The 63,695-nt window shown below is 41.2% G+C and overlaps 3 protein-coding genes across 3 annotated transcripts; 2 read left to right on the top strand and 1 right to left on the bottom strand.

Moving 5' to 3' along the window:
- The first annotated feature begins 21,098 nt into the window (after nucleotides 1-21,098).
- LOC108649670 (uncharacterized) lies at nucleotides 21,099-23,307 on the top strand. Its single transcript, XM_030390525.2, has 3 exons — nucleotides 21,099-21,461; nucleotides 21,752-21,933; nucleotides 21,989-23,307. Exons 1-3 carry the CDS (start codon nucleotides 21,120-21,122, stop codon nucleotides 23,196-23,198), a joined length of 1,734 nt encoding a protein of 577 aa, XP_030246385.1. The 5' UTR covers nucleotides 21,099-21,119; the 3' UTR covers nucleotides 23,199-23,307.
- A 4,552-nt stretch (nucleotides 23,308-27,859) lies between these two features.
- On the bottom strand, nucleotides 27,860-30,549 carry LOC149091972 (uncharacterized). The gene is made up of 2 exons (XM_089257790.1): nucleotides 28,031-30,549; nucleotides 27,860-27,994 (listed from the first exon to the last, which is right to left on the bottom strand). Exon 1 carries the CDS (start codon nucleotides 29,477-29,479, stop codon nucleotides 28,244-28,246), a length of 1,236 nt encoding a protein of 411 aa, XP_089113916.1. The 5' UTR covers nucleotides 29,480-30,549; the 3' UTR covers nucleotides 27,860-27,994; nucleotides 28,031-28,243.
- Nucleotides 30,550-37,130: 6,581 nt separating this feature from the next.
- LOC149091973 (uncharacterized) lies at nucleotides 37,131-40,438 on the top strand. The gene is made up of 2 exons (XM_089257683.1): nucleotides 37,131-37,495; nucleotides 38,651-40,438. Exons 1-2 carry the CDS (start codon nucleotides 37,491-37,493, stop codon nucleotides 39,837-39,839), a joined length of 1,194 nt encoding a protein of 397 aa, XP_089113809.1. The 5' UTR covers nucleotides 37,131-37,490; the 3' UTR covers nucleotides 39,840-40,438.
- The last annotated feature ends 23,257 nt before the right edge of the window (nucleotides 40,439-63,695 follow it).

Consider the following 63,695-nt stretch of genomic DNA (forward strand, 5'->3'; position numbering starts at 1 on the left):
GCTGTGAGTCGAGGCACAGCAAGATCAGCCTAGTGATCGAAACAAAAAAACCTCCAACGGGAAAAGCCAATGGATCTACAATAAACACACAACTGTGTCGTCAACCATCAATATTTAACGAGAAATATTTAATGGCATCATGGCAGAAATCAGAACCAAAGTTGCCGATCACGCCATAGACACAGGCCAACTTCATAACTGGGCAACCAGACCGGAAACATCAAGGCAAGAGATTTTATTATTCGGTTGGTCGAGCCCAATGGAAGAGTTGGCAAAACTTGTGGATAAAAAAGCTCTAAGATTACGGAAATGGCGGAAAAGTCTGCCATCTCAGAGCATAACATCCAGGAAAATGTTCTTTCCTATAAAGACAGGTTATCTTTCCGATGAAAAAGGTCCTGCGCTAGCAGATTTAGAGGCGAGATATGGAGAACATTCCTCTTGCAGCGATGAAATAGAAGAACTGGAATACAGCCTCGACGAACTGTTAAAAAAACTTAACAGAAAATTAGAGGACCTGCACATCGTTAAAGAAGACACTCCAAAGCGACCGAAACCAACACAGAAAGAATATCAGCGACAAGACGAAACTGCTACACCTGCAAATGTATGTCAAAGGAGAAGATGTACAAATGATAAGCAATTTCGCAATGGGAGTGGGTAACTACAAGTTAGTGTGGGACTGTTTATGCAGACGCTACAAACGTTATTTGCCAGTGGACAAGGAACTGCTGAAGAATGATGATGAAGGCAGTATCCGAAATTGCGTGAGCACATCCGATAACAGTGACGAGGTCACCGCTGATGAGATGCTAGCATCTCAGCCAGCTTTGGATGCAATTGTGTTCAAAAAGTGGGATTTCAACCCGCCGGCAAGCCCCCACATGGGAAGAAATATAACTGAACCTACAGAACAAGAAAATAAAGTTCAAGTAGTAACAACAAAAACAAAGCTGGGTGAAGACAAGAGATCAATAAAGAAGATCTGGGCTCCACCAACTCCGACATTGGATTCGGAGGGCATAGAAGATGAGGACAAGAATGGAATTTCTGCCACAACTTCGACATCAACGTTGAGTATCGCTGAAGATACATCAACAGATATCCAATTGGAAGTTCGACCAATGGATGATATTTCCACAGTTGGCAGCACGACGGAAGAGCAAACTTCTGAGGAGACTGCACAGCGGCTGGATGTGCAGCTGAAGAGAACAGCGACAATACCGACTCAAACTTTCCAGCGATGACCACAGCAGCGCTACCAACTATGGAGACTAAAACTGCAAGTACAATTACAATTACATCGGAAAGGGATTCAATTGGAAGTAGCAGCAACATTTTAAAGGAAACCATAACCATAACCACTACAAGCGAATCAATATCTGTTCTAAAGCATCAGGATCAAACGAAGGATATCTACCATTTGGAGGCTTTGGCTTCGGCAATAATAAAAAGATTGACAGCTTCCCAAGATGCAGTCAGCTATACTAATGCAACAAATGATGACACCTATAAGCCGCGGAAGTTCTTTAAAGAGGCTCGACTTCACATGGCATGGGAGCCGCCACATAAGCAAAAGTCCAAGGTACTGGTGGCACACTCGGTTTTTCTGGATGTCTCACTCTCTGGGCCCCGCAGAATGTTCAGGCATGAGCATAAGGATTGGATTGGTGATTATTTCGTCAAGCATCATTTCGTCAGCAATTCCGGAAGTCAAACACTTGGCCCCCTGCAGAATGTTCAGGATTACCATATGAATATACGAAAATCGTATACATGCTTCCGACACACTCAGCGACTAGCAGGTTGTGCGCTGTGAAAAGATAAGGGTCACATGTACGGACTGCATAAATAGACAAATGAAGACCAACCCTTGCAACCCCAGAGTCAGATTTCGAAGGAGACGAGCGCTAAGCTTTACAAACTCAGCGATACGATGAGAATAGCTAATAGACCAACGCGGAGTCTTACACACTCAGCGATAAGATAAGAATATGTAATAGCCCAATGCTGAGCCTTACACACTCAGCAACACATACACTAGATTTAAGGGTTGAAATTATGTATGTGTCGAAGATCAAGTAGTACTAATATGTTGACGCGCACTGTAATGGTGTTTCTATTTTCCTTTATGCGTGCCTTCGAACTTGTGCGTGTGTGAGTCGAGCCTGTGTGTTCGATGCCCTTGAACAAAGAATGCTCTATGACAGAGTATGGTGGTTGTTTTGGTCACTCATGAGCGCAACTTGCATAGTGAAATTATTGAGAGTATTTGGTGGTCAGTATGTGAAATAAGAGTTGTTTGCTATTTCACAACTATTGTAATTTCATAGGAATATTGCATCAGCCGTTTGGTGTGTTGTGACTGGAATATGATTTTTAGCATGGAAATGTCCCGTTGTAGCTGGGCGACAGCGTTTGTAGAGCTGTCGCTGAGTGTGGTTCGGTGGCAAGCACAAGAAATGTTTGAGAAAAAGAGGTCAGTAACGTTTAGAACTTGTCCGCCGCCGAAACTCGCTGCACAATGGAGATTAAGCAAGAGAATACTAGTGCTTCAACAAGAATACTAGTGCTTCGACATATGAATATAAACCCGGGCTCAGAAGAATAAAGATCAATACGAAACTAAACACCATCATAGTCAAGTGTATTCCTGTGGTGCGTCTGCTTTTCACCTTTCCAGACGCATTTTGGTGGCTTGGTGCACTGTGACCCATCTCTCCACACCTGAAACAGGCGCCCTTTAAGTCATAGTCGCTGCCGCAAGTTGGCTGCCATATGACCGTAATCGAGGCACTTGAAACTGCGTTTGGGCTGGTCCACGGCTTGCATACGGCATACAACCATCCTATTTTAATTTTTTACAGCACGAGCAGAGTTTTGGCTTTCCCAACTGAAAGAGCAACCGTAGCTCTTTGCTGTCAACCAAACGCAAGCCGGAGCGATTTGATGGCCTTAATGGGGAGTGAGCTATCCTTCAATTCAACCCTAATTGCCTTCAAGATCTTCTTACTAGCATAAAAAAGTTATTTCATGGCCAGGGTACAACTCTGTCTTTTCCCACGGTCGGGATATGAGGGCGGATAGTGGACCAAGAGAGAGCAGGGCTATCCGGGATTTGGGGCAAAACTACAATGAAGGTCTTACAGCCGCAGTGGAATGGCCTGGAAATGCTGTAGCCCGGCTCTGGCGCATAGCGCTCAGAGGCGGGGCGAAAGCACCTTCCGTACACTGCGACTGTCTGGGGCACGATGACTCAGTCTCGAGCGTAGCCACGTGGACCGCCGCTTCGACACAATCCTGACGTATGATGCTCAGAGCGGGGTCGCTTCGCACCCACTATAGGCTAGGCGTCATCTGGTACCCCCGATACGCAACCAAGTCGGCCGCTGCTACACTCAGCTCGGGCGTATAACGCAACGCTCAGCTCTAGATTGACCAACTTCCGCTGGGCTACAGTTGGTCCCTCACGCCAGGCTCTGGCGTATGACTCTCAGAGCCTTCGGTGTAATTCCGCTGTGCTGTACCTCTTAGCACCACGTGCGACGACCTACGTCTCGATCCACAGCCAAGCCGACCGCTGCTGCCATCCGGCTCTGGCGTATAAGGCTCAGGGCTAGCTTGGGCAACTTCTGCTGGGCTGTGATGAGACAGCTAGATGCAAGCGGTTTCTTGTTCCAGTCTCTGACGTATTACACTCAGAGGTCTGCAACGCGCTATCGCTGCATCGAATCTAGAATTTGCAAAACTCCCCGCTATACTGCGCAAGACAATCTCGTCTCGACCCACAGCCGAACTGGTCGTTGCTGCAATCTGGCTCTTGCGTATAACGCTCAGTGCCAGATAGTGTAACTCCTGCCAGGCTGTAACGAGACACCTAGATGCAAGCGGTTACTCGCTCCAGTCTCTGGCGTATAACACTCAGAGGTTCTCAACGGTCCCCGCCTGATACCTGTCGCCGAGTTGAAGATAATATGTAGGTGGCTCGCGGTCCAGACTCGGGTGTATGGCACTTGGAGTCCTTCACCCGATCACCATCGTCCTTTCATTCACCAAACGCGGCGACTTGTTGCACTTCACTCGTTAAAAATACCATTGATTCACCGATTTTTAATATATAAGTTTCACTATTTTTATTTCTCGATAAACTTATGTTTCACCTTATTATTTGGAATGGCACTCGCCCCCCACTAATAGGCGCTCTCAATGAAAAACAAAAGAAACTAATGTTTGCTTGGGAAATGTAATGTAATTTGAGTTTAGAGTTTAGTTTAAGTTACTGCGGTACTTAAACTTAGCTTAACCACGAGAGCGCGAAAGTATGCACTACTTAAAAACTTCACTACAGAAGTTAGGTTGCTGTGTTTGCTAAGACTTAGCAACTCACCAAAGTTTCCAGCACTACTAACAGCTGTTAGACTGAATGCACCTGCTTTTTATAAATTGCGCAGGTGTGATGCCTAAAGCGACAAATATTGTCGCTATTAAAAAAGACATGCACACACACACGCACACACAGACACGCACACACACAGGCATACGCACGCACGTATAAACATTCATTGCCGGCAATGCATTGCAATGTGGGCTTACCTTGGAAGTGTAAGTGTTTAATTACTTTTCTTGTCGATGAACCATCCTCATGAAACTTTCAGATTAGACCGGATACACAACTTCGTATTTGCTCGGCTCCTTATTTTTAGATTCGGGCTACGAAAATATACGAAAGCACAATCATTTTGCTTCATTCGCCTGACATAGATGGTCGATGGTTGAACAAAAGATCACTCTATGCTCAATGTTTCTCTCACTCTCTGTGCTCTCTGCTCTCTCAACTATGTATATGTATGTATGCACAAGCAGCATTATGTAACATGCAGAGGGAGGCATGGCAGAGCCCACAAAGTATATTTGTTTTTGAACAGGGTGACGAGCTGAGTCGATTTGGACCTGTCCGTGTGTCTGAACGTCCGTCCGTCCGTATGTATAATAGTTAGAGACTTGTAATTTTCTTCCTAGGTCCGTGTACATCACGCGCATAGCGAGTTTATCTTTAAAAATCGATCTCATCTCGTTATTTCGTTATCGATAAAAATCATATCGAAAATCAGTAATAAAATTATATCACTAACCAGAGAGCACATAGACCGGACACGTAGTGTAAAGTGTTTTGCACACTTATTTTCGAGAGTAATTTCCCAGTCAACTTCGTATTTGCTCGGCTCATCACTTTTAGGGGTCGAACTACAAAAATATATGAGAGCACAATCATTTCGCTTCATGCGCTCGACCGTGATGGTCATGCACTTGTCGCTTTAGCTAGTCAATAAAGCTACTAACATAAATATAAGCGCGCCTCTTGAATCGAGCCCAAAACCGTTCACATCATTCTAAGTTGAGGCAGCCACACGCCAATGTTCATCTCCCATGCACACATGCCCATACACACACGCACATATGAAATCACATAGGCAATAGGCATAGGCATTTCAATTTTCGTGAGCTGGCAGCACAGAGCTGCTGCTTGTGCTCACATGCATACACACATATACACATTTGAGAGAGCACAGAGCATCGAGAGAGAGAGAGAGAGAGCAAGGAAAACATTGAGCGTAGAGGGATCTTTTGTTCAACCATCGACCATCACGGTCGAGCGCATGAAGCGAAATGATTGTGCTCTCATATATTTTTGTAGTCCGACCCCTAAAAGTGATGAGCCGAGCAAATACGAAGTTCACTGGGAAATTACTCTCGAAAATAAGTGTGCAAAACACTTTACACTACGTGTCCGGTCTATGTGCTCTCTGGTTAGTGATTATATCTACTACATCTTGAAAGCTAGTCTCCAATATTTAATTTTTATGCATTTTATAACATTTCGGCTTTTGTTAAAATTTGCCCCTCACCCTCTCCATCACCTTTGTTAAAGTCGTATTTAAAGTACTAGAGACTTGTGCCTTGGCGAATGCATGCATATCCATATTATATTCATAATCTGAAAGTTCCATGGCCATAGTCCATGGTAAGCCCACACTGCCGCCAATGTGTGATTATGCGCGCGTTTGTATGCCTATGTGTGTGTGCATGTGCGAATAATTGGTCTCTAGTCGTAGAGCTTTCTTACTTGTTATATTGTAATATCTATTAATATCCTATCATCCTTTAGGGGAGATCGATTTGGTGGCATTTTTTCAGGCGTCCTTTCCCAGCAGCTAGCCGTTTGGCTAGCAAATTTGTGTGGCTGTCAAGCCGTTTCAAATATCTTGCCAAATATACATAGCTGTAGGACATCACCCACCTTTGGAGCCTTAGATCCTTTTCAGTGTCTCTGGTTCTCATTTACCATGGTGCGTAACACATTTGCCTGAAAATTTGCTTGGTCTACTCTAATTTTTGTCTGGCTTTCGCTAGTATCGACTGCCGCACTGTGGTAATGTGGGCTTTGAAGTTTAGTTTCCTGTCCATTAAAGCTCCAAGGTACTTATGTAAACGGCTTTGTGGGATTGTAGAGCCCAGCATAGAAATGCCTCTACAAGACAAAGTTCTTATGGTCAACGTGACATTTACGCACTTACATTCTCTAGCCCATTATTCAAAGCTGCGTTAATGATTGGACATCAAGTCAAAGCTGCAGTGTCATCCGCGTAGGTTGCCATCAAGACATTGTCTTCATCTGATCCTGCAACTACATTTGTAGTCGGCATATCGGCTGTATATAGATTGTACAGTGCAGGTCCAAGCACGCTACCCTGTCAGCATCTGTGTAAACTGAACGCCTCGAGGATTTTTTTCTATTCATCACAAAACTGAAGCATCTATCCGTGAGGAAGCTCGTAACAAGCTGAAAAAGCTTTGGAGGTCAAAGTCCTTCATTTTCTGTATCTGCACAATCTCTACTTGTGCTATCAGAAGTAAAATTAAATGACAAAAAAAATCGTATTTCAAGTACTAGAAATTTGTGCATCAGGATGTATACACATTTTAACGTTATGATTACGTCCTGAAATTATCATTATTGATTGTATGTCTACAAATACTTTCAACAAATAAATTCCCATAATATTGCCGCTGCTTACTGCGCAGTTATCAGAGCGCGGGAATATGCGTGCGTCTGGATGCATGTGCAAAATGATTAGAATATCGGCCTTGAGGGTTCAGGGTATCTGGTAGTCGAGCAGTCTCGACTAGAGCCTTCTTACTTGTTCGCACGTACTACTGGCAATGACATCTTGGAAATGCCTCCATTGAGGACATGATCTGGCGTTACCCCACCATAGATGATTTGCATTAAAATCACCGCCTGCTATGAATCTTTTGCCCAAGTTAAGGATTAGTTGATCAAAGCCTTCTTTTGTCTTTTTGGGAGGCAAGTATATTGCAGAGATCTTGATGCAACCACCAACATTGATCATAAACTGGTAGGAAGCCGGGTCGCATGTGCGTCAACATTATATATATTTTAATGGCACTTAAGAAAAGTTCTCTAAATGTTCTTCACTAAACCTCTTGCATCCCATGATCGAATTTTTATTTGAGGCCTGTTCATTTTTAAATCATTTAAAGAGCCAGGTCACGAAAAGCTTTGTTTGCCTCAATTGAATCCTGAATTATTTTTAACAGTTGATCCATTCTGTTGTTTAGTTCGGTTATAGCTTTTTCGAGCTATATGAATTTGCGACCAAACTGTTCATACTCAGTACTATTTTGCACCTGAGAGCTGACGAGTCTTACGTTCGCCTTAATTTGTTTCGCCCCACAACGTCTCGTTGTGTTAGCATAGGAGAATCCATTTATTACTGTAGCATTTGAGATGATTTGCGTTTTGACCAGTGGTCTTTTCCTTTTGTTGCTGTTTGGAATCCCATCTTGTTGCAATCTTGATGCCGGCTTAAGCTTTTTGCACAGCTTAATTCTGACTGAACAGTTTTTGTAGCTGAGATCACAGGAATCTGACCCTTTAAAATGATTGCCTGAGCATTTACCACATACTGGCTTTTTAAGACAGTAATATCGCAAATGTCGAAAATCTTGACATCTAAGACATTGCACCAGCTCTAAACTTTGCCTTTGTAACTAACACTTTGTGCCTTCCAATTTGCGTAATCTTATGTGCCTCAGCAACATTTTGAGTTTTTTTTTTAAGTTTTACGTAAACTCTGCCTAGTTTTCAGGTTAATTATTCATTTGTCATCCTCTGGGTTAGCTTCTATTTCACACCCATCCGGCTTCCTGGGACAATATGTGTTCTTAGCTGTTTAGCCATTTTCAGTGAACATTAATTGCTTAGACACATTAGGATGAATGGCTCTTACAAGATGTTCTCTCAGGAGATGATGCCAAAAGTCCCAATTTTTCGCCGTCCCAATCTGGATGTACGAACGTCATCGGCTGGGACTACAGCATTGATTTCTTCTTCTATTTTATCCATTTTGTTCACTTGAGGCACGCATATACATAGGCTTGGGTGCTCTGCTTATTTGCTGGTCTTTGCGAGTACACCAGCTTGATCGTCCTGGCTTTCTTCTTCCAGATACATTATAAAATCTGCTTCCTCGGAAAGCGCTTCATAACGATTGTTTCTTAATAGTTGCAGAAGGAGACACTGCTTCGGTGGGTACCTTTAGTTGACCAGTAGCTTGCACCTTTGCCTTACGAATTGAATTAGATACATGCGCTCCACCTTTTCGCTTCATGCTAACTCCTAGTTGGAATGGGCATTAGACATTTAGCGCGGCGATATGAGTTGCCAACCAACATTGTTGAGGATACTCTTGGATATTCAGTGGCCGCCATAGGTGGACGTGGAAGCATAGCTTGCTTGAGTCATAGTGAAAGTACATGTGTGATTTGTATCGTAAGTCGTTGTTACTGATAAGAACGAAATGTTAGCTTGGTTTACCAAACTATTAACATGACTGTTTGTTGGCACCCCATTACTTTGAAGCTGGGACCGTAAATGCGAACGCATAGTAGAAGGGTCAGCGTACGATGTCTTCCTCATCGTCTCTGCCCCCGAACTTCTCTAACTAAGAAGGGAACAAGACGACAAGTCCTCATCGATAACAGCAATTGCTAAAAAGCTAAATTGGCAATTGTACATAGCTCCATCACTTCAATAAATATGTACATATATACGAGATAAAAGGGTGTCGACCTCTCGCTAGCACGGAGCGCAGGGCGAGGGCCAAGAAAAACACCGCCAAAGTGTCTCTCTTTACTGTTAAATAATTAATCTTACAACAAAAAAATGAAAAATATTTTCACTTAATTAAAAATTTTTTTGTATGTTAACTCTGATGTATAATAAATTTATCTACAAAACAAAAGTATCTGTATTTGTTGTAGAAGTTATTAATTAATCGCCGCTAAATAAGCTGATTCGCCTTACTATGGGAACATAATTGTTTAATAACTTTTCTTGTAAAACTTTCATGAAACTTTCAGATCGTGATTGTAACATAGAAATACATTTGCCAAAGCACAAGTCTCTAGTATTTGAAATACGCCTTTTACAAAGGCTGTGGATATAAGAGTGGGGGGTAAATTTTAAGAAAAACGAAATTTTATACAATACATATAAATTTAAATTTTAAATTTGAAGACTCTAGAACTTAAAGATTTAATAAATTTAGCAGTCTCTAGTTCTTATATCTTCTGAGATCGACGCATTCAAACATACGGACAGATTAACAGACGGACAGACGGGGCTAAATCGACTCAGCTTATCGCCCTGATCAAGAATAAATACACTTTATGTGGCCTGCCCCGCCTTTTTCTGCCTGTTACATACTTTTAATAAAACTTGTATACCTTGATTTCCCATTTTCAATGGGTTCAGGCAGTAACCAGAGAACACGTTGCACACTTTTTTTTGAGCGTTATTTCCCAAACCACTTCGTATTTGCTCGGCTCCTCACTTTTGGGTTCGAGCCTTGCTCTCTCTCTCTCTCTCTCTTTCTCTCTCTCTCTCTCTTTCTCTCTCAATGTCCTCTGCTCTCTCAAATATGTATATTAATGTATGCATGTGAGCATAAGCAGCAGCTCACACAAATAGAAATTTCATCGCAGCAAGAACCCGTGTCCTCCCTTCTGTGTGAAGAGTATACCGAGCTCTTCAAACCGTTTCCAAGCTTGTACAAAATATTTGCGTTTTCGTTATTATTTGTGCGAAGGGTCTGAAAGCGTTAGTGCCCATAATGAAAATGCTTTCGTGACGAGCGTGCACACACACACTACAGTCCCTTGCTCATATATGTAGTATTTATATGCCTGTGTGCGAAGCTCTTGCTGCCTGTAGCAATTTTAAAGCGCAGCATTTCATTTGCATTTGGTTGATCTTGTGAAGTGCTCACACTTACATACATATGTATGTATGATTGGGTGTACGCGGGGGACGCGATGCTCATCTGTATGCCTGTGTGCCTTTACATGTGCGTGTGTGTATGTGGATGTGTGTAAGCATAGAACATGAATATTTCACTGTGCCTACCACAACTTAGAATTGTGTGAACGATTTTGGGTTCGAATTGAAGAGAACGCTTATATCACTAACCAGAGAGCACATAGACCGGACACGTAGTGTAAAGTGTTTTGCACACTTATTTTCGAGGGTAATCTCCCAGTCAACTTCGTATTTGCTCGGCTCATCACTTTTAGGGGTCGGACTACAAAAATATGCGAGAGCACAATCATTTCGCTTTATGCGCTCGACCGAGATGGTCGATGGTTGAACAAAAGATCCCTCTGCGCTCAATGTTTCCCTTGCTCTCTCTCTCTCGATGCTCTTTGCTCTCTCAAATGTGTATATGTGTGTATGCATGTGAGCACAAGCAGCAGCTCTGAGCTGCCAGCTCACGAAAATTGAAATTTCTTCGCAGCAAGAACCCATGCCTTCCCTTCTGTGTGAAGAGTATACCGAACTTATCAAACCGTTTGCCAAGCTCGTACAAAATATGTATATGTGTTTTCGATTTTATTTGTGGAAAGAGTATAAAGCGTTGGTGCTCATAGTGAAAATGCTTTCGCGACGAGCGTGCACGCACACACTCTCCCTTGCTACATGTACTATAAGCATTTGTGTGCCTGTGTGCGAAGCTCTTGCTGCCAGTAGCAATTTTAAATCCCAGCATTTGCATTTATTTGGTCGATCTTGTGAAGTGCTCACATACATACATATGTATGTACATATATACATTTGATTGTGTGTACGCATGGGCTGCGATGCTTACAATTATGGGAGATCACTTGTAGAAGCATTTCTATGCCTATGTGATTTCATATGTGCGTGTGTGTATGGGCATGTGTGCTTGGGAGATGAACATTGGCGTGTGCCTGCCTCAACTTAGAATGATGTGAACGATTTTGGGCTTTTGTAGCTTTACTGACTAGCTGAAGCGACAAGTGCATGTGTGTAGTATATTGACTGGCGAGTAACTCGCGCTTATATTTAAGCACCTGATTTCATTTCAATGAATGCATTTTTTTTAATACTTGATATGCACTTGTCAATACAGCGTATAAGTTTTTTTACTTGCATGCATGTATATATAATAACAGGTGCAAGGGATTGCTTTCCATTAGCTTAATGAACTTAATCAGGTATTACATATTTTTAAAAAATGCATTCATTGAAATGAAATCAGGTGCTTAAATATAAGCGCGAGTTACTCGCCAGTCAATATACTACACACATGCACTTGTCGCTTCAGCTAGTCAGTAAAGCTACAAAAGCCCAAAATCGTTCACATCATTCTAAGTTGAGGCAGGCACACGCCAATGTTCATCTCCCAAGCACACATGCCCATACACACACGCACATATGAAATCACATAGGCATAGAAATGCTTCTACAAGTGATCTCCCATAATTGTAAGCATCGCAGCCCATGCGTACACACAATCAAATGTATATATGTACATACATATGTATGTATGTGAGCACTTCACAAGATCGACCAAATAAATGCAAATGCTGGGATTTAAAATTGCTACTGGCAGCAAGAGCTTCGCACACAGGCACACAAATGCTCATAGTACATGTAGCAAGGGAGAGTGTGTGCGTGCACGCTCGTCGCGAAAGCATTTTCACTATGAGCACCAACGCTTTATACTCTTTCCACAAATAAAATCGAAAACACATATACATATTTTGTACGAGCTTGGCAAACGGTTTGATAAGTTCGGTATACTCTTCACACAGAAGGGAAGGCATGGGTTCTTGCTGCGAAGAAATTTCAATTTTCGTGAGCTGGCAGCTCAGAGCTGCTGCTTGTGCTCACATGCATACACACATATACACATTTGAGAGAGCAAAGAGCATCGAGAGAGAGAGAGCAAGGGAAACATTGAGCGCAGAGGGATCTTTTGTTCAACCATCGACCATCTCGGTCGAGCGCATAAAGCGAAATGATTGTGCTCTCGCATATTTTTGTAGTCCGACCCCTAAAAGTGATGAGCCGAGCAAATACGAAGTTGACTGGGAGATTACCCTCGAAAATAAGTGTGCAAAAGACTTTACACTACGTGTCCGGTCTATGTGCTCTCTGGTTAGTGCTTATATTTAAGTAGCTGACTAACTAAACGCACTTCCCATTTCTTTATGAAGTATATACATATATTCTTGGTCAGGACGATGAGCTGAGTTAATTTAACCCTTTAAAGCGTTGATCTCAGAATATATAAGCGCTAGAGACTACTGCATCTGCTATATCTTTAAATCTAGAGTCGCCAAATTTTAAATTTAGATTTATATGTATTTTATAAAATTTCGTTTTTTTTTTAATTTATTGGATATTGGCGAGCATTATATAAACGATGGGTATCATCAATGAACTGCAAGGATTTATTTCTTATTCGAATCCCGATTTTCCGCTTAGCTGTACGAACGCCAACCATGATGCCAGACACGTCGTCAACAACAGGTGGATTGAATCGACGTATATGCTCTCCAGCTTCTGCTCTATCAGGATTGATGACTATAGCGTCATTCTCACTTTGTAATATATGAATGTGTGATGTGAATGATTTCAACAATTCACTTAATTTAATTTCCAATAATAAGACCAAAAGAAATTGAAAAGAGATAATTTTGATTTCATCAATTATCGATATATTAAATATAGCTTCAGATATTATCCGCCACTATAAGGCAAGAGAGCGCATGCGCTGTTTATTAGTTGCTTTTGTCATTCGGACGAATCAAATTGTCAAAGATTTGCATTCATATTTCATTCATGATATATGTGTGTATGTATATATATAATTTTCTATTTAAGTGCTAAGACCTTTTCTCGTATATTTACACATTTACTGAGTAAAAGTGGACTGAGGTATGTTACATAATTTACTATGGATTCACAAATCTGAAATAATTTACACATGCATATATATGTACATATGCATGTATATATACATATGCATATATATACATACATATGTATGTACCTTATCTCATAGATGTGTATGTTTATTTACATATATTTTTAATGATACAAATATATCCATATATAATATTATAAAGGGAAAATGCCTGACTAATAATAAATGTGTACAATAGTTCTCTGGATAAACACAATTTTCATCTACATAATTCATTTACAAGCATTAATTAAAATAAAAAGAATTCTTGTATCGGTATCAATAAAAAAAGTTTTATGACCCCTTCTGGATGTTGCGACAGCTAATTTTGTTTTTGCTTAGGACAACTGTAAAAAATGTATACTTTTTCTTCTATCACGTGCCGAAACCCGTTTGAAATTCAATTAATTCCTTTAATAACGACAATTCAAACATGTAAGAAAAATCATAGAAATATAGTAGTGGTTTTTTGCTATTTGCACATACAAGTATCTTGGAGCACTCCAACAAAAAAAATGTTTGACAAATAATTATTTTAATTATTAAAAAAAATAATAATTATTCGGTTTAATCAAACCATTTTTAAATAAAATGATCTGTATCTAATGAGAGTGGGAAATCAAGGTATATTTATACTCATTCACGAAAGTGAAATGAGTATATGAGTATACTCACTGACCAGAGAACACATAGACTAGACATGTAGAACAAATTTTTCTACAGCTCGAAACTGTTATGTTGGTCGACCGCTATACTTCGTATTTGCTCGGCTCGGTCGCTGGAGGTTCGAGCAATGAAAATACTGCACGACAAAAACAGTGCGATGTGAGCGCTCAATCGAAATGGTCCCAATTCCGTATGAAGCACAGCTGTGAGCCATTTTGTATACTCTTTCTCTCTCTCAGTCCCTCTCTCTCGCTCTCTGTGGTCGCTGAAATCATCACTCTCAGCCGCGCACAGAAATTGAAATTTTTGTTCGCGACGATCCCAGCTCTTTCCTTTTAAGTGAAGGGTATACCGAAATTTGTAAAGCGTTTGCCACGTTCATACAAAATGCTAGCTTTTTCATGATAATTTCTAAAATCGCATCGCATGCGTACACACAATCAAATGTACATATACACATACATATGTGTGTATGTGAGCACTTCTCATGATCGACCAAATGCAAATGCTGGGCTCTAAAATTTCTACAGGCAGCAAGAGCTTCGCACACAGGCATACAAATGCTCATAATACATGTAGCAACGAAGACTGTGTGTGTGCATGCTCATCGCGAAAACATTTTCATTATGAGCATAAACACTTTCATACCCTTTTTAGAAATTATCATGAAAAAGCTAGCATTTTGTATGAACGTGGCAAACGCTTTACAAATTTCGGTATACCCTTCACTTAAAAGGAAAGAGCTCGGATCGTCGCGAACAAAAATTTCAATTTTTGTACGCGGCTGAGAGTATGATTTCAGCGACCATAGAGAGCGAGAGAGTATAAAAAATGGCTCACAGCTGTGCTTCATACGGAATTGGGACCATTTCGATTGAGCGCTCACAGCGCACTGTTTTTGTCGTGCAGTATTTTCATTGCTCGAACCTCCAGCGACTGAGCCGAGCAAATACGAAGTACAGAGGTCGACCAACTTAACAGTTTGGAGCTGTAGAAAAATTTGTTCTACATGTCTAGTCTATGTGTTCTCTGGTCAGTGGTATACTACAGACTTTAAATTTGGAACACATACTCGTGTATACCACTCTCATATATAAAGTGTTAAAAGTTTCCCGATCTGCCCACTAGGGGCGTGTCAAATCGGAAAATGCATTTCTCGGTATACCAGAAATCATATTAGTTGATGAGCCAAAAGAAATTTGGAATATAGATCCGCGTTGACCATCCTAGATCACGAGCTATGGCGGATATATCTACGCCCACTGGGGCGCACGTGAGCTAATGTTATGATTCTATAAAGATTAAGGCAAAACAAATAAGAAAGCTCTAGTCGAGACTGCTCGACTACGAGATCCCCTGAACCCTTCGAGCAACTGATATTTTAATAATAATTCGCACATACACACACACATGCATACAAACAAACACAAGCACAAACACACGCATATATACAGGCGCTTGGGTTGCGTTGCAGTGTTGGCAATATTTTCAGAATTAATTTGTTGATAATTTAATTTCTAGACGTACGATCTTAATGAAACTTTCAGAACGTTATCATATTGTTTAAATGTGTGTATATTCCGTAGCACAAGTCTCTAGAATTTGAAATATGCCTTTTACAAATATGATGGTGAGGGGGTATAGGGGCGGGGTGTAAATTTTAACAAAAACCTAAATTGGAGATATAATTTTGTCACTGATCTTCGATAAGGTTATTTTTTATCAATAAAAAATATCGGAATGAGTTATCGTTTTTTAGTGATAAACTCGATATGCGCGCTGTATATACGGACATTTTAAAATAAATTTGAAGTCTCTAGCTCTTATATCTTCTGAGATCGACGCGTTCATACATACGGACAGACGGACGGACGGGCAGACAGACAGACGGACGGACGGACAGATAGACAGACGGACAGGGCCAAATCGACTCAGCTCGTCGCCCTGATCAAGAATATATATATACTTTGTGGGGTCTGCCACGCCTCCTTCTGCCTTTTAAATACATTTTAGCAAAACCATTTCACCCTGATTTCCCATTTCCAATGGGTTCAGGGTATAAAAACAAGTAAGAAAACTCTTGTCGAGACTGCTCGACTAGGAGATACCCTGAACCCTCCAATCGGATATTCTAATCACTCTGCACTTCTTTTAGGTACACATACATGCACGCGCTCTGCTCACTTCGCAGTAAGCAGCGACGGCGCTTGGGCGCGCTGCAGTGTGGGCAATATTGTTAGAATTTTGTTGTTGAATAATTTAATTTCTGGACGTACAATGTTTATGAAACTTTTAAAGCGTAATCATATGGTAAAATGTGTGTACATTCCAAAGCACAAATCTCTAGTACTTGAAATACATCTCTTGCAAAGGTGAGGGGGTGGATTTAGGGGTGGAGGTAAATTACAACAAAAATCGAAAATTATAATATACACATAAGTCCACATTGAAAATTTAAAAACTCTAGCTCTAAAGATGTAGAAGATATAATTAAATAATTAGATGTCGATAAGGCTTTTAATCGATAATAAAATATCAGGAGAATGTATCGATTTTTAGAGAAAAACTCGTAAACCTTATCGAAAATTATATCTTATCCTTAGAGCTAGAGTCTCCAAATTTGAGATATATATTAAGATGCATTTTAGAGACTTGTGCTTCGGTATATACATACATTTACGCATTATGATTACGTTCTGTGTTTCATTAAGATTGTAAGTCTAGAATATCAATTATTATACAAATAAAGTCTCATAACATTGCCAACACCGAAGCGCAGCGCAGTCGCCTGTGTATGTGAAATATCAGTCGCTTGAAGGGTATCTCCTAGCGAGCAGTCTCGACTAGAGTCTTCTTGTTATGTTTATATTATATTTGGGATACCGGTCCCAGATCCGTTTTTATACCCTGAGCCCATTGAAAATGAGAAATCAGGGTATAATGGTTTTGTTAAAAGTATGTAACAGGCAGAAGGAGGCGTGGCAGACCCCACAAAGTATATATATTCTTGATCAGGGCGACGAGCTGAGTCGATTTGGCCCTGTCCGTCTGTCTGTTCGTCCGTCCGTCCGTCCGTATGTATGTATGAACGCGTCGATCTCAGAAGATATAAGAGCTAGAGACTTGAATTTTTTTTCCTATGTGTATATCATTATTATGGATTAAAAACCTTATCGAAAACTAGTTATTTAATTATAGCGCCTACACCTTTAGAGCTAGAGCTTCCAAATTTTATATGTAGATTCATGTCTATTTTATATAATTTTGGTTTTCGTTAAAATTTACCCTAACCTCACCTTTGTAAAAGGTGAACGTACATTAATTTGAACATTATGAGAATGTTCTGAAAGTTTCATTAAGATTGGATGTCTAGAAAATAAATTATTCAACAAATAAATTCGTTTAATATTGAACTCACTGCAGTGCAGCCCAAGCGCAGTCACTGCTTACTGCGCAGTTAGCAGAGCGCGTTCTAATACGTGAGTGTGTATGTATGTGCGCCTAAAAAAGTTGCATAGTGATTGGAATATCAGACTGGAGGGTTCAGGGTATCTCCTAGTCGAGCAGTCTCGACTAGAGTCTTCTTACTTGTTAAAATTTGCAATAAGCTTCTGCTTGAGCAAATACACTGATTTAAATGTTATTATCACGGGTTAAATGGTTTATGAAGATAATCCATTCAATTAATTTTCAATAATAAGACCAAACTGCAGACCATGCGTTCGTGTTAACTTTCAAGTAAAATGTTCCGCAAATACAGTCTACAATAGTGGTAAAGACCATCGATTAGCAGTTGCCGACTTAAAAAAAGTTAATTTTGATTTAATATAAAACATAAATTATCGATATACTAAATGTAGCTCCAGATATTATCCGCCACTATAAGGCAAGAGAGCGCATGCGCTGTTTATTAGTTGCTTTTGTCATTCGGACGAATGAAATTGTCAAAGATTTGCATTCATATTTCATTCATGATATATGTGTGTATGTATATATATAATTTTCTATTTAAGTGCTAAGACCTTTTCTCGTATATTTACACATTTACTGAGTAAAAGTGGACTGAGGTATGTTTTATAAATTATTATGGATTCACAAATCTGAAATAATGTTACACATACATATGTACATATATATATCTTATCTCATAGATATTTACATTTACAAATATTTCAAGAACGTGGGTGCTCACAGATACAAATATAATATTTATATTTATATACGCATATACATGCATATATACATTTGCATATAATAACGTAGTGTGAAAAATATCTGATAGATAAAAAAGGTAGATAATATATGGGTACAATATAGTGCTCTGGACAAATATTTTAATTGAATTTACTCAAGCTGCTTAACTTAAAAAAATGATTAAATTAGTAGCAATTAAATATTTTTGATGCCCTCTGGACGCTGTGACTGCTGAAGCTTTTTTTGTTGACCTCTCATACGGTCACATGATGAAAATATAAAGAAAGTGGCAAATATGCTGAATAAGTAAAAATTACTTAAAAAATGCATTAAAATAAATAAATTAATAAAAATGTATCGAGTTAAGCGACCGGCATTAGTTATCTGGTTTTATTAGAAAAACCTGATTTAGTGTGAAGTTTCGTGAATTCCCTATTATATTTATTTAGTATTTGATTAGTAGATCAAAATAACAATAAAATAAGATTAATTAACGAAAATTTTGTATTTTGAAATTAATTTGTACATACATACATATATAGAATGAGAATTTAACAAGAAAGTAAGCTCTAGTCGGGACGGCCCGACTACGAGATCCCCTGAACCATTCCAGCAACTAATATTTCAATAATTCGCACACGCATATACACAGCATACCCACGCACGCATAAAAACGCATTGGATGCAGTGTAGGCTTTCTATGGGACCTTAATAACTTTTCTTGCGTAATAACTTTTCTTGTGAAGAGACTATCTTCATGAAATTTTAAGATTATGATTATAGCATAGATTTGCATTCATTTGCCAAAGCATTTGCAGTGGATCTAGGGGTGGGGGTAAATTTTAACAAAAATATATTTAAAATTTGAGGACTAGAGATGTAGGAGATATAGTTATAAACCGGATTCTTTTTATCAGATTTTTTATCGATAACAAGATAGCGGGATGAGTTAACAATTTGATCAAGAATATATGTGCATTGTGGTTTCCGCCACGCCTCCTTCTGCCTGTTACATACATTCCAACAAAACATTATACCCTGATTTTCCATTTTCAATAGGTTCAGGGTATAAAAATGACAGCTCAAAAGTCTGCGTACACTTAAACCATTCTGCGTACAGTGCGTGATTTCAGGATTATCGTTAGTTTTTGCAGGTTTCTTTAATTCTTTTCGCTGATTTGCGAAAACAAATTTGACACGCGGTTTATCATGAAGCAAAAAGGAAAAGAAATATCGGTAGAAGTTATTAAACTTATAGTAAAATATAGGTTGGATATAGGCAGATACTCCCGAGAAATTGGTCAATTGGTAGGTAGAACTCATTCCTCGTGCCAAAGAGGAAAAAGGCGGGCTATCATGGCCGAGTTGCAAGTAGGAAGCCCTCTTTGGCATAAAAGGAAAGAAGCTAGTATGTGGACTTGTGTAGGGATGCATGCATATTAAATGTAGACTTTTATGTATTTTAATTTTATTTCGATATTTGTTGTAATGTAACTCCCACCCCTATACCCACCTCACCGTTAAATTTTTAAAAGGTGTTTTTCAAATAGACTTGTGCTGTGGCACATGCACGCTTTTCAATGTTATGATCATGAAGATAGTCCATCGACAAGAAAAGTTATTAAACAATGAAGATCTTATAATAAGCACTGGAGTCCTTGCGTGTGTCTGAGTGTCTGTTTCTTGCGAACAATTATTGAAATATCAATTCTTCGAAGGGTTCAGGAGATTTCGTAGTTGAACAGTATCGTCTAGAGCTTTCTTAATTGTTTAAATTAGAATATTGATAAACCCAAGATGTCATGCCATCGGCAAATAGATATAAAGAAAAATCGGCAATACATATAAAATAAAATCTATATAAAGATAGAGAGGGCCCTTAACCCAAAAAGTCGGAAAATCGAATCCTAAGACCCGCACACAATTAAACTCGGCTATAATTGAAGAGTGGGGGTGTGGCAAATCGAATAAAACTGTATTTCCTAGAGCTTTATGGCTAGAACGCTGAAATTTTGCACATGAGCTAATGTAATGAATCTATGAAGAATAATGAAAAAGTTAGGGGCGTGGCAAATCGGAAGATATAGTTATTTTTAAAATTCTGCTATAATTTGGGCGTATATACTCGGGCTGACCACCCAAGACCAAAAAGCTATGGCGGATATATGCCCACCCACAAATGTGTATATTTCCTCCCGCTCAAGAGCTGGAAGCTTCAAATTTGAATAGTTGAGTACTAGTAACCTCCTCTATCGGTGGCCTAAAAATAACAGTTACGCCTCATAAGGTACGTGGCATATTGAAAAATACCCTTTTATTCCACATTTTTTAAGCATAGGCATTCAATGTTTGCAGCTAGTTTACCGTTAGCACGTTCCAAGAACTGATCAAAAATGAGGTGTGTACTCCAAGTAGTGGTGTGTCAAATCGGAGAAAACTGCATTTTCTACAGTATTAGAGCTCAAAACTTAATTACTTAATTGCTAATGGATGTGCCCGACTGCAACGTTCTTACTTGTTATATAAAAATTAAAGAAATAATATTAAACATATTCCAAAGTCAAAAAATTAAATTTTTGTCAGTGTGACAGACTGTAGTTTTTCTAAATAAATGACATAGCATCCGTTTTCTATGAAATTCTAAATTATCTTTACACCGTTATATTGATTCCGGAACACAAATCTCGCACAAATCAATTTTGTTTTTGAATTATTTAGTTATCGAAAGTATAGTTGGCATATTATTAAAAAAATGTATCTTCTTAATTTAGAAAATACATATACCGAAATACACAGTTTTGCAAAGGATATTTTTATTTTATTTATATTCTTCTTTCTTCTTCAATTTAACCTACTTTAATGAACATTTATAATTTTTAGTAATATCTGCTTAACATAGACAACATGGAAATATCAACGGAACCATCTTTTCTTGAAGTCGAGTTGCCACAAACCCTTCTTGAATCACCATCAGTTTCCACATTTTTACCAGATGAAGAAGCTTCAATTTGTCCATTGCTTTCAAGCAACACTGCTTTAGGCCAAACCTTAGTGTCCCACCCACTCAGTCCGAACGTCGTTCCAAGCGATATTACCTCATCTAATATAAGTAATACCGACTGCAAAGCCGAAACAAGCTCTTCTGGAAGTAGTACAGGAATCGCAATGGATGCAATGGAGACGACGGCCAACCTTTTTAACAAAGTTAACTATCATCATCTACAAAACAACAACATTACAACTCAGGTAATTAGAGAGATTCATAAAGCCCTGTACAATTACGCGCTCACTGTACTTTCCTTTTGTATTCTGAACCTATTTAAAATGAACAATCAATCGTCGATTTAGACATATCCATAAATCTGTCAGTGTGTATCTTTCAAACCTACAATAACCTTTAATAATTTCCACACCTTATTTTTTTACCTCATATTTAATTTTTGGTGAAACTTTCCCAATATTAATACAAAGAAAGAGTAAAAACATTGACTATATGTACAGCCATTCATGGGGTTTTCATTGTACTTTCTTATCAGGAAGCCAGCAATCAGTGTTTGAAAGGAAGCAGAAGAAAATCAAAGGACACACCCTCTTTTGTATCTTGGAATTGGCCATTAATTCGGAAACTTACATTTTTCGTATTCGTCTCTGCAATTTTGGCAATATGCTCGATAGTCGTTGCCAAAATTGTCAGTATGCCAAAAACATGTAATCCAAAGTAAGAAAAATCTATTCATAAAAGATAAAAATAACTGTCTTCTATTTTGTTTTAGAACTGCTTGGTATCGTGGAAGCGTTTTATATGAAATAGATCCTGCCTCCTTCAAAGACACTAATAATGATGGAATTGGCGATATTAATGGAATAATAAACGAAATAGATTATTTTGTTAATTTAGAAATATCTGGAGTACGACTCAACTCTATTTTTCCATCACATTATGTCAGCTATATTAATGCTACATCGATAAATATAATAAGACCTGAACTAGGAAACCTGAATAGTGTAAGAAATTTGGCAAAACTCTTACACTCCCACAATCTGACTCTCTTATTAGATTTACCTCTGCAACATGTGATTGCTCCTGGCAGAGATTCTGAAGCTCTTCATGTTGTTTCTAACTCGATTATATATTGGATTGATCAGGGAGTGAATGGGTTTTATTTAAAGGGGCTGGAATCATATACAAATACTGGAGTACTCTTAACTTACTTGTCATCTTGGAAACGTATAATCGGTCCAAACAGAGTACTTATAGTAGGAGAATATCTTTTAAAAAATAAATCAAAACCAGAACTATCTGCTATGTTTGAGCATATTGATTTGGTTGACTTTGTTTTAGATATTGAAAATAATTCACAAAATTTTAAAAATTTCACAGATAGTATATTGTCAGAAATGCCAATCGGTGACGACAAAACTTGGGTCCACTGGTCGATCGGAGGCAATACATTGGCTAACACTAGTCAACCATTTATATCGAAAATGTTTGCGGCAACAATTATGCAGCTTATTTTGCCGGGGACACCAAATATAATGCATGGAAACGAAATCCTGATTGCCCAAAGAAAAAATCATACCTATTCAGGACAAATTACTCAACTTATGGCTGATGAATTAATGAATCGCGAAATGAATATGAAATCATTGGATGCACTGACAATGGTACATAGAATGATATCATTACGTGAACGTTCACCATCAATTTACAAAAAAGTTGTTTGCAAATCTGATATAAATAAACCTAACACTCAAATACTGACTCACAGCAGTGCCGATATTCTAATAATAGTGCGCAATTATCCACGTAAAAACTCATTCGTATCAATAACAAATTTTGGGAATACCAAAGTTAATATAGATTTAACGTCGAATTTTTATAGTGGAACGCGAATGCTTATTGTTGGATCTACTGAGAAAATATATTTTAAACAATTTTTAATTGATGCATTTAACACGATTGTAGTCAAATTGGATAAGTAGGAGCTGAGATTGGAGCTGAGATATATTCTTTTTTAAATTATGTATGTTATCGAATTGAAAAAAAAAAAAAACATAATAATAATAATAAATTGTTATACATTAAACTAAACTGATCACATCCAAGACCCTCTCAAACTAATTTTAAAATCTAAATACAATTTGATACATAATATATTCTTTTAAAATCATATTAGATCAAATGACCATGCAATGTACTAGTAAAATTGAACTTTTTTATAGAATGTAATCCACTCAGTTGCATAAGTTTTTCTCTTTTGATTTTCACATCATATTTGCTATTAGGATCATTAACCAGCAGAATATTCTCAAATTTGAAATATGAACGAAGCCACATGTAAACATTTATTTAAAATATTGTCAGTTTAGCAATCGAAGCACACTAGGGGCGTGGCATATCAGACCTGAAGATATAGTGATTTTTAAAATTCTGTTATATTTTGGACATTATTGATGCTAGAGGTCTCAAATTTGGTATATACATATATACTCGGGCTGACTCCCCAAGGCCAAAAAGTTTTAACGGATATATATGAGCTCAAATTTAGATAGTAACCTCCCCTATCGATGACCCAAAAATAAATGAATGAGTATTCCACAGTCGGTAACACCCGACTGCAACGTTCTTACTTGTTTAAAATAAAAAAGTAAGAACGCTCTAGTCGAGACTGCTCGACTAGAAGATACCCTGAACCCTTGTGTTTGAAATATGTTTCTGAAAATTTTGGGAGAAGGCGGCGTTGTATCCAAAATCCGTTAATTACAAAATGTTTTTATTCATCATATGTATATACCCAGTAAATCTGAAGTCTCCACGACTAATAGTAAGTATTCTAATGATTCTAACGAGGCGCAAATAACAAAACCAATTTTTCGGTTATTGTCGATAAAAAAGTTATCGGATGAGTATGGTCACTAACCAGTGGCACTAACCAGAGAGCACATAGACCGGACACGTAGTGTAAAGTGTTTTGCACACTTATTTTCGAGGGTAATCTCCCAGTCAACTTCGTATTTGCTCGGCTCATCACTTTTAGGGGTCGGACTACAAAAATATGCGAGAGCACAATCATTTCGCTTTATGCGCTCGACCGAGATGGTCGATGGTTGAACAAAAGATCCCTCTGCGCTCAATGTTTCCCTTGCTCTCTCTCTCTCGATGCTCTTTGCTCTCTCAAATGTGTATATGTGTGTATGCATGTGAGCACAAGCAGCAGCTCTGAGCTGCCAGCTCACGAAAATTGAAATTTCTTCGCATTATTAAAATGCGTATATTTGCCAAATTACAAGTCTTTAGTATTTAAAATACGTCTTTTACAAAGGTGAAGGTGAAGGGGTCAATATAGGAGTGGGGGGTAAATTATAACAAAAATCTAAACTGTATAAAATGCATCTTAATATATATTTTAAATTTGGAGACTAGCTTTGAAGATGTAGGATACAAAATTTTATAACTGATCTTCAATTGGGTTTTTTATCGAAAAAAAAAAAAAAAATAACGGGATGAGTTATCGTTTTTAAGCATAGCTCACAAATAACTGTTGACACTTTTTCGTTGTCTGCAAATAAGTGTCTTTCACTCACACAATAAAAAAGACCCAGACAGAAACTCGCGCTCTAAACGAGACAGTCATTTCTGTTTTCGTTTCGCTCAAGTCAAACACTGATCGTTCGCTTGAGTGAAATGAAGCAAACTGTCTTTTGCGTTTGTATGGGTATTTACACGCTATGGTTGCGTTCTTTTTGCATTTATATGCATGTGTGTATTTACATGTACACGAAGGCAAGGATCATTTCTGTTGAGTTTTTTAGTCAAACTGTCTTTTGCTGAGAGTCTTGGGGTGATTGAAAATCGTATTAGTCTTTACGCGACACTCATTTGAGAGCGTCACACGACTTACGTCATTGCAATGCGACTGACCGAAATAGATTCTAAACAGAACACAATCTTTTCGGTTATGTTACGAAGCAGAGCATATACGATCAACTATCATTTGAGCTCTGTTTTTAAGTGATAAACTCGATATCTTCGATATATACACAGATATTAAAAAAAAAAAAAAAATTGAAGTCTGTAAAGTAGTAATTTTCACAGCTGGGGCAGACTCAGTCTGCCCAGGGTGTACTCACAAGAAAATTGATTTCTGATATGTGATACACCAGGGGGGTGGGATGATTATGTATTACGGTCGATAATATGGAAAGAGGGAGGGGAAAACTGGAATGGGGAACCGCCACTCACGTGTAACTTTTACGTAACCTTATCCTCCGTTATGTCTTCCGCCCGCCGCCGTTTTCTCTGTCAGTCTTTCGTGGTTGCTTTCGCCGCTTTTCCCAATGGATTAACCTCTCTCGTTCCAGTTATCAATTGCCGTTTATTTCACAAAACTCTTAGACTTTTTTAAAACTAACCGCTACTTTAAACTAATCGCACAATTTCCATTACTTCTACTCGCCGTCCGACGGCTTTCGCTTCTTAATCCCCGACTCCACGTCCAAAGACTTTCGCTTCTCAATTCTGACTTCACGACCAACTTTCGTTTTCTTGCTCTCGCTCGCCCAAAGCGCCCGATGTCGGCGGCGCAACTCTCCACTCAAAACTCTCTACGCAGGGTTGCGCCGCCGATCGCAGATCGATCATTTACGCTTTGGGCTGCCTTTTTGAATGAAAATTTAAATAAACAAATACTATTCGACGGATTAACTTAAATTCTACTTACTATTTTTAAATCTTAACCTTAACCTTAACTAATTAAACTTAAAAAACTATACATCCAATTCAATATTTTCATACTTCACATTAAGTCAACTTAAAACCTTCTTTCTGCTTGTTTACTAATCTTATATAAACCCAATTCAATCCTTCATTTTTCATATTAATTCAACTTAAAACCTACTTCCTGCTTATCTACTAATCGCATATAAATCCAATTCAATCTTTCATTTTTCATATTAATTCAATTTAAACCCTACTCTCCGCCTATCGAATACTCTTGTGAGGCCTCTCCCCACTCCTCGTCGCTGCTGATCGCGATCACTTCGTCTTCTATTTCGCTTATCTGTGTGAATCAGAACATTAATACTCGCTCTTTCTCGGATCTCTTCTTGACCAAAACGGTTAGTGCGTTAGTATGAGATTAGTGAGGTTTCTCAAAGAGGTGGTAAAAAGGGGATAGCGGGGTTAAAGCAATCGATTTTCTTCTATTCCTCGAGCGGCGTGTCCATGTTTGATTTGGGCCGCTCGAATCCTTTCCCTTCCTCTGTTTCCCTCCTCAACGCCGTTCCGCCTGCCTCTTCTTCCTCGGTGTAGAAAAGCTTAAGCTGGGAAAGGTTGGCCACCCTCCTTCTCCGTTCGCCCACCCGAGCGAGTCGCACCACGTTGGGAGAAATGAAGAAGACGACCCTGTAAGGGCCATCGAACTTGGGTGCCAATTTCGCCGCGAAGCCCTCCGCTGCGCTGGACAGCTGATGCTGCCGCAGGAGGACCATCGACCCTAGCGCGGGCCTCCAATCTCGTCAACGCAGATTGGTCCTTGGTCCTTCGACGCCTTTTGTAGATTGTTGCGGACCACTTCGAAGATTTCCTTCATCGTTTCTTTCCTTGTTGTTAAGGAAGTCGACTTCCCTCGTTGCCGACCCGGGAGTGACTTCATCGTAGAGAGCAGACGGGAGGCGAGGCTCTCTACCCATCATCAAGAAAGCCGGCGTGAATCCGGTAGAATCTGCGACACTAGAGTTGATCGCTAGCGCTATCTCCGGCAACAACACATCCCACGAACTCTGGTGTCCCTCGATGTACTGGGCTATCATCGTTTTTACGGTGCGATTAGTCCTCTCGGTGGGATTTTCCTTCGGGGAGTACAGGGCAGTGAACTGTAACCGCACCCCTAAGGATTCCATGAAAGACCGGAAGCCTTTGCTCGCAAATTGTGCGCCATTGTCACAGATGAACATCTTAGGCACTCCGAATCGACCCAAAATGCGCTCTCTAAACGCCGCCTGCAGCAGCGCTGTTGTGGCCCTCCTCAGTGGTACCAGATCCACCCACTTAGCGAACGCATCGTGGAACACGAGTAACATTGTGTTCCCACGCTTCGACCGAGGCAAGGGACCCACGAAGTCCGCGCACAGAATCGCCATGGGCTCTGCTACTTGCCTAGTCAGCATCTGACCCGCTGGCTTGTGTTGTTCGCTCTTGAACTTCTGGCATTCCTCGCATCGCCTCACATACCTGGCTGCTTCCCGGAACATCCCTGGACAGTAGTATCGCTGCGCCAGCCTCATGACCGTTTTCCTCACGCCTTGGTGCCCTGCCGTGGGAGCACCATGGCATTCCTGCAGTTCTCTCTTCCGCTGGTGAGTTGGGACGCACAATTTCCAGGGAATATAGTCCTCATCATCCGTCCGGTGGCCAAGGTTACGGTACAGCTGTCCGTTCTCCTCAACGTAATCCTTGAATTTCTCTGGATCTTCTTTGAGCCTCCCGCGCATTCTCGTTATTCACTTGCAAGGGTGATTGGCCTCCAACATTTGCTGGCAGCTATCCACGGGTTGTCGAGAGAGTGCGTCCGCCACAACATTCAATTTCCCTCGTCGATAGGGGATGTCGAACTGAAATTGTTGTAGCTCCAGTGCCCACCTCGCGATCCTCCCCGTGGGCCTCTCTATCGAGTTGAGCCACTTCAACGCCAAGTGATATGTAACCACCTCAAATCGATAGCCCTCGAGATAGCACCGCATTTTCCTGATCGCCCAGACAATCGCGAGGCACTCCTTTTCTGTAGCTGAATAATTCAGCTCTGCTTTCTTCCTACTAGCGCATGCAATCACCTTTTCCTCGCCTTCGACCTCTTGCGTGAGCACTGCGCCCAAGCCGTAATCGCTGGCATCCGTCTGTAGCACGAACCTCGCTGAAAAGTCTGGACACGCCAACACCGGCGCGGTCGTGAGACTCTCTTTGAGTTCCTTTAATGCCTCATCCTGCTCCTCGTTCCATTCCCATTTCTGGCCCTTCTTAAGGAGTCTCGTCATTGGTTCCACCATCGACGCGAAGTTCGGCACAAATCGACGCCATTCCCAGACACTGTCGTAACTCCTTGAGGGTCGAGGGTGCCGGAAAACGGCGGATCGCCTCGACCTTTGCGGGATCCGTGCATATCCCTTCTTCGCTGATGACATGTCCGAGATAGACCAACCTTGGTCTTCTTCTTTACTAATACGATGGGCGCACTATGCGGACTTCGCGAAGGCTCGATAGCTCCAGCTCGAATCAACTCGTCTACCTGTTCGTCGAATACTTTCCTCATAGCCGGATTCTTGGGATAATATCTTTGCTTAAGAGGCTTATTATCCCGTATCCTTATGCTATGCTCGGCGATATTTGACACTCCGTCCATTCCCTCGAAGAGCGCCAGCTCTGCTACCAGGAACTCTTTCAACTCGTCCTCCAGATCCTCCGGCCACCCTGTGTCGTCAGGAGAGGACTCTGTATTCTCCTCATCCCTTTCTTGGCTTATTGGATTCCGCGGTGACTGACTACTCCGAATTTTGCCGACGTCCTCCGCCTCCAATCCCACCAACTTAACTTCCGGGGGACGCTCCTCCGGCCCTTTTCCCAGATCCTTCGTCCTCGCTAGCTGAGGACACTTAACGTATTCTTCCTGCTGCTTCTTGCGACCTCTCTTGATCGACTGAGCAGGTGGCTCGCCACTCCTCGACGTGCCCTGCTCATCGACCGCCAGTCCTTCGCCCACTGACGCCGCGCCCACCTTCTGCGTCGTGGACCAACACGGTGCCTCGGGGCCTCTCTTCCTTTCCTGTTCGCGAGCCCTTGATCGAGCAAGCGATTGTGGCCCTCCTGACCGGTCGCTCTCTTTCGATATGTCTGGCCCGCCTCTCAGGGACGCCTCTCCGTTCAGCTCGTCCTTCATCCTCATTGTGAGTGCCACGTTGCCACAATACAACGTGGTGTCTATAGCGCACAAGGAATCCATTCCCAGAATAAGGTGGTCCAGCATCGTCGGCATGACGAGCAGGGTCATTTTCATAGCCTTTCCTGCGAGACTCACCTCCACATTTATCCTCTTTGTTATCTCCAGCGTGGATCCATCGGCCAATCTAATCCGTGACTGCATCTCCTGGATCTCGCCTCGGATCGCCTGGGTTATTTGGTCGATTTTCGGCCGGCTTCGACCATGCAGTCTTCGTTCTTTCCGCTGCAGCCTTTCTGCCCTGTTCCCTCCTCTGACCTTGGACATTTTCATACTCGGCTGCCATCTGCGTGAGTTGCGTCAGCGTGACAAAGTCATGACGCCTAACGTACAAGCGATAATCCGGGACAGTGTTCTCATAGGCTCGATACAGCTCCTGCGCCGCGCTATATCGTGCCTGCCGCATCAACAACCTAAGCTCGACCAGGTAGTCCTTGAAACTTTCTCCTTCTCTTTGATGGCGCGACCTTATTTGATCCTCCAGTCGCTCGAAATACTGCGGGGGGAGGAAGCAATCCAAGAATTCCCTCCTGAAATCGGCCCACAAAGAATCCCTCAACCTGCTGGTCAAGAACCACTTCGCCGCCTTATCCGCGAATACTTCGCTCATCGCCCATGGCATCTGATCCAGCCCGATGCCATAAGTGATCGCCCTTTCTTCCACGATCTCTACGAAGCCTAACGGGTCCGTTCGTCCATCGTACCGCATGCCCCATTTACGAACTTGCTCGGCGACCCCCTAGGGCGGTGACCTCTCCGACGGGATCGCGGGCGCGGGGACTTGTCGACCAGCCTTCGAAGTCGTCGCTAACGCCTCGTCCTCTCCAGTGTTGCTAAACTCCTTCCGCTCTTCACGACGCCGCACCGCCGCGCTGTTCGCCATGGGCACCCTCAGTCTCAGGGACTCTGTCTGAGCGGGGCCTTGATCTTGAACTTTTCGTAAATCCGGCTCCGATTTCTGATAAGCTCGGCTGCCCATGCTTGGCGCAGTGCCTCTCATAGTGAACTCGGATCCCTTCGCGAAACGCTTCTCGATCTCGGCCAATCTCGCTTTGGCCTCCGCCGAATAGTTATTGCTTTGTATGAATGTAGAGAGTCTTTTCCTCAGATCCTCTACTCGGCCTTCGCCATCCAGGCCGAACTCTCGAGCTATTTTGATAAGCTCCTCCTTGCACCGGTGGTAAATCCACCCGACGCTCAATCCCGGGTTATGATATTCGGCGTCTTCCATTTCAAATGTTTATTTATCTCTCTCAGTTTATTCAAATCTTATTCCGTAACCGCTATTCTATTTATTTGTTCCTTTCCTATTCTCCCGTTTTTTCCCTTCTATTCTTGTTTGTGTATATACATCTCCCTTTTTCCGGTTACTAGACTGTTTTCTTCAGTTTCTTATACAATTTCGCTTACATGTACCATTCTTTTTCATTTCGTTTCCTCTTAATCTACCCTTTGTTCCCTTTATCGTATCTTTATTTTACTATCCTTATTTCCTCTTAGTCTATTTCGTTGTTATATTTTATTTTTATTTTTATTTATACATTCGTTTTATTTATATTTTTATTTTTATATATATCTCTTGTTTTTTTTATTTTTTTTTTCCCCCGCCTTTCACCTATTTCGTACCGTTCCGCCTCTCTTTATTCGCTTTTTAATTCACTTATGTTCGTTCAACTGACTTTATATCGTCTTCTCTTCGCATCCCTTTATCTGCTTTCAATTAAATTTTCTTTGCTCCCTCAAACACCCGTTTCATTCCCTTTTCGCTTCTCTTCATACGCTTTTACTGTATCTTCCCTTAGTTTAGCTTACTTTATTTCATCTTCATCACCTTACTTTTACTTTCTTTCGCTACCTTTGCTCAACTTTCTTCGTTACTTCACTCCATCTTCACTATCGAATCTTGCCCTTCTTCATTTTCTACTTGTTTCACCTCTCTTCACTTTACTCTTGCTAGATTTTGCCTCGTTCTCTTACTTTACCTTCTCACTTCTTGAATACATCCTACTTCACCCTGCTTTATCCTGATTCGCTCCGCCTTGTTTATCTGCCGCATATCCTTTCTAATTGGTTTTATTTTATTTTATATTTTATTTTAGTTTATTTTTATAAAATAAAATAAAATGTTATTTGATTTTACTTTATTTTATTTTCATTTATTTTTATTTATTTTTATTTTATTTTATTTTTATTTTATTTATTTTGATTTTTTTTTTATTTATTTATTTATTTAATTTTGTTTTTTATTTTTATTTATTTAATTTTTTTATATTTTTTATTATTATTTGTATACTCATTCACGTTTTGTGCAATGTCCGTCTTGCTGTCCGTCCGTCCGTCTGTCCGTATGAACGCAGTTCATTTCGCCTCTAGCTAGAGACTTGAAATTTGGAACACATACTCGTATATAAAGTGTTAAAATTTTCCCGATCCGCCCACTAGGGGCATGGCAAATCGGAAAATGCATTTTCCGATATACCAGAAATCATGTTAGTTGAAGAGCTAGAAAGTTGAAGTTTGGTATGTAGATCCGCGTTGACCCCCCAAGTCCAAAAAGCTATGAAGGATATATCTACGCCCATTGGGGGCGTGGCAAATCAGATAAAACTGTATCTCCTAAAGTTCTAAAGCTAGAACGTTGAAATTTCGCACGTGAGCTAATGCTATAATTCTATAATGACTGATGAAAAAAAAAAAAATTGTAAGTCTAGGCCTACTAGGGGCGTAGCAAATCGGACCTGAAGATATAGTGATTTTTTTAATTCTTCAATACTTTAGGCACTATTAATGCTAGAGACCTGAAATTTAGTGTATACACGTTGGACCTCCAAAGTCCAACGAGCTGTGATGGATTTTTTTCGCCCAAAGCGGGCGTGGCAAACCGCAAAACTTTATATCTCCTACAGTTTAAGAGCTAGAAGCTTCAAATTTGGATAGTTGAGTTACTGGTAACCTCCTCTATCGATGCCCCAAAAATAATTGTGATTGGAGCGTTGTTTGGGGGCGTGGCAAATCAAAAATACCCTGTAATTTTCAGCGTAAGCATTCAAATTTCGCACTTACGTTACCGTTAGCTCTTTCTAAGAACTGGCCAAAAATGGGGTGTCTACGGCCACTAGGGGCGTGGCAATTGGCATTTGTAGTATCAAATTGCGACATTTATATGCTTGAGCTATCTATGTACATATGTACATGTATATACAAATAGGCTTAATAGGCATTGATAATACGGAAGGAAAGATTTTTATAAAAGCCATGTTTGTCAAAATAACAAAAAAAAATTGAACCGGCGCCTTTACCGACAGCGCCACCACCTACCGTAAAAAATTGTAATTAAAATGAAATCCAAAAATAAGATTCTTGTTATGAAAGTAGCGGATGGTAAACTCAAGAACAAAGCAAAAACAATGAGTCTCATTTCAACGCTAGAGTATGCAATTATGTGTACATACATACACACATACAAATGAGCGCGTGCATAAGAAAGGCTGGAATGCTTGATGCTACATATGCGTGCAGACTTATGTACATACATATACATGCATATATGCGTACATACATATTATGAGGGCTCTTTAAGAAGAAACAAATTTAAACTTATAAAATTGTTGAATTAGAAAAAAGAATGAAATATCTATTTTATAAAAAACGAAATATGTATGAAAAAAAAACTTAACCTTGATGGGGACTTGAACTTCCGCCATTGTAACATAACTTGCGACGCCTTTAGCGCCCACGCTATCGCTTTGCTTTACAAACTGGTAGCTAAAATACAATAAGCTAATAACAGAGCGTCATCTGACAAAACTACAATAACAGCTAGAAAATCCAGAAATCAATCGCAATTCTTAGAATGCTAAAAAGCGCGCTTTTGTAATGTAAGCAAACGCTAAAGAATCTGCAATATGTGTGGCCGAAAGCTATCAAAGAAAATTACCATACATTTGTACTCAAAAAGTGCACGATCAATATAATAAGTATCGATTACTCGATAAAATTTTTGTACTAATTTTTTTTTAAAGCCAAATTAAATTAAATTTACAAAAGGACTGTGAATGAGTATTCCGCAGTCGGTAGCGCCCGACTGCAACGTTCTTACTTGTTTTTATATATATTTATATTTATCTATATTTATTTTTATTTATTTTTATTTATTTTATTTTATTTTATTTTATTTTATCGGATATGCCCCAGGTAGGGTATCGCGAAATACTGCAACGGGCAAATAAACTAGAGTAGCCGAGCTGCACAGTGGGCCTCAGGCCGCCAAAACGGACAAGTCTCAACGAAACGCATTTTCACTCCAACATGTCGGATATGCCCTAAGTAGGGTATCACGAAACCATGTATCGGATAAGTGGCCAAAATTTACCCTCTCTCTCCTTCTCTCACTCGCTCATCCGCTCATGCTCATATGTACATAACTAGGTTTTCCCCTTGGTACCCGCTGCACTCGTCCCACCGTGCGCCTAGGTTTTGTGGCCCTCGCGCCGTTAAGCCGCTCTCTGGCCGAACGGTTAATCCAACGCACACCAGTCTGCGTAAATATATGTCCACTTTGTTTATGCATATGCATGCGCCTATGCCCGCATACTCATATACACCAATGCTCATGTGTTTATATCCTGTAATAATAAAAGAATAAAACGAACTGATATGTTTGGTGTTCATTGAGCGAATGCTTTATTGAATTCGAAAAGGTTTTGTCTTAGCCTAAATACATAAAGTTTACATAAAGAATTCTGTCGCTAAAAGCAGCGGGAGAATGGGAGTATATAGCATGTGTGTGTATATATGTTTGTAGGTATATGCAGAAGGCATATACATTTTAGCGTTCAAGCTGCGGCGTAACAATGCTTACGTTGCAGATCCCACGCTGCAGGCCGATCTATACATAAGTGACCGATCATATTACGGCACTTATGTATAGCTGTTATAATATAAATAAAGCAAACAAAGTGTTGCTATGTTGTGAGCATGATAATCTTCGGGCATATGTAAAATCATTTATTGTATACACTACTATACTGTGAGCATATGCTTATATGTCATACAACATACTACACCTCCCCTTTTTAAAAAAATTACGTAATATAATGTAGTTATTTAAAAATAAAAAAATTTGTTTTTATATATTTATAGCTATGTTGTATTCTTAAAACAAAATATTATACTTTTTTTTAAATTAATTTTTTGTATCATTTTTTTGTTTTTTTTTTTACATTTTTTTGTGTATTAAATTTTTAATGAATTAAAATAATATATATATATATATATATATATCCTTAAATTGGTTGATCAGACCAATCTTATATCTTATCTATTTTTGAATTTATGAACTGTCTTTGTAATCACCTAAGACTCGTATGGACCTCATATGGACCTAATGTCTGTTTTGTGCTTTTGTTCAGTAGACGTCATATTGTCTATCTTTAAATATTTGCACGTGTCATTAATTGTGGTATTATTACTTTGTTTCCATGTCCGTAATGAACGCCTTCATTGGACCATGTTTTAGAACAAAAGTTTTTTAATATTGCTTTGGCAACATTTGTTGCACTTTTAATTGCAATCTCAAATAGTGTAATTATAATTGTATGTAAACAGTATCGCTTCTCGATCGCTTTTAATTATTAGTGTCACCGGCTTGAGTAGCGCTACTCTAAAATATATTATTGCCCATATTATTGAAAGAATCATTTGAAACTAGTTCAAAGATCTTTTGCACGGTGCCTCTTGTGTTGCTGATTATATATACACCGGCTTGTCATGCAAGCCTTTGGAAAATCTGACCTAAGTCAAGAATTCCATTGGAGTGTAAGGCGGCCTTTTTGCCCACCTTACATGTTGAATTATAGTTGTTGAGTTTAGATGAGATTGGTAGCAAGTAAGTTAATGAATTGAATTGAAATGGGTTATAGTCGTTAAGTTTATATCACATTTGTAGTGACTAAGTTGATGAATTGAATTGAATTAGTTGATCTTTATAGTTGTTAAATCTGTTATAGTTATAGTTGTTAAATTGTTATAATTAAGTTGGGTTGGATTGATTTTGTAGCCATTAAGTTGATATCTTATAGTTGTGGTATATTTTAGTAGATAATAAGTTAGATAGTAAGCAGGCTAAGCGTTAGTTTGTAAGATAATCAAGTAGATATAAGTGCCATAGCTATTAACTCTAGACAGTAAGCAAAATTCAAATTAGTGGGCGGGCACACGATCAGCAATGCAACCGTGCGGCTTGAAAGCTCGCGGCTGTGGATTGCATTGCTGGTCGCGTGGTGAAATCTGGAGAGCGGGAGGAGAGGCTTGAAAGCTGCGCACAGATTTCAGTCGGTTTTTGGCTCTCGGTCTGAGCAGTAGTAGTACGTTTTTGGCTCTCGGTCTGAGCAGTAGCAGTACGTTTTTGGCTCTCGGTCTGAGCAGTAGCAGTAAGTTTTTGGCTCTCGGTTTGAGCAGTCGAAAATAAAAGATAAAGGAAAAGGAAATAAAAGAGAATTGATAGGCAAAGGGTAGCACGTGTAAGGTAATACATGAAATAAAAATGAGAAAAGTACATAGAAACAGTTGCGCATTTATTTGTGGTTAGCATGCGTCACTCGATCGCCGCAGCCTTCCCACGTGCTAACGTGTAGGCGTGGACGGCGAGCTCAGGCTGCGCGGCCGTTTGATACGTAATAACTTCCCCACCCTCTCCTATTTCTCTAACCACGTAAAGTCCCGTATCTACTTACAAATTTCTTGTGAGTTATGGCCCTGGGCAGACTGAGACTCTGACCCCGGCTGGAAAACAAAATGTAACCTTACAAGTGGCGCCCGAGCAGGGACGCGGGGCTAGAGAGAGTGTGGTATACGGGCGGCATAAAAACCCGCCGGCATACCCAAATAGAGGTGACGGGTAATAGAGGTGATTGTGTAGTTATTTGGCGGTTAATTTGAATATAGACAGTGTGCGCATAAAAGCAGAAAAAGGCAAGAACATTCATGAAAAGTGCGAGAATTAAAAAGTGATGACACCCTACGACGGCCGCGGGGTCGGGGGGTCAGAAATTTCGAGAAGCGTCGAGCGAAAAACGGGACTAGAAAACCGTTGCGGCGCCAAAAAGTACAGTGCGCGCGAAAATATTACGCAGAAGCGTAAAACCGAAAACGCATGTGCATAAGCATGTGCACGCGCGGGGGCAGCGTAGCGAGCGTCGCCGAAATGAAGCAAAGGGAAGTGGTAAGAGCAGAGTGTGTATATATGTATGCACACATCGAAAGTAAGTAACAGAGGACAAAAGGAAAAAAAAAAGGCGGTCAGAGTGAACGAAGTTAAAAATCAAGAAGATCATTGGGGCCGCTGCAATTGCATCAAAGAGTTAATGGTTGAGCAGAAAAGTGGTTATAAATGAAGTAAGAGGAAAAGTGAAAGCATTTAGTGCCGACGGCAAGCGAATATACCCGCCATAAGAAAGTGTAGTTGTGAAAAAGACACAGTCAAGAAAACGCGCGTAGTCAAGGGTGCAAGTGTGCATATATATACGTGAGTGAATGTAAGGATTAGCGGGGAGAGAACGAAAAGTGAAATAGTGAAGTGTATATATGTGTGTGCGCATAGACGAGGGCGCATACGTATGTATATGTATGTATGTATATATATATATTTTTATATATATATATATATGTATATATATATGCGTGTATGTATGTACATGCATGTACGACAGTTAGTTAAGAGAGGGTGAGCGGCGGAGTGTATATATGTATGTGCGTGGGTGCATGCGTGCGTATATATGTATATACACGCGAAGCGCTCAGTTAAGAGAGTGAATAGTGAAGAGTACTACGCGCGCGTAGACAAGAGTACATACATACGTATGTGCATATGTAGGTGAGAGAACAAATTGAGAGAGAGAGAGCGATCGGCCAAGCGTATGTGTGAGGATGCACATATGACACTGAGCGATTTTTTGGTATGCTTGCGCATGCGGGTGCGTGTATGTGTGTAGTTATGCGCATATGACACCGGGCGATTTTGGCTAATGCGCATGTGACACTAGGCGATTTTTCGGATGCGCATATGACACGAGGCGATTTTGATAGTGTTGAGTGGACAATAGGCCGAGACCAGTGAAAATAAAATAAAATAAAATAAAATAAAATAAAATAAAATAAAATAAAATAAAATAAAATAAAATAAAATAAAATAAAATAAAATAAAATAAAATAAAATAAAATAAAATAAAATAAAATAAAATAAAATAAAATAAAATAAAATAAAATAAAATAAAATAAAATAAAAATGAAGTGAGGCGATATGAGATAAAGTGAAGAGAAAATGCGGCAAGAAGAACTGAAACGGAGTGAATCAGAATAAAAGCGGAGTAACAAAGATAAGAGTAAAGGGAGATAAAAGCAGGCGGAACAAGCAGAGACGGGGAAGCCAAGTAAAGCAACTAGAGTAAAGACAAGAGGAGTAAGTCGAGTAAAACGGTAGTGAAAGCAAAGCAAGTGGAAGTGAACGAACTGGGATAAAGGCATAAAGTTGAGTTGAATGGGCGAACGGAAAGTGAGAAAAGTAAGGGGAGTATGATCAATTAAGGAGCAAAAGTGGAAGAAAAGAGAAGAGATGAAACAAAGTAAAATAATCTAAACTTGGTTAAGAAAGAACGAAGAAAAGAAATAAAACAAAGTAGATTAAGAAGCATAAATAAAGCGAAATAAAAATAAAGTAAAACAAGAAGAGCAAAGAAAGAGAAGTAAAGTAAATTGAGGAAAATAAAAGTAAAGAAATAAAAGAAAGTACATTAAGAAGATTGAGACAAAAGAGAATAAAATAGATTAAGACGAACAAAGAAAAGTAAACCAAAACTAGAATAAGTGTAATATAAGACAGTTGTATAAGACAGAATTGTATAAGATAATAAAAATTTGGAAAAAAAATATATATATAATAATAAAGAAAGAGAAAAAAAAGGAGAAATAAAAAAGTAAGAAAAGAATAAGAAGAAAAAAAAAATACATAAATGAGAAAAAACAGAATAAAAGAAAAAAAAATAAATAAGAAAAAAAAGAAAAAAAGAATAAGAAAAAAAAGGAGAGAAAAATAAAATAAATAAGAAAAAATAAAAAAAAGGAATAAAAAGAAATAAAAGAATAAGAAAAAAAAAGGAGAGAAAAATAAAATAAATAAGAAAAGGAAAGAAAAGAATAAGAAAAAAAAGAGAGAAAAATAAAATAAATAAGGAAAAAAAAGGGAAAAGAGAGAAAAGAAGAGCTAAACGACTAGTATAGGTAACCAAAGACACAGAGCATCCAGGCATCAAGGATGGAAGGAGCGGCATCCCACAGCTCGGGACTGAACGTCGGCTGGGTTTACCAGCGCTGCAAAGAAGAATTGATAGCGGTTGCACGAGATCTCGGCCTTGACGACGAGGGCCGCGTGGAGGATTTAAGAAAGAGGTTGTCGTCCTACATCCAGGGCGGTAGCTATTCAGCGGAAGTCAGAGGACGACTGACCGAATGGGAGGCACGATTCTCTTCGGGAGGCGCGATGTCAAGCATGGGCAGCCGCGCATACCAGAAGTCAGAGCCCGATCTGCGAAAGATCCAGGAGAGTGGTGCTATTTCGACGGCGCCGCTGAGGCTTAGCGTACCGACGGCGAGCAGCATGGCTGGGAGCCAGAGGGACGAAAAGTCGAAGGTATCCGGCAATGGAGGCGAGATGAGTGTTGAGCGTCGAACTCCAGCGCTCTCACCGCCACCAGAGAGGCATCCGCCTTGGAATATCGCCGAGCAAGTCAGGAAGTGGGGAATGAAGTACGACGGTCGGTCGGATCCCCTCGGCTTCATCGAAATCTTGGAGGAACGAGCCATAACTTATGGAATCGAGCTGGACAGGATGCCGAGGGCGCTGAGCGAGGTGTTGGTCGACAAGGCGGCCAAGTGGTTCCTGACCAGCGGGCTAAGAGATGTGCCCTGGTTGGAGTTCAAGAAAGAGTTCTTGGATTTCTTCTTACCTCCCCAATACCTCGAGCGTCTGGAGGACCAGATCCGGGCGCGCCGGCAGCGGGAAGGCGAACCTTTCAAGGACTACTTGATTGAGCTACGTCTATTGATGCGTCAGGCTGGATATAGCCAGGCCCAAGAATTGAATAGGGCCTACGAGAACGCATCCCCGGAATACAGATTATATGTACGGAGGCACGATTTCTCATCTCTAACACAGCTGACCCAGATGGCCGCGGAGTTCGAGAACGTGAGGAGTCAACACAGAGAGCAAGGAAGGAAGGCTACGGTGGAGACCATCTGGCCCAAGCCAGTGGAGGCGCGGCAGAGCAATCCCTTTCGCGCAAAGACAGCTGATCCCCGATATAGAGGACAAGCCGGGGGGCAGAGGGAGACGCCTGCGACGAGACCTTCGACGGAGGCAGCTAGCCGGATGATGGCCCAGGACGCTGGACCTAGGCCAAGCCGAGTTTGTTATCGATGTGCACAACCCGGTCATTTCGCACGGGAGTGTCATAACGCGCAGGTGGCGTTTTGTCGACACTGTGGTCAGCGAGGCCGGACTGCGAGGGAGTGCTGCGAACGAGACAGCTCGGGAAACGGCCAGGGGCGCCCTCCAAGAGAGCGGAGCGGCGCCAATTGAACATGGAAGATGAGGAGAGGAACCCACTCCGAGTAAAAGAGTGGAAGATCGTCGCGTCGGTGATGGTCGGGGGTCAAAGGATGACCGCCACGATCGACACCGGGGCCACGCGCAGTTTTGTCAGTGAGGGCTGCGCGCGCCGACGGACGATAGGAGGCGAGCGTTGCCAGGTTGAGTCGTGGATCAGGCTGGCCGATGGATCAGCACTGGACGTGACGGAGATGGTGAGGACAGATGTGAGCCTGGCAGGGAAAACGGCGGAAGTAAATTTACTAATAATGCCGACCATGCTGGACCATGTCATCCTCGGCATGGACTTCCTATGCGCCATCGGCACTACGGTGCGTTGCGGCAACGCGGAGCTCGAGATAAGGATGGTGGACGACGTGGGAGAAGGAGCATCGCCGTCAATGGAACAACGAGTGGAGAAAGGCAGCAGTAGTTTTGGAAAGCAACGCCCTCTCGTTGAGGGAGTGAAGGAGTTGGGCTCGGAGGCGTTGCACGAGGCCGCAACGCCAAAAGAGGGCCTAAAGTCGGTAGTCGCAGTATCGACGATCGGCGTCCAGCAAGCGTCGAGCCAAAGCACACCGCCCGACGGAAACGGAGATAAGAGGAAAAGAATGGAAAAGGGAGCGCCGGAGGAGAGACTAAGAGGAAGTCTCCCAGCGACAAGGAGAGATAAAAAGGAAAAAAGCAAGATGATAGAGGACAAAAGGGGGCTGGGCCTCCCGCGAGAGCTGTGAAGCAGAGCGAGGATTTGGAGAGCGAACCCGAGGAGCGGTCGCCGGAGTTTAAATCAGTCGAGTTGGAGAAGAAAGGTGAGCCCGAGGGCGGCCCACTGACAAGAGAAGCAGCAGAGAGCGAATACGGAGGATATGAACGGTCCGCGCCCAATAGCAAGGAGTGGCCGGACGAGTTAGAGAAAGAATTGCAAGAATTCCTCGAGGCAGAGTTGGCATTGTTCGAGGACCTCAGAGGCGTGACGCACATCGCTGAGCATAGCATCCGGATGAAGGACGACAAGCCTTTGAAGCAAAGGTACTACCCTAAAAATCCGGCTATGCAAAAGGTGACCGACGAACAGGTGGACGAGCTGCTTCAAGCTGGAGCGATTGAACCGTCGAAGAGCCCACACAGCGCACCCATAGTCTTGGACAAGAAAAAGACTGGGGATTGGCGCATGTGCGTAGATTATCGACAGCTCAACGCTCACTCAGTCCCGGATGCGTACCCTGTCCCGCGGATTCTTCACATTTTGGAGAAGTTACGACACGCACGATTCATATCCACGCTGGATCTAAAGAGCGGTTACTGGCAGATCCCGATGGCGGCGGATAGCAGGGAGTACACGGCGTTCACCGTGCCAGGCAGAGGATTATTCCAATGGCGAGTGATGCCATTCGGTTTGCATTCGGCGGGGGCGACATTCCAGAGGGCATTGGATACGGTCATCGGGCCCGACATGGAGCCTCACGCGTTTGCGTATCTAGACGACATAGTGGTCATCGGAGCGACGAAGGAGCAACACGTGGCCAACCTGAAGGAAATTTTCCGGCGGTTGCGAAAGGCCAATCTCAGGCTCAACAGAAAGAAATGTAGCTTCTTTCGAGAGAGGTTGGCGTACCTTGGCCTCGTGATAAGCGGAGAGGGGATTTGCACTGATCCCGCGAAGGTCGAGGCGATACAGAGCCTCCCATCACCTTCGAATCTCAAGGAGCTGCGGCAGTGCCTAGGAATGGCATCGTGGTACCGACGCTTTGTACCAATCTTCGCGTCACTAGTACAAACGATGACGAAGTTGCTTAAGAAGGGCCAGAAGTGGATCTGGAGCGAGGAGCAGGAGGAGGCGCTGCGGAAACTCAAGGAGAGTTTGACAACCGCGCCTGTTCTGGCCTGTCCCGACTTCTCGGCCAAATTCGTGCTGCAGACCGACGCCAGCGACTACGGCCTCGGCGCAGTGCTGACACAAGAAGTCGAGGGGCAGGAGCGAGTGATAGCATATGCCAGTCGGAAGTTACTGAAGGCGGAGCTAAACTACTCGGCCACAGAGAAGGAGTGCCTCGCGATCGTCTGGGCGATCCGAAAGATGCGATGCTACCTGGAGGGCTACAGATTCGACGTGGTTACGGATCACCTGGCGCTGAAATGGCTCAACTCCATAGAAAGTCCCACGGGCAGGATCGCTCGGTGGGCGCTAGAGTTGCAGCAATACCAGGTCGACATACGTTATCGTCGAGGAAGCTTAAACGTAGTGGCAGACGCATTGTCCTGGCAGCCCATAGACAGTTGCGAGCAGGCCGTGGAGGAAAATCGCCCTTGCGGGTGGATAAAAAGGATGCGTGAAAGGATCGCAAAGGAGCCCGAGAAGTTCCAGGATTATGTGGAGGAGAACGGGCAGTTATATCGGAATATAGGCCATCGGATAGACGAGGAGGATTTTATCCCGTGGAAGCTCTGCGTCCCTAGCAGTTTGAGGGGCAGAGTGATGAAAGAGTGTCACGACGCTCCCACGGCCGGACATCAAGGTGTGAGGAAAACGGCAGCACGACTTGCACAAAGGTATTATTGGCCGGGCATGTTTCGAGATGCCGCCAAGTACGTGAGGTGTTGCGAAACGTGCCAAAGATTCAAATGCGTACAACAAAAGCCGGCCGGGCATATGCTCACCAGGCAGGTGGCGGAGCCAATGGCGGTCTTGTGCGCAGAGCCCGAGGCCAAAGGAGTCAAAATGAAGGAAATTTTTGACATAGTGCGTAGTAACCTGCAGCGAGCATCAAAGGATCAAAGCAGGCACTACAACTTGAGACGACGTGACTGGAGACCAGCGTTGGGTTCGGCAGTGCTGTTACGACAACATCAACTGTCGAACGCGGTGGAAGGATTCGCGGCGAAACTGGCGCCCAAATTCGACAGCCCCTACAAGGTCGTTAAATTCCTGTCCCCCAACGTGGTGCGCCTGACGAAGGAGGGCGAACGCAAGAGGAGGGTGGCCAACATTGCGCAGTTGAAGCCATTCCATCAAGAAGAGGAAGAAAGCGACACGATCCCGGAAACCGAGACCGGGGAAGCGGGGAACGTTCCTATACGGCGATCGTCAACTCGTCGGGGGGCGTGACGGTCGCTTTGTCGAAGTAAGGGGGGGGGGGGGGGGGGGGGTGTAAGGCGGCCTTTTTGCCCACCTTACATGTTGAATTATAGTTGTTGAGTTTAGATGAGATTGGTAGCAAGTAAGTTAATGAATTGAATTGAAATGGGTTATAGTCGTTAAGTTTATATCACAGTTGTAGTGACTAAGTTGATGAATTGAATTGAATTAGTTGATCTTTATAGTTGTTAAATTTGTTATAGTTATAGTTGTTAAATTGTTATAATTAAGTTGGGTTGGATTGATTTTGTAGCCATTAAGTTGATATCTTATAGTTGTGGTATATTTTAGTAGATAATAAGTTAGATAGTAAGCAGGCTAAGCGTTAGTTTGTAAGATAATCAAGTAGACATAAGTGCCATACCTATTAACTCTAGACAGTAAGCAAAATTCAAATTAGTGGGCGGGCACACGATCAGAAATGCAACCGTGCGGCTTGAAAGCTCGCGGCTGTGGATTGCATTGCTGGTCGCGTGGTGAAATCTGGAGAGCGCGAGGAGAGGCTTGAAAGCTGCGCACAGATTTCAGTCGGTTTTTGGCTCTCGGTCTGAGCAGTAGTAGTACGTTTTTGGCTCTCGGTCTGAGCAGTAGCAGTACGTTTTTGGCTCTCGGTCTGAGCAGTAGCAGTAAGTTTTTGGCTCTCGGTTTGAGCAGTCGAAAATAAAAGATAAAGGAAAAGGAAATAAAAGAGAATTGATAGGCAAAGGGTAGCACGTGTAAGGTAATACATGAAATAAAAATGAGAAAAGTACATAGAAACAGTTGCGCATTTATTTGTGGTTAGCATGCGTCACTCGATCGCCGCAGCCTTCCCACGTGCTAACGTGTAGGCGTGGTCGGCGAGCTCAGGCTGCGCGGCCGTTTGATACGTAATAACTTCCCCACCCTCTCCTATTTCTCTAACCACGTAAAGTCCCGTATCTACTTACAAATTTCTTGTGAGTTATGGCCCTGGGCAGACTGAGACTCTGACCCCGGCTGGAAAACAAAATGTAACCTTACAGGAGTACAAAATCGCTAACATCAATTCTTGCTATAATTTCTTCATGTTTCTAAAAACATGTCGATTTGTTATATGCAAGGCCACTACTTTTCATATTTCGTCATTACAAATGAAGTTGGGCTTAGAAGCGTTTGTTAAGAGATTGCTTAAGCAAATCTTCTTGAACTTATCCTGCAGGAATTTTTCTGTTTACTTGCCTGGTAGTGACTTCAGGATTTTCATAAAATTCATATTAAATCATAATTGTTTTGTATGTTGGATATTATTATATCCATTGTAGCTATTATGCCAAGATATTTTATGACGAAATATATAATAAGTTCAGGGCTGAAATCGACAATATCGAGTCAACAAGAACACAAAATTTCAAATGAAAAAGGATTAAAACAGAGTTGTGCAAATATAAATCAAATAAAACTTATCATTTTTTTGGTTTAAATTGGTATTTCTTGAATAGCTTTTCATACCTAATCGACCAACGCAGTGGTCTTCCTGGCTAATATTTGCATGGCTTTACGGGCTATGCTCTATACCGAGCAACGCAATCGTCGCTCAGTAGTACAATTTTACAATTCTTCTTCTCGCATATTATCTGTGCACACATATATGAACACCCACGATCGAATATTTCCATCCGCTCACCTCTTCGCACATATGTGCACACTCATATTCGTTTTCTTGCTCTCGCTCGCCCAAAGCGCTCGGTGTCGGCGGCGCAACTCTCAACTCAAAACTCTCCACGCAGAGTTGCGCCACCGATCGCAGATCGATCATTTACGCTTTGGGCGGCCTTTTTGAATGAAAATTTAAATAAACAAATACTATTCGATGGATTAACTTAAATTCTACTTACTATTTCCAAATCTTAACCTTAACCTTAACTAACTAAACTTAAAAAACTATAAATCCAATTCAATATTTTCATGCTTCACATTAAGTCAACTTAAAACCTACTTTATGCTTGTTTACTAATCTTATATAAACCCAATTCAATCCTTCATTTTTCATATTAATTCAACTTAAAACCTACTTCCTGCTTATCTACTAATCGCATATAAATCCAATTCAATCTTTCATTTTTCATATTAATTCAATTTAAGCCCTACTTTCCGCCTATCGAATACTCTTGTGAGGCGGTGATCGGCGAGCCGCCTCACAAGTCTCTAGCCCTTATATCTTCTGAGATAAATACGGACAGACAGACGGGCAGGCCCGAATCGACTCAGCTCGTCGTCCTGATCAAGAATATTTATGCTTTGTGGGGTCCGCCACGCCTCCTTCTGCCTGTTATGTATGTAACAACAAAACCCATCATACCCTGATTTCCCATTTTCAATGGGTTGAGGGTATACAAATATCGGGACAAGTTCTCGATTTTTGGAGAAAAACTCGATATGCACGTGATATACACGGCCTTAAGATATATTTTGCCAGATATATCAGGCATAAGTGTTTTGCATTGGTTTGTCATTTGTCTATAGGTTGAAGGAATAGTGTTTCCAAGATACCAATTCCAGATACTATTTCCACTTCGAAAATGAGCATGAAAAACATAAATAAATAAAGTAGCAGTGCCCACTACAGGCTTCACGCCGTGGTAGTCGGAGCAATATGGAGGCCATGATGGAGGAGGAGCTGCAAGCCTTCGCGCGCCGTTACTCGTTGCAGCGATCGCCGTAGCAACAACAGAGGGCGTTGCCGCAGCCGTCGACTTGTAATCAGTCTCCAGTGGCTGAGTGCCAGGCACCCAAGTCTTTAAAAGAAGCGTTAGCTCAAATGGAAGTTACGCTAGAGGGTTTGTCTGCCCTATTTGGGGGGCAGCGGCATATAAATGCAATAATGAGAGAAGAGCTAGGCTGGTCAGTCACCACAAGACGGCCGAAGCGTTCTGCAACCGACCGGTCAAAGACTGCGAGGTGCAGACCACGCTGGACAAGGAAGTAGCTAAAGGCTAAAACAGCGAGTGTTAGTGCTACAGCAGGTAGTAATACGCCCAAGCGGTCGAGGGAAGTTGCCACTGAGCAGAGGAAAACTCCCTCGAAAAAGCCGAGGCACAATAAAAGCGCAGCAAATCCAATAGAGCCAATGGCTCTACGGGCTGCAGCCGATAAAACCAACCAGGTAGGTCGAACGGACGAGTTCGAACAGCTGGACGGTTGTTAAGGGACGCAAGCCGCTGCAAAAACGTTTCAGAAGCGACGCCATCGCGGTTTCAGGTGTAGGTGGTTGCAGCTATGCGGACATGCTTCGCGGAGTCAAGAGCGATCCAAATTTAAAGCATCTGAGCGGCGACGTCCAAGGTATTAAGAAGACAGCTAAGGGCGACTTTTTGTTGCAACTGAGTAGGAAGCCGGAGCATAGCGCTGAGGCTCTGCACGAAGCTGTAAGCAAAGCCTTGGGTGACCGAGCGGTAGTTAAAACACTTACCGAATCGGCTCAAATTGAGATTCGCGACCTAGATGAGTTAGCAAGCAAAGAGGAGATCTTGGAGGCAATTAGGGTGGAGTTGAAGGATAGCTCACTCCCCATTGAGGCTATCAAATCGCTTCGGCCAGCTTTTGGTGGACAGCAAAGAGCTCCGGTTGCTTTTCCACTTGGGAAAGCCAAAACTGTGCTCAAGCTGTCCAAAATTAGAGTAGGATAAGTAGTATGCCGTATCCGAGCCGTGGAACAGCTTAAACGCTGTTTCAAGTGCCTCGATTACGGTCATATGGCAGCAAACTGTCGCAGCGACTGTGACCTAAAGGGCGCCTGTTTCAGGTGTGGAGAGATGGGTCACAGTGCAAAAGCATGCACCAAGCCACCAAAATGTAGCCTCTGCGTCCGGAAAGGTGAAAAGCATACGGACCATTCAGCAGGCAGCCTCAAGAGCTCATCCTACCGTGAAGCTGCTCGTAAAATGAAATGTTAAGGTTCTTGCAGCTTAACTTAAATCATTGTATTGCAGCCCTATTATATCTGGAGATTTTAACTCCTAGGCGTTAGAATGGGGTAGCCTCACAACAAATGCCAGAGGTCGTATCCTATTGGAGATCTTCGCAACACTAGATGCTCAACACTGGCCACGAGTACACCTTCAGTCGGGCGGGATATGGATCTGCTATCGACATTACTTTTGTCACTTCATCCGTCTTTCGGGGAGCAACATTGCGATAGCTATACGGGCAGCGATCATATGGCATTCACAATAGGTGAGTCACCTGCTAGGGCGTCAACCTTGTGGAGGGAGTTGTATCGGCTAGATACTTTTGATCCCGCGGTCTTCGCAGAGGCCATTCCGTCTCTGGGCACAATTGGTAATGCTGAGGCCAGAGCATGCCAAATGGTAGCCCAAATACAGAGTGCCTGAAATGGCAGCATGTTACGCCGCAAGCAGTTCACGCGACAGCAAGAGCCTACGTATATGTGGAATGCACAAATAGGTGACATTCGTCGCAAATGCATCCAGGCGAGAAGAAGCTACCAACGGGCTCGCGGTAGGTCTACGTTTTTTGAGAAACAATTAGCTTACCAGGCAGCTAGAAGACAGCTGAAGAGAGCCATTCGGGCAAGCAAAAGAGAATGCTTTTTAGGGCTGTGCGACTCAGCCGAAATGACCCTTGGGGCAGGGCATATAAGATAGTAGTTAAAAGACTATACGCAGGTAGACAGGTGCAGCCTACGGATCGTCTGGAGCTTAAATCGATTGTGGAAACGCTCTTTCCAGAAAGTTTAAGCTCCATTCACGCCTCTGGGTCCGAGTCTGCTGATCAGGGCTCAATGAGCATTGAAATTGTTTTAGTCACAGAGAAAGAAATCATATTAACTCTCCGGGGTCTTAGAACCAACACTGCTCCAGGGCCGGACGGGATCCCAAATCGTGCGCTAAAGCTAGCCCTCGCCTTGCACCCTAATACATTCGCTGAATTATTCAACGAATGTCTAATACAAGAGACGTTCCCGGCAAAATGGAAAGCCCAGAACCTGGTGTTGCTACCCAAGGCTGGCAAACCACCAGATGAGCCATTTTCATACAGACCGATCTGTCTCTTAGACACCATGGAAAAGATGTTTGAGAAATTGATCTGCTCTAGACTGGAGACTGCGATTACTAGCGCCAGAGGCCTGTCACCAAATCAATTTGGAATCCGGAAGGTCCGGTCAACAACGGATGCGCTAAACAAAGTTGTTGGTCTGGCCACTTCCGCCATCCATGGCACAAGATGGAAGCGTGGGACGAAGCAATACTGCATTATTGCGACCCTGGATGTAAAGAATGCCTTCAATACAGCTAGTTGGGATATGATACTGAATGCGCTGTCGCAATATAATATCCCTAAATATCTTAAAGAAACAATAAAGAGTTACATCAGAGGAAGAACACTGGTATAAAATGCGAGTGAGGGTCCCCAAACTCATACAGTGTCAGCTGGAGTACCTCAAGGCTCAGTGCTGGGGCCTCTCCTATGGAATATCATGTACGACGGCGTACTGCGCTTGGAACTACCAACAGGTGCGCACACCATTGGCTTTGCTGATGATGTAGCTGTCGTAGCCATAGGAAAGGAGCTCAAAGATACAGAGGATATGTGCAGCGAAAGTATCAATCGCATACGAAGCTGGTTGACTGGAGCTGGGCTCGAGCTAGCGGCACACAAAACTGAAGTTGTTCTAGTCAGCAGTCGCAAAAGAGTGGAAACTGCCAATATAAAGATCGGCAGCGTCACCATTGCGTCAAAGAGGGCGATAAAGTATCTTGGTGTCGTGATAGACACAAGATTAACTTTCCGCGAGCACTTAGAGTATGAAAAAAAAAAGGCAGCTGATTTTTGTAGAGCTCTCTCGAGAATTATGCTTAACACGCGGGGATCTAAACAGCAACGACGTCTCCTTCTAATGAGCGTCATTAGGTCCTTCATCCTCTATGCTGCGCCCATATGGGCAAGAGCGATGGCAACGCCGAGCTACAGCCGGGGCATTTGCGCGATTTACAGACTGAGCGCAATCAGAGTCAGCTGCGCTTTCAGGACTATCTCCGATGACGCGGCGCTCGTCATAGCTGGTATGGTACCACTGGAGTACTTGGTCGTCGAAGCCGTGGAGCGGAATTCGCACGCGCCTGCGCGACTCAACGCTATCAGGGCGAACAGAATTGCACGATGGCAAAGAAAGTGGAATAGCTCAGCTAAAGGGCGGTGGACGCACAAGCTCATCCCGGAGCTTGAACCATGGGCCAACCGCAAACACGGCGAAGTAAACTTCTACCTTACGCAGATCCTCTCGGGACATGTATGCTTTCGGAGCTATTTGAAGCGCTTTGGCCACGAGGAATCTGACGAGTGCCCCTGGTGCGAGCAAGGGCATGTGGAAGACGCCAACCACATTCTTTTCGAATGCGGACGGTTCCTGGAGGAGAGGCGTCATCTGGAAGAGGCAGTGGGCCGCTCCATCAGAGCGGACAACATTGTCAACGCCATGCTGGAATCGGAGGAAGCTTGGGAGCTAACAAGCACCTTCGCGGCCACAGTGATGATGGAGCTCCGCAGAGTCGAGCGAATGAGAAGTCGAGCAGCCCCAGGCTAAGGTAGCGCACAGTGCTTGCGAAGCAATGCTTTACGGCCGTTCCGCAAGCATCGAGCACCTAGCCACCACGCAACTTGCATCTTGTATTAAAATTGTCAATAAACGAATATAAAACAAGTAAGAACGTTGCAGTCGGGCGCTACCGACTGCGGAATACTCATTCACAGTCCTTTTGTAAAGTTAATTTAATTTGGCTTTAAAAAAAATTAGTACAAAGTTTTTATCGAGTAATCGATAATTATTATATTGATCGTGCACTTTTTGAGTACAAATGTATGGTAATTTTCTTTGATAGCTTTCGGCCACACATATTGCAGATTCTTTAGCGTTTGCTTACATTACAAAAGCGCGCTTTTTAGCATTCTAAGAATTGCGATTGATTTCTGGATTTTCTAGCTGTTATTGTAGTTTTGTCAGATGACGCTCTGTTATTAGCTTATTGTATTTTAGCTACCAGTTTGTAAAGCAAAGCGATAGCGTGGGCGCTAAAGGCGTCGCAAGTTATGTTACAGTGGCGGAGGTCCAAGTCCCCATCAAGGTTAAGTTTTTTTTTTCATACATATTTCGTTTTTTATAAAATAGATATTTCATTCTTTTTTCTAATTGAACAATTTTATAAGTTTAAATTTGTTTCTTCTTAAAAAGCCCTCATAATATGTATGTACGCATATATGCATGTATATGTATGTACATAAGTCTGCACGCATATGTAGCATCAAGCATTCCAGCCTTTCTTATGCACGCGTTCATTTGTATGTGTGTATGTATGTAATGCAAATTTATCATCCGCTACTCTGGCTATTCTTTTCTATAATGCGTCATAACAAGAATCTCATTTTTGGATTTCATTTAAATTATGTTTGTTGACAGTAGGCGGTATTGCTGTCGGCAAAGGCGCCGGTTCAATTTTTTTTGTTATTTTGACATACATGGCTTGGGTGCGAGTTCAAATCCCGCGGAAAACTCTTTTTTGTAAATTGTAAATTTTGTTATTTTAGCTTCTTTTATATTTTTTAAATATTTAAATTTTATTTTTAGATTTTATAAAAATGTTTCCTTCCGTGTTATCAATGCCTATTAGGCCTATTTGTATATACATGTACATGCATATGTAGGTAGCTCAAGCATATAAATGTCGCAATTAGATACTACAAATGCCGATTGCCACGCCCCTAGTGGCCGTAGACACCTCATTTTTGGCCAGTTCTTAGAAAGAGCTAACGGTAACGTAAATGCGAAATTTGAATGCTTACGCTCAAAAAATGTGAAAATTACAGGGTATTTTTCGATATGCCACGCCCCCAAAGAGGCGTGACAATTATTTTTGGGGCATCGATAGGGAAGGTTACCAGTAACTCAACTATCCAAATTTGAAACTTCTAGCTCTTAAACTGTAGGAGATATAAAGTTTTGCGGTTTGCCACGCCCCCTTTGGGCGGACATATATCCACCATAGCTTGTTGGACTTGGGGGGTCAACGCGGATCTACATACCAAACTTCAACTTTCTAGCTCTTCAACTAACATGATTTCTGGTATATCGGAAAATGCATTTTCCGATTTGCCACGCCCCTAGTGGGCGGATCGGGAAAATTTTAACACTTTATAAATCGGAGTTATATACGAGTATGTGTTCCAAATTTCAAGTCTCTAGCTTCAATAGAGGCGAAATGAACTGCGTTCATACGGACAGACGGACGGACAGCAAGACGGACATTGCACAAAACCAATATACTAATTCACTTCGTGAATGAGTATAAAAAAAAAAAAACACACACACACACACGCACATATACACGCACACACACAAACACAAGCACACACACACGTATACAAAGGCGATTGCGCTGCAATGTTGGCAATATAATGAGAACTTATTTGTTGAATAATTTGATTTCTAGACGTACGATCGTAATGAAACTTTGAGAACGTAATCATATGTGTATACCAAAGCACAAGTCTCTAGTATTTGATATACGACTTTTACAAAGATTAGGGTAAGGGGTGGATATAGGGGCGGGGTGTAAATTTTAACAAAACCCGAAATTGTATAAAATGCGTCTTAATATATATTTAAAATTTGGAGACTCCAGCTTTAAAGATGTGGGAGATATAATTTTTTAACTGATTTTCGACAGGGTTTTTTATCGATAACAAAATAACGGAATGAGTTATCGTTTTTTTTATGATAAACTCGATATGCGCGTGATATATACGGACATTTAAAAAAATAAGTTGAAGTCTCTAGCTCTTATATCTTCTGAAATCGACACGTTCAAACATACGGACAGACGGACGGACGGACGGACAGACAGACGGACAGGGCTAAATCGACTCAGCTCGTCGCCCTGATCAAGAATATATATACTTTGTGGGGTCTGCCACGCCCCCTTCTGCCTGTTACATACATTTTAACAAAACCAATATACCCTGATTTCCCATCATCAACATTCCACTATGGTAGCTATAAATAGTTTCAAATGTCCTAGCGGGAATGACTTCACTGCTTAGAAAACGCCCAATCAATATGTGAATCGGAATTGGTTGTAGACGTCTTCAAATCTAGGAGACTTCAAAGCTTCTTCTAATCAAATTATCATAAAGTTTTCTGGATGTTTCAAATCTTCTCAAACATAAGTTAAAATCTCCCACAATTACACAATTTTCAGTCAAAAATGGATGTTGATGGAACAGTTCCTCAAACTCAGTTCTAAGCTGTGAAAATGAACAAGAAGGACTTTTATAAGCTACGATAAAGCTTACCGACTTATATCGAAACACTGCATATTCAAAAACTGCTGCGCCGCATCGCTTATGCAGCTTGAAATATTATTTAAAATTTCACTCCTAACATAAATAATTATACCGCTCTTGGTTCGAGCAGCATTCGGTACTACGTCGCAATCAAGCAGAATTATAATACTAAATCATGGAATGTCCACATTTTCATTTGAATATGTGGACGTCTCTACGAAACATAAAATTGACGACTTAAGCATTAGTATGTCGGACCGAACATCTTGAATATGACAATGAATGAAGTGATAATAATGTGATCGAAGCTGCTTCAGTTGCATGATTTGATTTTACACCCTATCTTCATTTCTAGTAGTTCTTGGAGGCACAAAATCTCCTATAATAAATAGCCCCGATGCAGTTGTTGCTCTACTACATGCTACGTATATTGAAGCGCGCTGCATTCCAGGGCAAGTGTGGACCACTACTTTGTTATATGTAGCCCCCTGACTTTTATTGATTGTTATTCCTTTTGCAGGTATAACTAGAAACTTCTTGCGGTCAATAGGAACTTGCTCGTTTCGTCGATACTGAAAGCTTTTAACTACCATTTGAATAGGAGTCCAGAGGGTTTCAGTACGATGTGTAAATTTTGACCAAGCAAGTAAACCTATATTATCGTCAGCAAATTTCATCCATAACGTATTTGGAGTATTGGAAGAATCCAAATCAATTTGCATTAACATACCTGTTGCTCCGTTAACTAAACCATCTGCATTACCTATCTTAACAGTAATCATATACTTGGCAGTGGTTTTTAAATAAAGAGACATACACAATCCCTGTGTTTCCGAGCACCTAAAACTACTAACGGCGTCTAAAATTCTTTGCCTATTAGCATTTGTGAAGTGGGATGCTTTTTCAAAATCAACAACGGTAGGAAAAAACGGATCAGTCGGAATCATATTGAGTTTTGTAATATTAAAGTTATCAGTCGCTGCATTAGTGTTAAATAAATGAATTGCATCATCGGACACCTCTGCTGCCTGACATATGCGAGAGCGAACTAAACTAATATCTTCGGTTGTCATGGTTCCCGATGCCATATTATTCAAGGCAGTAGAGAATGATTGGTCTTTCCGTTGTCACATAATTTCTGTATGTTCAAAATATTTGAAAAGGTCCCATAGGGATGAAGCATTAATTGAACTGTAGGGATTACTAGCACTGGACTCAAAAGTCCAACGGTCACCTACTGGTGAAAGTTGTCGTAAATCACCGAAAACCATTACAGATATGCCACCAAAAGGAGAAGTATTTCTGAAAATCTGCCTTAAACGTGAATCTAACTGAGAAAACATTTTGAAATTTCATGAATAATAATAATTTTGAGGTCTATCAACCTTGAATGTAATGTGTTCACTAGATCGTGACTTAAGGGTCCTAAAAATTTGAACCAGATTGATTAACTGGAAGTGAAAACATGGAGAGCAAGGTTGATACGCCTATCCCAAACGCTGCTTTTCCTGTGGGAACACGCAGTAAAATCTTAATTGTTGGATTATTTCCTGGCTTGCTATTGTACATTACTGATAATGACTGATATATAGCTAATATAAGCCAACTTTTTCCGACACCTGCACCACCACCAACAAATTCATAAAAAACAAAATTGTTTTTGGCATTGTGCAAAACATGAGTAAAATATGTCTTTTGCTTCAAATTAAGCGACCTGACAATGTCGGCCAGTCTTTCAGGCGAAACTAGAGGTGGAAGTTTAATGACCCGTACATTATTATCTCCTAAGTCAGTACTTTAATCACTTTCATTAATGTTTAGAACATTTAATTGTGGATAAACTCGAGCAATCCCAATACCCTAAATGTGTCGTCCACGGCTTGATTTTCTAAAGTTTCCTCATTTTCGTCCTGAGCCACATTTTCAAGAGCATTTTGTAATTCATCTAATGAATTGTACTTGATATTGATAGTTTCAAGATTTTGACTACAAAACGTTTCGCAATCCCTCATAACTAGCTCTATGTGATCATTTCGCCAAGAGAAGTATAACATTACGACCTACCTAAAATAATTACATCTAACAGTATTTATATTAAATCTTCTATATCTAATTATGCTTGGACATCGCGTAGCATGTAATTTTGGGTTTGTGAAATACTGGGTATATAAAGATTATCGATATCATGTCTATTTTGTCGAGTTCCAGTTTGTTGTTTGCTAAATGTATAAAAAGCCGCAAAATCGGCTAAGCATATATTTTCAGGAGCGTCAGGTCGTTGAACATAATGCTTTATAAGACCCAAGAGAAATACATATATCGGCTGAATCATCGGAAAATTTTGCAACTGTTGCGTAGACTTAAGTATTCTAACCCGATGTTCTGGCAATGAAGTATTGATATATACTTCGGCTTTACTGCTTTCGGACAAGTGCATACCTAAACAGCTTCTTGGGCCGATATTTCAGTCCCCGAAATAAATTTATAACCTATGTGCTGCCACTTTTGTTTGATAGTTTCCCCTGCTAATCTCACTGACTGCTTCACGCAACAATTTGGAAATACCCCTATGGGACTTGTTAATATAATTTACAACATAGCTGCAGCAGGCGTAGGGGTCTAATATAAATTGAATGTCATTATTTGCTCGTTGTAATAGAAGCAAGGTACTATTATATGCGTTTAGCTCTATAGCTGCAAATGATCGCTTTAAAATATTTTTGGTTTTTTTTTAAGTCGATCGAAGTGCATTTATATAACATTCATAGGAGAGGTTAAGCTGATCATGTGCCATAAAACTGTTGAAATCGCAAAGTAAATCAATCACGATCAATGGATATTCTAATATAGACTGGGTTTTTTGCGATGTACTTCTAAATTTGAACTGTTTTCCTCTAATTTAAGTTTGGGGCATGGGAAGGTATGGTATCCCAAATCTACATATTCTTTGCGATCTAACTTCTCGCCTAGATGAATGCTTGTGATTGTGGATTTGGTATTCCAAAAATGGAGCCACATCTGGGTTATTCATTTCAGCTGTAATAAACTGATCAACAAAATTTTTTACTGGAGGAATGCTTAACTCATCAATCATTTCAAATTTTGGGGAATCTTTCAGCCAAAACATTCCATGAATGTGGGGAGAGCCTCTCTGCTGAAAGTCAACCCGCCAGTAAAACCTAATGACGTAGTGACGACCGAACGACTGCCTATAGCGAAAATCAAAATATCTTGCGCAAGTAACCGGGTCACATCTAATGAGACGAGCTTTATCGTCAAAACTTGAATTAGCTGCTTGCACTTCTGCTATTACTGAACCGTCTACATTTTTAGACAATAAAACTAACAGTTCTGCCCATCTCGTCTCAGCTGCTGAAAAAGTTATGAAAAATGTTGGTAGGTCAATAACATTATTTTTTTCCGATTCCCAATGAGCAGGGGATGCTCTACCCTTTAAGACCCTATAGCTATCATCGAATTAAATTATTTAAATGGTCCTCATTGAGCACACTTGCAGCAGTAATACCTTGATTTGCGCTATGCTTACGTAAGCAAATGGAGGCGCTATTTCTAATATTAATCATTTCCAACTTTTTATAGTTAAGAAATAACTTATCACTCCTACAGCCCCTTCTATCTAAGTTTCTAAGCTCAGACCGGACAATCGTTGTAAAACTCTCGTTACATTTCCTTTTTATACCAGCAAAGATTGTTGGGAAAGATAGCTCTTCAGAATCACTATCCTGAATCATATCTAAAGGTCTTTGACCTTCCCCATGTGCGATAACAATTCTCTGAAGCTCAATATTTTCAACAGGAATATTTACTAACAATGTTTCCTGGCCTCCAGGATTTAGCAATTCCTCTTGAAAATCACTTTGCCCTTGTACACCAGCTTGATTGAGCTCTATAAGTTGTGGAACTAAATCTCTATCATCAGTTGATGCTACAAATGGTACATTATCGGAAGAAAATGAGGCCATCCACTGCTCGTTGACAGTAATTTGATGTTTCCTATAGAGCTCTGTATTGATTTATTACCTAATAGCACCTATTATTTTAGAAGGCCTAATGGTTTCAGCCATGAAATCATGGCTATATTCTATTCTTCGCTTAAGATATATCTGAACAGCCTCAGCTTCATGAAATGCCCTTGGAAGGGATGTCACCTCATTGCCTACCGGTATAGGTACATTAACCACAGCTCCTTTAGTTGCAGTTTGACGACCATATCCTAACGACTTGATTATCATGAAAGGAAGGCGGGGAGCAATAAGTCTTTCTTCTAATGGAGTTAGATCCTTTAAGCATTCAGGTAGCTCTGGAAAATCTAGACCATTCGAAATAGCTGACTTTGGTTTATGGCCCAATTTCACACTTGCACTACATGTTTTGCAAAAAGAGTATTTATTATCTGAAGCGGGGAAAATTTAAGATAAACTGAAAATATAAAAGATATATATATATATATGTCTCGTCAATACCAGGAGAGGCCAGTGTCGCTCGATGGGGGACGAGGTACTCCGCGGGGCGGCGAGTACAGCGAACCAGTAGGAGAACTGGGTTATGTTATTAACAGAGTGCTGTTAATAACATAACGTGTGTTGCGGGAGGAGCAATTCTTGTTAATGGGTTCTGGCATTAACATACTCCCCCCCTTGCAAGGATTGCAAATTAAGACGTCGCGTTCGAAGCTGGAGATCTCTTGGTGTGCGAAACAAGGCCGTCCTTAAGATGCAGGGGCGTGTGGTGATTCTGGCCACACGTTTTGCAACGTACCTTGTTGCGGCAGGATGGCCTGGAGTGCTCGTGAGCCAAGCAGTTCGTGCAGTACTCATGTATAAGTACCGCGCGCATCCGTTTTTCCTCTGAAAGGCCCAGAAAGCGCTGGCAGTTTCGGAGACCATGGGCTCCTGGGCATACGCGGCACTGGAAGGAATTGGTACCACGTGGCTTGCTGCTTTCTAATGACGGCGTCTTTATCTGGAAAAACGAATGAGTTGGAGGTTGAATTGCTTGTTCGTTAGAACATAACATGGAGGTTAGTTCGACAGCACGAGGAGGACAAGGATCGAGTTGGAATGATGGGCCTGAATGGATATCATTCAGGCTCTCATTGAAACCGACCCTCACTTTTGTATTGGTGTTGTCGGGAACTCGGGATGGAAGAGTTGCCGGAATCTCAAGTTTTGTCTCACCCGGAACGGATACTTGAGTTGTGAACGAGGAGACCATTTCCGGTGAAGTTCGTGAAAGTGGGCCAGTCAGTACCCAACCGAAAACAGTCTCTAGACCTAGAAGAGGTCCACAGATATTCGGATGGTAACCTCCCTGAATAATAGTCGGAAGGATATCCACACCTAGAAGGACATCAATTTCTGAACTCTTGTAGAACTCGGGATCAGCTAGCTGAATATTCGGCAGCTGGTTCAATAAGAGTTGCGGAATTGAAGATGAAGGGAGTTTACCGGCAAGTTTTGGAAGGACGAGAGCAGAAGCTTCGATTCGCAGTCTCGGCTTCGAAGAAGAACCAATGTCAAAGCTGCATAGCTTTTGTGCATGAGCTGTAACTGCTTGATTCAAGCTGGAAACTTGAGTCTGCATGGATTTGAAGGGCAACTTTATTTTGCGGAATAGTCGCTCAGAAATGAAAGTTGCTTCGGATCCTGAGTCGACTAAGGCACGGGCGGGATAGATTGCTCCGGAATGGCATATGTTGATCACCGCCGTGTCGAGGAGGACACCTCGCGTGCTGGCAGCCAGATACGTTTGGACGTTGGACATAACTTGCGTACGAATTGGGGCTAGAGCTGTTGCGGATGCAGCAGCAGACCGAGGAGTATTGTCCCTATCGAGTAGGGTGTTATGTCGACCATTACACTTGAAACAGTTGTGCGTACTGGTACACTCTCGTAGCTGGTGACCCTTAGCGAAGCAGTTCAGGCAAAAACTCATTGCTTTGATGTATGCCTCTCGTTCGTGGATAGACAGCGGGAGAAACCGAGGGCAAAATCGAATAGGATGGTTCTGTTCTGAACACAGATCGCACAGATTCACTTGCGTTGTGAAGGAGTTGACTAGTTTGGGAGGGGCAGTGCTCGTGCATCTAGGAACTGAGACTGGAGCTATTGGTGCAGAACGATAACCTTACATAGCCTCGAGAGCAAGAGCACGCTCGCTAAGAAAGTGACTAACGTCCTGCCAGGCTGGAATTTCTGTTTTTTGTGTCAGTGAATGCTCCCAGAGAGATCGAGTGTGATCTGGCAATTTGGATGTGCACACGAACACAAGGATACAGTCCCAATTCTCCGTAGAGATTTGAGCATGCTCGATTGCAGTGACGCATCTATGAATGGTGCCATGCAACTCTCTGAGAGCCGAGCCTGATTCCTTGGTGACTTTGGAGAGGTTGAGCAGGATTTTAAGCTGGCTGTTGACTAACAGCCGCTTATTCTCGAACCGATCACACAAGGAGCCCCAAGCCGCTGCAAAGCCGTCGTTTGTGAGAGGATACTCTGCGACTAAGGCATTTGCATCGCCTGCTGTCTTTGAATTGAGGTGGAATAACTTTTCCACCGGAGCCAAGCGCGGATTCTGATTATAAATCGCAGTAAAAAGGTCGCGGAATGTTGGCCAGCGCAAGTAGTCGCCGTGGAACACTTCCGTTTCAACGGGTGGAAGGCGACAGCCTCCAGATGAGGCGAAAGTAGCGGACATAGGAGCAGGCGGTGTATTCGATGCGGAAAGTGCGTCGATTTGCACCCCCAGGTGCGTCGTACACCGCTCATACACTGTGTAGCAGTTGTCGGATTTGACCTCCATGGCTTCAACTTCGCCACTGCTCGCCCCTTGGTTCAACGCTCTGGCACAGACCTTATATTGCTGCTCAGCATCTTCCCACAAGGCCCTGACCCGCTCTCGGCGGATCTCGAAGGTCCGGAGCTGAGCCGCCTGGGTGGCGTCAGAGTCCCCGGGACCGTCAATGTGGGCTTCGAACTTAATTAGCCTATCCGCAGCCGCGATGAGCTCGGACAGAGACATATTTAATGGATTTGCGGGCTTCGGGCTTGAACTTTGTATAACAAATCGAAAAAGAAAATGTCTTGTTAAGCAAATAAACGAAAAATGAAAAAATTTAATAAATTTAATTAGGATAAATTAAACAATTAAATTAGATTATTAAGCTGGGGAGATTTCCTTTTAACAATAAAAGAAAAAAAAAACAAGACTAAAAATCTATTTTCTATTTATTTTGCAATAGTTTTAAATTGCTATGAATTCTGAATTCATTGATCGGAATATACATATAGTTATGGAGAAATATATGTGTATGAATGATGTGGCGATATGTAGCACGGAGTGTCGGACTAAATAGTATTAGTACATATGCTTGTGTATGGATTCTAACACAGCTTCAGACATATCTATATATGCATATAAGGATATATATACATATAGACATGTAGTAAATATAAGGTAAATTAGTACATATGTATATAAATATATGTATATACAAGGGAAAATAGCGGCGGACAAGTGCCAGTGTATGTATGTATATACTATACATACATATGTACTACTTTACGCAAATATGGGGTACTTATCTCGACGGCCGTTGGAATGCTGATACTCCGCGGGGCGGCGAGTACAGCGAACCAGTAGGAGAACTGGGTTATGTTATTAACAGAGTGCTGTTAATAACGTGTGTTGCGGGAGGAGCAATTCTTGTTAATGGGATCTGGCATTAACATTTTTGTTTGTTGTGTTTGAGCCCTTTGAAATCGGGAAATCAGGGTATTGTTAAAATGTATGTAAAAGGCAAAAGGAGGCGTGGTAGACCCAACAAAGTATGTAGATATGTAATATAAACACGTCGTTGTTCCTTGAATTTTTTAATTCCAATGAACTTGCAAATGAGTGTCACTTGCAAGCAGTGCAAACAAAAACAAAAAATGAAAACACGTGTAGACATGCAATATATTGCACGAAATAGCCATGCAAAAGTTTGCGTGCAAAACAAAAATTGATTGAAGCAAGTAATTTGCATGCAATATTGCAAACTTTTGCTGCAAATTATTTTTAGCTTTAGTATTCTTGACGAAATGATCACGCTTCCAATCCTTATGTTCGTGCTTGAACAGGCCCCCTGTGGGCGGATATATGTATATCCGCCAAATCTTATTGGTCTTGGGTGGTCAGACCCAATATATATATATATATAATTTCATTCCCCATTTCAGCTTCCTAGCTCATCAACTAATATGATTTTTGGTACATACATTCTGGAAAAAACATTTTCCGATTTGCCGGGTCGCTAATGGGCAGATCTGGAAAATTTTAACACTTTATAAATCGGAGATATACACGAGTATGTGTTCCATTTCAATTTAATTGCAAGTCTAGCTTCATACGGACAGACGGACGGACTGATAGACATTGAAGAAAACCATTAGCCATTCACTTTCGTATATGAGTAACATAAGCTCAAACATAAACAAAGAAACAGCCACAATACAAACAAGTAAGAAAGCTCTAGTCGAGGCTGCTACACTACAAGATCCCCTTCGAGCAACAGATATTTCAATAATTATCCGCACACACGCACACACACACACACACACAAATTTTAAGACTCTAGCTTTTATATATCTTCTGAGATCGATGCGTTCAAGCATAGGGACATACGCACGGACAGCCAGATAGGCGGACTGGGCTTAGCTCGTCACCCTGTTCAATAATATACATATGTATGTCGGAAAAAAATTCGAGAGTTGCTGCTCTTTAGCAATTTAGATAAAATTCTATATCTAAAATTTTTTAATTTATAAAATTAATTGCTGCGGTTATTAATCAAAATAAAACTTGATATTAATTTTATTATATTTTTTTAAAAATAATTTTTAAATTAATGTTTGTAATAATTAATTATAAAAAATTTTTTATAAAATAAAATAAAAATATAATAACTGTTGGGTTCAGCAATCATTGCTTCACTGTAATTAATATTTTTAACTTTTATTAATTACTAAATTTGCATATAATTTAACCCCTTATTTGTGTGTATATATTTATACAAAGTTATATAATTTAATAAAAAATAATTTTATTTTTATTTTAAAATGAATTAATTTATTATTTAGAATTATTATATTGCTAATTCATTCGTTTTCTCGCGATATTACATTTGGTTTGCTTGCTGCGATATTGCGACTGAAAGCAAACAGCACATGCAAACAAATTAATGCTAAAATTCTGTATTCAGACGATAAGCAAAAAAAGTTGCCCCAAACAGTAATTGCTAATTTTTTGCTTGCAGCAGAATGATTGCACTCGTGTTCAAACGTGCAAATTTGATTGCAGCAATCAACTTGCTGCAAATTGTTTGCATCGTGTGTACCTAGCTTAACAAATATCAAATTTGTATTTGTCCTATACATATATTATTAAGATTTCCACAGACAGTCACTCCAGATGTCACACACACTTGCCCCCCACAGAATGTTCAGCCAAGAACATACGAATATACGAAGATCGTATACATGCCTCAGACACACTCATGGGATGCGATGGGAAAAGATAAGGGTCGCATGTACGGACTCTATACAGACAGACAAACACCAACCCTTGCATCCCCAGAGTCACATTACGTAAGAGACGAGCGCTGAGCCTTACAAACTCAGCGATAGGATAAAAATAACTAACGCTTTCATACCCTTCTTATAAATAATAACGAAAACGCAAATATTTTGTACGATCTTGGCGGGCGGTTTGAAGAGTTCGGTATACTCTTCACACAGAAGGGAAGGAACGGTAGTCTAACGCGAATAAACTCAATTTTCGTGAGCTGCTCACATGATGTGCTCACATACATACATCAATATACATGGTTGACAGAGCAGAGAGCACAGAGAGAGTGAGAGAACAAGGGAAAAATTGAGCAAAGACGGATCTTTTGTTCCATATTTTACCATCTCGGTCGAGCGCATGAAGCAAAATGATTGTGCTTTCGTATATTTTATTTTATTTTTTTTTATTTTGTTATTAAATATATTGACAAAACTAGAGTCAACTAAAATTAAATAGCCTATACAAAATACAAGACATTGTAACAATAGTATCACCGATGGGGGTATTTTATTTGCCAGTCCGGCTAGCTATGCCCCACTTCACAGCCAAATGTGGTCAGTGATACTATTGAAACTATGAAAAGACAGTTTTGAAATGGAAAACTTAAAATAAGATATTAAAAGAGCTTAAATATAGTTAATCTAATTAAAATTATAATAAATCTTAACTTAAAAGTATTAGAAAGGAAGTATCTGCTTTTAATTCTAGCAAGATTTCAGCTAATCTTTTGGAATCGAAGTTTAGTTTCGCAACTCCGCGAGAAATTGCTTCATTTAAGATCAATTTGCCGGTGGAATATTTTACAAACATATGTGATCCTAAATTCTGGCCACCTCATGTAGTTGTGCATGAATTCAAACCTAAGAATCGTTACAAATCGACCCCTGTTTCCTTGAATCTACCTTCTGTGCCATCTTCTATGTTGTCACTTTAGTTAATCAGCTACTTACATAAATACATACATACATATGTATGTATAAGCGCGCCTCTTCATTTCGAACCCAAAATCATTCAGACAATTCTAAGTTGAGGTAGGCACACGCCAATGTTCATGTCCCATGCATACACACATGCACATACACACACGCACATGTAAAGGCAAATAGGCAAACAAATGCTTCTACAAGTGCTAATCCATCGCATCGCATGCGTACACACAATCAAATGTACATATATACATATGTATGTATGTATGTGAGCACTTCTCATGATCGACCAAATGCAAATGCTGGGCTTTAAAATTGCTACAGGCAGCAAGAGCTTCGCACACAGGCATACAAATGCTCATAATACATGTAGCAACGAAGACTGTGTGTGTGCATGCTCATCGCGAAAACATTTTCATTATGAGCATCAACACTTTCATACCCTTTTTAGAAATAATTATGAAAAAGCTAGCATTTTGTATGAACGTGGCAAACGCTTTACAAATTTCGGTATACCCTTCACTTAAAAGGAAAGAGCTGGGATCGTCGCGAACAAAAATTTCAATTTCTGTGCGCGGCTGAGAGTGATGATTTCAGCGACCACAGAGAGCGAGAGAGAGGGACTGAGAGAGAGAAAGAGTAGAAAAAATGGCTCATAGCTGTGCTTCATACGGAATTGGGACCATTTCGGTTGAGCGCTCACAGCGCACTGTTTTTGTCATGCAGTATTTTCATTGCTCGAACCTCCAGCGACCGAGCCGAGCAAATACGAAGTATAGCGGTCGCTCAACTTAACAGTTTCGAGCTGTAGAAAAATTTGTTCTACATGTCTAGTCTATG

The sequence above is a fragment of the Drosophila navojoa genome, chromosome 3 (assembly GCF_054131105.1).
Source record: "Drosophila navojoa isolate 15081-1374.11 chromosome 3, UAZ_NAV_1.0, whole genome shotgun sequence".
NCBI lineage: Eukaryota > Metazoa > Arthropoda > Insecta > Diptera > Drosophilidae > Drosophila > Drosophila navojoa.

Excerpts from the sequence above, each read along its gene's own strand:
- LOC108649670 (XM_030390525.2), top strand. The coding sequence starts at position 21,120 with ATGGAAATATCAACGGAACCATCTTTTCTTGAAGTCGAGTTGCCACAA. Across the intron at positions 21,462-21,751 it reads ACAACAACATTACAACTCAG|GAAGCCAGCAATCAGTGTTT; the intron begins GTAATTAGAGAG and ends CTTTCTTATCAG. Across the intron at positions 21,934-21,988 it reads CCAAAAACATGTAATCCAAA|AACTGCTTGGTATCGTGGAA; the intron begins GTAAGAAAAATC and ends ATTTTGTTTTAG.
- LOC149091972 (XM_089257790.1), bottom strand. The coding sequence starts at position 29,479 with ATGAAAATGTCCAAGGTCAGAGGAGGGAACAGGGCAGAAAGGCTGCAG.